Below are 72,089 nucleotides of genomic sequence, written 5' to 3' on the forward strand. Positions count from 1 at the left end.
TTTTCTTCCCATGACGTTGACATTCTTCGCGTCGCCTTGATACTTATTTTGCATCTTCATGCATACGGCCAATAATATCCTAGTATCTTCGCTCTATATGTGAGTGACCTTCCTCCACTATGATTTCCAGCATCCCCATAATGTAACGCCTTTAAAATTTCCATTCCTTATTTTCGCGTAAGACATCTAAGCGAAGGTCCAAGAAATAATCTTCTATACAGAATACCATCTCTTAATGCCAAATATACACTAGTACAAAAATGTTCTTTAGTCACGGTATTTAACTGTGTCCAAATTTCTACAGTCACGGTAATTCATTTTTGAGGAACCGTGACTAAAGCCTGCGAGGCCAAAAGTCTAGAATTGGTCACGATCATTTCCGTGGCTACTTCCTCAATCCACCGTGACCGAAAATTCAATAGTCACGGACTTTTGTTGTTCACCGTGACAGGTTTACTCTTTAGTCACGGGTTGCTGAACCAAACCGTGACCAAAGTTAACCAGTGAACACGAATTCTTTATTATACCATGACCAATATCCAATATTCACTGTCGAATCTATATAAGACACTTGGATGTATCTTTATACCCTACAAAAAACAAAATGGCAAAATAGTGAAATGATCTTTAATTAAAATTCTTAACATGGCATTGAATCTCATAATCTCTTACAAAATAAACATAGTTTACATTTATCTTGATATATGGATTCTACTAGAGTTGATAATAATGACATATCAATATAATTGGCAAGTATCAAAACATGTAATCACATAGAAGAATACGAAGCCTCCAACAAAGTTTAGGAAGCACAACTGCACTTCCTTTGCATGCCTAATCCAGGTCTTCTTTACTGAAGATGCTTGTGAATACTCTCACTACTGCTCCAAATGCTGCTGCTAGGATGTCGCTTTGCTGCAAAAGATCTTACATAAGTTATGTTGCATTACTGCCAAAGACATCCGTGCACCATAAATATAAAATAGGCAGGGAAATAAGAGAAAAACATCCTGATATTATATTGCAAATGGAATGATTTATATCAAACGTGCAAGTTTTTAGTCTCAACCCACATGGTAAGATTTTGAAAGTATTTCTGGAGCTTTATGTTCCTCAATTATTCCAAGTGCTACGACTTCCCATCTACAAAATTGTACACTTGAAGACATTGAGCTTAACACCTGCTGCGACATTTCAGGTTCATGATTTCAAATAAAGATCATAAGTTAAGTTTTTGTCAAACTTGAGCAGATTTCGACAACATTTATATATAATTAAATGCTAATAATCAGGGAAGAATGAGGCGTACCACATATTTCGTCGATAAGTGAATAATTTCGCAGCCACTAGTCTTCTAAGCGAAGGTTGCTTGATACCTAGAACATACTTAACACTTACTGTGAAGATACAACCTCGAGAAGGGGTGAACAGGGAAAACCAGAATAAGTATAATCAGAACTCATAGAAATCAGAGTTTTCAGTAAGCCTCTTTGACCCAACATAAAAGACCTAATGTGATGTACTAGAAAAGATTTGAATATATGTAGTAAAATAATCACGAAATCACATCTCGTCTCTAGCTTTTAAAAGTCCCAGTTAAATACAAAGAGTCGAGGCATGCTAATTGGACTTGAATATTACGATAAAAAAACAGTGAGCTATTTCTGCAGGTAAGTATGATCCATGCAAACCGTAAACTATCGAAAAATGTTGCAGTGTTTTATACCTTTTGGAAATTGGAAGTTCCTATCTTCCAACAACATCTGTTCTGGCTTTCTTAGCTTCATCTGCAGCTGACCCTTAAGCAAAAATAGTTGTCTGAAAGACAACAATTGTTTTTTATTGAAAAACATAGGAATAACATCAGTTCTTATAATTTTATCTTAGGATAATATTTGCATACCAATGAGAGATAATTTCAAGTTCCGTGAGGAAAAGTTACATCACCAAGAACCATCTGTAAACTGAATCAGATAACACTAAACTATGAATGATACTAGTAGATCTCCTAATAAAACCCATGGCCAAATCAAGACTAACAAGGAAACAAGTCTAAACGGGGACATGTAACCAAATGAAATAAATGAACATTAAGCCTGAACAGAAAAGCACATAAGAAATCTTTGAAAAATCTGCAAGGCCTAAACATACAGAATAAGTCGCACAAATTACAAATGAAGAATTTAAAACCAAATTATAGCAGGATCAATTAGGAATAACAACAAGCATCTCACCAATCAGCAGAGAGACCAATGAAACAACTCATGTAGTACTGCATGTATCGCCTGATAACCCATTTCCATTGGGTTGGTTTATACGCCTGCTAAATTGAGCAAAAAAAAGATGTCGTTAGACAAGACCATTACTTCTATAAATTGAATTAAGAAACCAAAACCGTAAAAAACGAAAACCTTCACGTAGAGTAACCTTTATGAAAATGTCACAGAAACATGCAACCACTCCAATTATAGAATAATGTAAGAAGGGGTTCCAGGATTCCAGCACAGAAACCTAAACAAAATGAGCCATTTTATTTAACGCCCACACCTAGTACTCCAAATCCAAGCCAGTGGAGGGCGTGCAGTACGCGACACAAACAAAATTCAGCTTGGACGACTATGTTCGCTATCATCAATGGCCTTATGGCACAAGTGAAGGTTATTTTACCTACATAGAGTATGATTTTCTATACAGCCTTATAAGCGCAAGATGGATTAGTTGCCCTTGTGATCTTTGGGTTCACTGTCAGGAACATGGAAAACCAATTCATCTTTAAAATAGGTATCACCAACACAAAGTAAGATGTTGACGAAGAAACTAACTTACCTTTCAAATAAAGAGAAAAGGCATTGATCTCCCACACTCTAGCAATGCTTATTTTAGGGTACATATTTTCAAATTCGTACACAGACAAAATTGTAAAAAATGATGTGCCATGATTTCCAATAACAAAACCCTAATATACAAATAATTCAATAATTAAAAACTTAGCAAATTGCATCTATTAACCAAAACAAAGTCCAAAAATTAAAAACTTCTGACTCTTACCAGAAATAAACCCAAGCTTAGTGGAACGTCGGTTTCACCATCAAATAGTGAAACGCGTTGATTACTGCTTACTTCTCTAATTTAAACCATAAAACTTCTTGAACTATTTGATTCCGATCTACAGAGACAAAAACAGATTCCGATTGATTTAAACATATGAATATGAAATCAGATTGAACAGTCCAGGAAAATTACGGTTTTTATTTGGGATTGAATGACAGAGAGACGAAGAAGTAGAGAGGATTGATTACTTAAAACGTGAGAATTTGGGCGGACTAGTAACAGATCCTGGGAGACTGGGAGTTTAGAAGTTAGATTAAGAACCAAATCAGTTCTAACTTAAATCGTGTTTAGAAGTTAAGGATTGATTTACACGACGAAAATTAGACACGAGTTAAATATACCCGTATCCAAAGGGAAGTGAAATGGTCCCGGAAACACATTTAGCCCGGACAAACGAAGTTTTAGTCCCGTTTGTAGATATGACCGTGACGAGGTCAACCGTGACCAAAAAATATAATTGTACTGGTGATAGTAACAGATCCTATCCTGGCTTTGCATTCTGCATAATAGATAGATTCATCAAGTAATTTTTTATATGTTGCAGAGCTTTGTCGCATTCCTCTGTCCATTCTAATGTTGTTCCTTTCTTTAATATATTGAAAAAGTGTTTGCACTTATCAGAAGAACGAGAAATAAATCTATCCAGCGAAGTTATCAAACCATTTAATTTCTGAACATCTTTTACCGTCGAAGGAGGTGGCATGTCTCGCACTGCTTTTACCTTTTCAGGATCAACTTCAACTCCTTCCTTTGATACTATGTATCCCAAATTTTTTCCCGACGACACTCCGAAAACACATTTGTCTGGGTTTACTTTTATATTGAACTTTCGCATTTGTTCGAATATTTCCTTCAAGTTATCTACATGATCCTCTACTTCTTTACTCTTTACTAGCATATCATCCACATAGACTTTCAATGTTGTATGTATCCCCTTCGCAAACACTTTCTATACCATTCTATGATATGTTGCACCCGCATTTTTCAATCCAAATGGCATTTTTGTATAACAGTATAATCCTCTTGGTGCGTAAAAGGCAGTATGTTCTTGGTCTTCTTCAGCTAAAGGAATTTGATTGTAACCTTTATATTCATCCAACAAAGAGAGTCTGTCATTTCCTGATGCTGATTCCACCATATGAGGGATGTCTGGCAAAGTAAAACTATCTTCGGGAATGATTTGTTTAAGTCACTGAAGTCTATACAAATCCTGATCCCCTTATTCTTCTTTGTCACCACGACCATGTTTGATATCCATTCTGGATATTTTGACGGTCTTATAGTCCCTGCCTCCAAATTTTTTTGTAACTCTGCTTCTATTTGAGGATGATATTTTGTTGCGATCTTCCTTATTATTTGCTTAATGGCTTAGCATTCTTTTTAATATCCAATTTGTGGCATGCGACAGTCGGATCTATTCCTGGCATCTCCTCCATACTCCATGCGAATATGTCATTATACTCTCGCAAAACATTTATTGTTCTTTCTTCTTCTTCCTTATCCATTGTGGTTCCTATTTTTAATATTTTTGGTTCTTCTTACGTTCCAACATTTATTTCTTTTGTAGGTTCTGAAGCAGTGAAATTCGCTCTTGGTTATCCCATTGGTGTCGATTCTTTAATCTCTTGAATTGTCTCACCTTCCTTCTCTGGTATCTCGCTTGGTATTCCTTTTCCTTCCTTCGCTCTAATCATGTATATCCGAAATTCCTCTTCATTCTTCAATTCATTTTCTTTTATCCAACGATCCTTTCGCTTCTTTGCGCGTCCTTCATAGTTTCATACATCTACTTGATGGCAGGTCTTCGCACTCGTAACATCTCCTTTAATTTCTCCTATTCCACTTAGAATTGGGAATCTGGTGCATTGATGTAGTGTTGACGCCACATCCTTTATCGCGTGCACCCATGGTCTCCCCAGTAACATGTTATATGGTGATTCTATATCAACCACACATAGTATTAACTTCGTTTCTATTTCTCCCGACAGTATTCGCATCGTTATCTCTCCTTTTGGTTTTGTCAGTGTTTTATTAAATCCACGTATACTGTAAGTTGGACATGTCATATCTGCATCTTTGTACCCCATGGATTTGAACGCACGATAAAATAAGATATCAACAACACTTCCTGTATCCACCAACGTTCTATTAATCGCCCATTCTTCTGATTCCTTCGTCTTTTCATCATTCTTGCTTCGCTCAACCGTTACTGTAATTAGTAAGAGATCTGTTCGTTTTAAATTTTCTTCTGGAATTTCATCTGCTGCAAACGTTATCTCCGCTTTCTCCCATTCTTTTAGAGGAGATTCCTTTTCTACTGTTGTCACCTTCTTTCCGTTGTGATCTCGTTTGTGTATTATTCTTGTTATTCCTGCTTGAAATTCCACATCGGAGATTGACGTTTTAGTTATGGAATTACACTGTATACTCCTTCCTCTTCCTTGTATCGTCATGATTGTCGCTTTTTTTTTTTTTATAAATTTTTCACTTATCATCTTTATCTTCTCCAGTATTTCCAGATCTAATTTTTCAAGATTCTATAAACTAACCAACATGATTTATCACCACAAGCTGTTTCTAGCGCCAAAATGTAGTTGCAGGAAATCCTACAACACACCCCTTATGATAATTTGGATATCTAAATCTTTTTTGTCTCATAATTATCAATATAAATACTAGAAATATAAATAGACACAAGGATTTTTTACATGGTTCGATCATTGTGATCTACATCCATGATTCTTCACTAGTGATTGTTGTAATTACATGAGTATTATGGTAGGCCGGGGACAGTGTATAAAAAATGGAGAAAGTTAAGGCCTACAGTGATACCGCAAGTGCACGGTTTCGATGTAGTGAGTGCACAAGTACGGGTCGATCCACAGGGACTTGGGTGTGTTCATGAAGATTCCTAAGCTAAATGGCAGTGACAGTGCAGTGAGAACAATGAGAAGGCAGTAAAGAGAAAAGCAAAGCCAAGAGGCAGTGAACAGGGCAGTGAAGATGATGAGTGAGCAAAGCAGGAAGAATCAAGGCAATGTAACAAAAACAGTGACAGTGACCAAAGGTCATAGGCAGTGGGTGAGCAGTGGTGAAAGCAAACAAAGCAGATGAAGGGAGCTAGGATCACTAATTCCACCACTAACCTACACCATGTATTCAACGACTACATTCTTGTTCTTGTGATGACATGGGTTAAGATGTGGTCTGCCCTATGTCTAAGAAGTTTCTCCACTAGAGAAATCATCCCCAATAAGACATTGCTCCATAGCACTAGTTATCTGGCTAAGTATAACTAGTCTAAGGCTCAACATGGTCTGGTTTAGCATGATTGGTGGCTGTGTCCACATAGAGATATTCTAACTACAGTGGATACATGGCATCCACTGTGAGAGCAATTTGCAGACATGCCAAAGTGATTATCTCCTAAACATTTTTAACATTCAAGAATGCATATTCACATCACACATGATAGCAAGTTAAGGCTTCCTTAAGACCCTAGCAATTGAAACTAACACATGATAAAACTGAAATTAAAATTGGAATTAAACTGAAATTAACCCAATTAGGGGGTATCTCGGCTAACCAAGAACACCCTTCTCTCTACACATCAATTGCCTTTTATAGTTTTACAAAATATCCCCAAATTTCGAAACCCTAACTTGCAAACCCTAATTTTTGAATTGAAAATTCCACTCACCTAATCCCTGAATTGATGTCGACCCATGCCTATTCTCTCTTCTCTGCTCCTCTCCATGTCTTCAATTGCGTCTTATAGCCTCACCTAATTTATTGATTTATCACCTAGGGTTTCAGTGGTGAAAAATCAATAAGTTAGATGGCTATAGAGGTAGGGGAGGTAGCTAAGGCGTGTAGGTGGTGTTTGGTGACAGTGGAGGAAGTGGCGATGGCAGGGTGGTGTGGTTCAGCGAGGTGTAGCTGGTGGAGGTGATGGAGTTGCAGAGCAGCTCTCTGCAACAGGGTATGGAGGAGAAGAGGTCGAGTGATTTTGGGTTAGGGGGCGTTTGGCTAGGGGTATAGGGTGTTCGATACTTGGGTGTTAGGCGGGTGCAGCGAGGTTTGATGATCTGCGACAAGGAGCGATGGATGGGAAGATGGTAGGTGGATCTGACGGCGATGCGGAGGCAGGCGATGAGCGACCGTCGGATGAAGAGATACAACGAAACGAACGGTACTTGATGGAGTTAGGTACTGTAGTGTAAGGCGGAGATATCAAACTTCGATGCACAGCAAGGGAGCGACCGTCGGATGCTTCTGAGAACTGATCTGACGGCTGAAGACGCAAGCGGGTATGGATTTGGGTTTTAGGCTTTTGGGTATAGAATATGGGTTTGGGAAATGAGTTTGGGCTTGGAAAACCTTGAGCCCACTTCTTCTTTAAGAACAACTTTCTTCTTCAAGCCCATTTCTATCCTTTTTTTGGTCTTCCGCACATCACTCTTCGCGGCTTCCTTGCGTAATTCCTCCTGGCTTTTCACTACTTTTCTGCTCTTTTTGCTCCGCAACTCATCCAATCTTTATTTATTACCTAAAAATGCAAAATTAAGTAAGAAAAATATTTATTCTTGAAAACAATGAAAATACAGAATATGGGATAAAATGTAGAATTAATGCACAAAAGATGAGTTAAATGCCAAGAAAAATATATAGAAATATGCACTTTTTAGCACTCATCAAATACCCCCAAACCTGAATTTTACTTGTCCTCAAGTAAAACAAAACTAAGGAAATCCTACCTATACCACTGTCGCTGGTCTCTCGAATGCATTTAGCGTATGCACTAAGCCTTTTAAACCACTAAGTGTCCCTAGTGGACGAGTTGAAGTCTCGTGAAGGTTTGCTTAGAACGTACCTACAAAGTTCTAGGTCAAAATATAAGCTCAGATTCCATCAAATGTGACATGTGCAAAACAGTTTAAGCTCACAGCAAAATGGAGATGTCAATCTAGCTATCGAAGGCACAATCCTAACACTGATAACAAAAAAAGACATGTGATAAGAGTGTAAAGTGTATCTACACATGTGTAAAGAAAGATCTGAAGTTATGACTACTAATCACCAAGAGATAGTTTCTCAGGCTAAGAACTGAGGTCGAAATCTAGCTAGCTGTCCGGACTTTACGAGAATTGTGAATGAGTTGGAGGTATTTCACAATTACTCGCGTTGTACATCAATGGCATACACCCTCCTTGCTTATTACAATGAAACAACAAAAGATGACTCTTTACATGACTCTTATTTACATTGACTATTCTCATTTTATTTTTGGAACAAGAGATGATGGAATTGATAAGTACTTGATTTTTTTGTATTTTTCTGATATATATATATATATTTTTTTTTTTTTTGAAGGAGACACTTTTGATACATATACAAAAGGAAACAAAAGATTACATGACACTTTGCAAGAGGTAGCCCTTTTTGATGCACCCAGTTAAATTCGATGGTTGTCTTTCTTAATGTAACCTCCACCTTCTATCCCAACCAACCAAAGAACAAGCTAGTCAAGTTTCGTTCAGTATTCTAAAGTGATTGGCAATCGTAACTTCCTATCAAACACCTTGAAGATCGAGGCCATACATGTATTGGTAGATCGTGCGCGTGCAAATTTCTTATCACTATGTGAATTGTGCTAGAATCAGGGTGCCTAAATATCTAGACTAAGACTCCTAATAATTACATATTTGCACAAGAGTCAACATTTCAAGGTAAATGAGCTCCATTTTTATGATTTTTCATTTTTAATTTTTTTGAATTTTTTCGATTTTTTCAAAGAAGAAGGAGTTCGTTTTCAATTATGGCATATTATCATGGTATCTACTCTATACCCCCAAACCTAAACTAAACATTGTCCTCAATGTTTCAAAATATGGAAAGAATTAAAATGTAACATATGGAAAGGGACATGCTGAGTAGAGTAAAAGGAGAGAGAATACCCGATTGTACGGCGAAAGCTCGATTAAAACTCCGTTATTCAAGGCAAAAATCCAACATATTTCAGCCGAGATCATATTGGATTAGCAAAATATATACAAAAGGAACAAAAGGGTTTTTAAGAAATTTTATCTACTGGATTATATACAAAAAATTCACCATACACTAACAATCTAAAGAGTTGAGGATCAACCCAAAAGACAAAGTGTAAAGGTTTCAACAGCTTCACACAATAATAATATGGTAGGCATGCAAGTGAAGCTGCGAAACAAAATGAGCTACCCCCAAACCTGGATTTTACAGAAGATATAATTTTGAAAACAAAATCGCGCAGTTTCGGGGGTTCATCATGCAAAAGGTCTAGCTCGAAATGAACTTTGCTAGGGACGGGCAAACATGCAATTTCCAACTGTGGTTCCTCAAAGATATTATATTTGAATGCAAAATGGTCCAAGAGGACTTGGGAAGCACACAGTTCCAAACCTAGATTAGGCATTCTCAGAAAAATTGGTTTTACAATATTGGTACAAACCAAATCTAGGTTGGGTGGAAGGCCATCAGATTGTGACTCATGTAGGAGAATAGGTGCGTCATTATCAATCAAATCAAAATCTCCTAAATCATCTACACATGTCACATCATGCTCACAATCATCAATCAAATTAGCAAGTTCACACTCAGAATCATCAACATCATCAACAGATTTGTCCTCATGCATCGGCAATTCAATGGAAATATCACAATGTGACCTAGGTAGAGAATCAGACACATCACTTATATTTTCATGCATAATAACATTAGTGTCTACAGAAGATTCAACTATTCCTATGTCATGCTCATCTTCACAGAATAATTGTACGAATCCCATGTCAATATCAAAATCATATGAATTACAATGAGTATTAGAAAAAACAACATTCATGAAGGTCGAGGGCGAGAAGCCATATGTTATTGAACCAACAGGTTCCACAATATTTTCATGTTCTTCTAACACATCATCAATCATAATCATCATCATGGTAGCATGCATATTGGTCCTCATTAAAAGTGGTGGTGTCGTTAGTCGATTCATGTTCCTCTAAATTAAGTTCATATTCAACATCATTTACATGAATGGGACTAGACACTTCATTAGGGACAACATACATTTCCTCATGAATTTCCTCCTTTTGTAGGTGAAGCAAAATCTGATCTAAATATGCCTGAATTCGTGATGTAGATCTATCGAAGTTTTGCTCACTGAGTCTGAAAGCTTCTGTGGTGGAGTCTAAATTCATGGGAGTACAAAATTCTTCATGTTCAAATTGTGGTGATTGGTACATGTGTGCATGGTCATTAGGGTTTATAAAAGATTGATCGCAACCCTCAAAGGATTGATTATGGTCCCAGTGACTACCATTCTCACAATTTATGGGCATTTCATACCTTGGATTTTCTCTAGATTGCCTAAATTATGCAAAATATGACAATTCTCAACAGGGTGGTCTAAACTACCACATGCAGGACATGCATAGATTTCAGGTTGCCTAAGAAAATTAGATGTGACAGATTCCTCATGTGATTGCATTTCTAAAGCTGCGATTCGAGCTTCTAATTGATCCACAAGAGATGATTGTGTGAGTGAGGCATTAGCAAAATGTTCATTTTCACGTTGTGGCAAACGATGCATGTGTGAATAGTCATTAGGGTTCATGTATTAAGGCTCGGGACTTTGAAAATGTCCATAATAATTCCTATGACTATTGACATCATGATCTATGAGAGGTTCATAACGTGAAGTATGTCCACGCGCAAGTTCTCTAAGGGATTTGTTGTATTCCCCAACTGTAGACCAAGATCTAGACATGATTGGGCTCAAAGGCTAAGTAAAGAGTTTACAAAGCTCAAAATTTGGTTTTTAAAATGGATTGGACTTTTTGGAAAAATTTGGTTTTGGCGGGAGACATTTGGTTTTGATGGGAAAATTTTTGGTTTTTAGGGAAAGATTTGGAAAACTTTTTGGTTTTTATGGGAGAATTTTGGTTTTGTCGGGATAAGGAGGAAGAAGAAAAATTTGGTTATTAATGTGGGAGCAAAATAAAATTTGGTTTTAGAATTTGGGAGCAAGTAAAGTAATAATTTTTTTTTTTTTTTTTTTTTTTTTTGAACTTATCCTAGCATAAATTAACACAACCCATAAAAGAAAATAAAAACAATAATAATTACAAACCCATAAAAGAAAGAAAAAGAAGAAAAAGAAAAATTATTACAAGCCCAATAAAAAATAAAGAAAAACAAAAATTATTACAAGCCCACAAATTAAAAATGGAATTTTACAGGTTGGGTTCTCTTAATGGGTTTAAGCTTACCTTTGAAGCACAGCCCAGCTGTTCAGTTTGGTTGCAAAAGCCCAGTTGGGCTTTGGATCATCCTAAGCTTTGGCTTCAACACTCAAGGCCCAGTTGGGATTGGTTCAATTTCTTCTCCTTCTGCAGCTTACAGCCCAGTTGGGCTTGGTTCAATTTCTTCTCCTTCTGCAGCTTACAGCCCAGTTGGGCTTGGTTCAATTTCTTCTCCTTCTGCAGCTTACAGCCCAGTTGGGCTTTATCTTACACCAGCTTCAGCAGGCAGCAGCAGCAGGGAATAGCAACAGGAGCACAGCAGCAATAGCAGCAGCAGGATCAGGAGCAGCAGCAGGATCAGGAGAAGCAGCAGGAGAAGCAGCTCAGCTCTATTTGGGCTTCACAACAGGTACCTGGACTCAGCAAAGATCAGTTTCTTTCAGCTGCACTACACAGCAGCTACTAAAGCAGCAAGTTAATCTAAGATGCAAGAATGCAATGCATGATGCAAGATATGCAGTGCAGAGAATATGCAAGATGAATATGCAAGTGAGGCTAGATGAACTAAATGCAAGGAGAACAGCAAATAACAATGCTTCGAAAACACAACGCCAAGTCCCCGGCAGCGGCGCCAAAAACTTGGTAGGCCGGGGACAGTGTATAAAAAATGGAGAAAGTTAAGGCCTACAGTGATACCGCAAGTGCACGGTTTCGATGTAGTGAGTGCACAAGTACGGGTCGATCCACAGGGACTTGGGTGTGTTCATGAAGATTCCTAAGCTAAATGGCAGTGACAGTGCAGTGAGAACAATGAGAAGGCAGTAAAGAGAAAAGCAAAGCCAAGAGGCAGTGAACAGGGCAGTGAAGATGATGAGTGAGCAAAGCAGGAAGAATCAAGGCAATGTAACAAAAACAGTGACAGTGACCAAAGGTCATAGGCAGTGGGTGAGCAGTGGTGAAAGCAAACAAAGCAGATGAAGGGAGCTAGGATCACTAATTCCACCACTAACCTACACCATGTATTCAACGACTACATTCTTGTTCTTGTGATGACATGGGTTAAGATGTGGTCTGCCCTATGTCTAAGAAGTTTCTCCACTAGAGAAATCATCCCCAATAAGACATTGCTCCATAGCACTAGTTATTTGGCTAAGTATAACTAGTCTAAGGCTCAACATGGTCTGGTTTAGCATGATTGGTGGCTGTGTCCACATAGAGATATTCTAACTACAGTGGATACATGGCATCCACTGTGAGAGCAATTTGCAGACATGCCAAAGTGATTATCTCCTAAACATTTTTAACATTCAAGAATGCATATTCACATCACACAGGATAGCAAGTTAAGGCTTCCTTAAGACCCTAGCAATTGAAACTAACACATGATAAAACTGAAATTAAAATTGGAATTAAACTGAAATTAACCCAATTAGGGGGTATCTCGGCTAACCAAGAACACCCTTCTCTCTACACATCAATTGCCTTTTATAGTTTTACAAAATATCCCCAAATTTCGAAACCCTAACTTGCAAACCCTAATTTTTGAATTGAAAGTTCCACTCACCTAATCCCTGAATTGATGTCGACCCATGCCTATTCTCTCTTCTCTGCTCCTCTCCATGTCTTCAATTGCGTCTTATAGCCTCACCTAATTTATTGATTTATCACCTAGGGTTTCAGTGGTGAAAAATCAATAAGTTAGATGGCTATAGAGGTAGGGGAGGTAGCTAAGGCGTGTAGGTGGTTTTTGGTGACAGTGGAGGAAGTGGCGATGGCAGGGTGGTGTGGTTCAGCGAGGTGTAGCTGGTGGAGGTGATGGAGTTGCAGAGCAGCTCTCTGCAACAGGGTATGGAGGAGAAGAGGTCGAGTGATTTTGGGTTAGGGGGCGTTTGGCTAGGGGTATAGGGTGTTCGATACTTGGGTGTTAGGCGGGTGCAGCGAGGTTTGATGATCTGCGACAAGGAGCGATGGATGGGAAGATGGTAGGTGGATCTGACGGCGATGCGGAGGCAGGCGATGAGCGACCGTCGGATGAAGAGATACAACGAAACGAACGGTACTTGATGGAGTTAGGTACTGTAGTGTAAGGCGGAGATATCAAACTTCGATGCACAGCAAGGGAGCGACCGTCGGATGCTTCTGAGAACTGATCTGACGGCTGAAGACGCAAGCGGGTATGGATTTGGGTTTTAGGCTTTTGGGTATAGAATATGGGTTTGGGAAATGAGTTTGGGCTTAGAAAACCTTGTGCCCACTTCTTCTTTAAGAACAACTTTCTTCTTCAAGCCCATTTCTATCCTTTTTTTGGTCTTCCGCACATCACTCTTCGCGGCTTCCTTGCGTAATTCCTCCTGGCTTTTCACTACTTTTCTGCTCTTTTTGCTCCGCAACTCATCCAATCTTTATTTATTACCTAAAAATGCAAAATTAAGTAAGAAAAATATTTATTCTTGAAAACAATGAAAATACAGAATATGGGATAAAATGTAGAATTAATGCACAAAAGATGAGTTAAATGCCAAGAAAAATATATAGAAATATGCACTTTTTAGCACTCATCAAATACCCCCAAACCTGAATTTTACTTGTCCTCAAGTAAAACAAAACTAAGGAAATCCTACCTATACCACTGTCGCTGGTCTCTCGAATGCATTTAGCGTATGCACTAAGCCTTTTAAACCACTAAGTGTCCCTAGTGGACGAGTTGAAGTCTCGTGAAGGTTTGCTTAGAACGTACCTACAAAGTTCTAGGTCAAAATATAAGCTCAGATTCCATCAAATGTGACATGTGCAAAACAGTTTAAGCTCACAGCAAAATGGAGATGTCAATCTAGCTATCGAAGGCACAATCCTAGCACTGATAACAAAAAAAGACATGTGATAAGAGTGTAAAGTGTATATACACATGTGTAAAGAAAGATCTGAAGTTATGACTACTAATCACCAAGAGATAGTTTCTCAGGCTAAGAACTGAGGTCGAAATCTAGCTAGCTGTCCGGACTTTACGAGAATTGTGAATGAGTTGGAGGTATTTCACAATTACTCGCGTTGTACATCAATGGCATACACCCTCCTTGCTTATTACAATGAAACAACAAAAGATGACTCTTTACATGACTCTTATTTACATTGACTATTCTCTTTTTATTTTTGGAACAAGAGATGATGGAATTGATAAGTACTTGATTTTTTTGTATTTTTCTGATATTTTTTTCTGAATATAAACATCGTTTTTTTTTTTTTTTTTTTTTGAATAAGGAAACACTTTTGAAACATATACAAAAGGAAACAAAAGATTACATGACACTTTGCAAGAGGTAGCCCTTTTTGATGCACCCAGTTAAATTCGATGGTTGTCTTTCTTAATGTAACCTCCACCTTCTATCCCAACCAACCAAAGAACAAGCTAGTCAAGTTTCGTTCAGTATTCTAAAGTGATTGGCAATCGTAACTTCCTATCAAACACCTTGAAGATCGAGGCCATACATGTATTGGTAGATCGTGCGCGTGCAAATTTCTTATCACTATGTGAATTGTGCTAGAATCAGGGTGCCTAAATATCTAGACTAAGACTCCTAATAATTACATATTTGCACAAGAGTCAACATTTCAAGGTAAATGAGCTCCATTTTTATGATTTTTCATTTTTTAATTTTTTTGAATTTTTTCGATTTTTTCAAAAGAAGAAGGAGTTCGTTTTCAATTATGGCATATTATCATGGTATCTACTCTATACCCCCAAACCTAAACTAAACATTGTCCTCAATGTTTCAAAATATGGAAAGAATTAAAATGTAACATATGGAAAGGGACATGCTGAGTAGAGTAAAAGGAGAGAGAATACCCGATTGTACGGCGAAAGCTCGATTAAAACTCCGTTATTCAAGGCAAAAATCCAACATATTTCAGCCGAGATCATATTGGATTAGCAAAATATATACAAAAGGAACAAAAGGGTTTTTAAGAAATTTTATCTACTGGATTATATACAAAAAATTCACCATACACTAACAATCTAAAGAGTTGAGGATCAACCCAAAAGACAAAGTGTAAAGGTTTCAACAGCTTCACACAATAATAATATGGTAGGCATGCAAGTGAAGCTGCGAAACAAAATGAGCTACCCCCAAACCTGGATTTTACAGAAGATATAATTTTGAAAACAAAATCGCGCAGTTTCGGGGGTTCATCATGCAAAAGGTCTAGCTCGAAATGAACTTTGCTAGGGACGGGCAAACATGCAATTTCCAACTGTGGTTCCTCAAAGATATTATAGAATGCAAAATGGTCCAAGAGGACTTGGGAAGCACACAGTTCCAAACCTAGATTAGGCATTCTCAGAAAAATTGGTTTTACAATATTGGTACAAACCAAATCTAGGTTGGGTGGAAGGCCATCAGATTGTGACTCATGTAGGAGAATAGGTGCGTCATTATCAATCAAATCAAAATCTCCTAAATCATCTACACATGTCACATCATGCTCACAATCATCAATCAAATTAGCAAGTTCACACTCAGAATCATCAACATCATCAACAGATTTGTCCTCATGCATCGGCAATTCAATGGAAATATCACAATGTGACCTAGGTAGAGAATCAGACACATCACTTATATTTTCATGCATAATAACATTATGTCTAGAAGATTCAACTATTCCTATGTCATGCTCATCTTCACAGAATAATTGTACGAATCCCATGTCAATATCAAAATCATATGAATTACAATGAGTATTAGAAAAAACAACATTCATGAAGGTCGAGGGCGAGAAGCCATATGTTATTGAACCAACAGGTTCCACAATATTTTCATGTTCTTCTAACACATCATCATAATCATCATCATCATGGTAGCATGCATATTGGTCCTCATTAAAAGTGGTGGTGTCGTTAGTCGATTCATGTTCCTCTAAATTAAGTTCATATTCAACATCATTTACATGAAGGGACTAGACACTTCATTAGGGACAACATACATTTCCTCATGAATTTCCTCCTTTTGTAGGTGAAGCAAAATCTGATCTAAATATGCCTGAATTCGTGATGTAGATCTATCGAAGTTTTGCTCACTGAGTCTGAAAGCTTCTGTGGTGGAGTCTAAATTCATGGGAGTACAAAATTCTTCATGTTCAAATTGTGGTGATTGGTACATGTGTGCATGGTCATTAGGGTTTATAAAAGATTGATCGCAACCCTCAAAGGATTGATTATGGTCCCATGACTACCATTCTCACAATTTATGGGCATTTCATACCTTGGATTTTCTCTAGATTGCCTAAAATTATGCAAAATATGACAATTCTCAACAGGGTGGTCTAAACTACCACATGCAGGACATGCATAGATTTCAGGTTGCCTAAGAAAATTAGATGTGACAGATTCCTCATGTGATTGCATTTCTAAAGCTGCGATTCGAGCTTCTAATTGATCCACAAGAGATGATTGTGTGAGTGAGGCATTAGCAAAATGTTCATTTTCACGTTGTGGCAAACGATGCATGTGTGAATAGTCATTAGGGTTCATGTATTGAGGCTCGGGACTTTGAAAATGTCCATAATAATTCCTATGACTATTGACATCATGATCTATGAGAGGTTCATAACGTGAAGTATGTCCACGCGCAAGTTCTCTAAGGGATTTGTTGTATTCCCCAACTGTAGACCAAGATCTAGACATGATTGGGCTCAAAGGCTAAGTAAAGAGTTTACAAAGCTCAAAATTTGGTTTTTAAAATGGATTGGACTTTTTGGAAAAATTTGGTTTTGGCGGGAGACATTTGGTTTGATGGGAAAATTTTTGGTTTTTAGGGAAAGATTTGGAAAACTTTTTGGTTTTTATGGGAGAATTTTGGTTTTGTCGGGATAAGGAGGAAGAAGAAAAATTTGGTTATTAATGTGGGAGCAAAATAAATTTGGTTTTAGAATTTGGGAGCAAGTAAGTAATAATTTTTTTTTTTTTTTTTTTTTGAACTTATCCTAGCATAAATTAACACAACCCATAAAAGAAAATAAAAACAACAATAATTACAAACCCATAAAAGAAAGAAAAAGAAGAAAAAGAAAAATTATTACAAGCCCAATAAAAAATAAAGAAAAACAAAAATTATTACAAGCCCACAAATTAAAAATGGAATTTTACAGGTTGGGTTCTCTTAATGGGTTTAAGCTTACCTTTGAAGCACAGCCCAGCTGTTCAGTTTGGTTGCAAAAGCCCAGTTGGGCTTTGGATCATCCTAAGCTTTGGCTTCAACACTCAAGGCCCAGTTGGGATTGGTTCAATTTCTTCTCCTTCTGCAGCTTACAGCCCAGTTGGGCTTGGTTCAATTTCTTCTCCTTCTGCAGCTTACAGCCCAGTTGGGCTTGGTTCAATTTCTTCTCCTTCTGCAGCTTACAGCCCAGTTGGGCTTTATCTTACACCAGCTTCAGCAGGCAGCAGCAGCAGGGAATAGCAACAGGAGCACAGCAGCAATAGCAGCAGCAGGATCAGGAGCAGCAGCAGGATCAGGAGAAGCAGCAGGAGAAGCAGCTCAGCTCTATTTGGGCTTCAACAGGTACCTGGACTCAGCAAAGATCAGTTTCTTTCAGCTGCACTACACAGCAGCTACTAAAGCAGCAAGTTAATCTAAGATGCAAGAATGCAATGCATGATGCAAGATATGCAGTGCAGAGAATATGCAAGATGAATATGCAAGTGAGGCTAGATGAACTAAATGCAAGGAGAACAGCAAATAAGAATGCTTCGAAAACACAACGCCAAGTCCCCGGCAGCGGCGCCAAAAACTTGGTAGGCCGGGGACAGTGTATAAAAATGGAGAAAGTTAAGGCCTACAGTGATACCGCAAGTGCACGGTTTCGATGTAGTGAGTGCACAAGTACGGGTCGATCCACAGGGACTTGGGTGTGTTCATGAAGATTCCTAAGCTAAATGGCAGTGACAGTGCAGTGAGAACAATGAGAAGGCAGTAAAGAGAAAAGCAAAGCCAAGAGGCAGTGAACAGGGCAGTGAAGATGATGAGTGAGCAAAGCAGGAAGAATCAAGGCAATGTAACAAAAACAGTGACAGTGACCAAAGGTCATAGGCAGTGGGTGAGCAGTGGTGAAAAAACAAAGCAGATGAAGGGAGCTAGGATCACTAATTCCACCACTAACCTACACCATGTATTCAACGACTACATTCTTGTTCTTGTGATGACATGGGTTAAGATGTGGTCTGCCCTATGTCTAAGAAGTTTCTCCACTAGAGAAATCATCCCCAATAAGACATTGCTCCATAGCACTAGTTATCTGGCTAAGTATAACTAGTCTAAGGCTCAACATGGTCTGGTTTAGCATGATTGGTGGCTGTGTCCACATAGAGATATTCTAACTACAGTGGATACATGGCATCCACTGTGAGAGCAATTTGCAGACATGCCAAAGTGATTATCTCCTAAACATTTTTAACATTCAAGAATGCATATTCACATCACACAGGATAGCAAGTTAAGGCTTCCTTAAGACCCTAGCAATTGAAACTAACACATGATAAAACTGAAATTAAAATTGGAATTAAACTGAAATTAACCCAATTAGGGGGTATCTCGGCTAACCAAGAACACCCTTCTCTCTACACATCAATTGCCTTTTATAGTTTTACAAAATATCCCCAAATTTCGAAACCCTAACTTGCAAACCCTAATTTTTGAATTGAAAGTTCCACTCACCTAATCCCTGAATTGATGTCGACCCATGCCTATTCTCTCTTCTCTGCTCCTCTCCATGTCTTCAATTGCGTCTTATAGCCTCACCTAATTTATTGATTTATCACCTAGGGTTTCAGTGGTGAAAAATCAATAAGTTAGATGGCTATAGAGGTAGGGGAGGTAGCTAAGGCGTGTAGGTGGTTTTTGGTGACAGTGGAGGAAGTGGCGATGGCAGGGTGGTGTGGTTCAGCGAGGTGTAGCTGGTGGAGGTGATGGAGTTGCAGAGCAGCTCTCTGCAACAGGGTATGGAGGAGAAGAGGTCGAGTGATTTTGGGTTAGGGGGCGTTTGGCTAGGGGTATAGGGTGTTCGATACTTGGGTGTTAGGCGGGTGCAGCGAGGTTTGATGATCTGCGACAAGGAGCGATGGATGGGAAGATGGTAGGTGGATCTGACGGCGATGCGGAGGCAGGCGATGAGCGACCGTCGGATGAAGAGATACAACGAAACGAACGGTACTTGATGGAGTTAGGTACTGTAGTGTAAGGCGGAGATATCAAACTTCGATGCACAGCAAGGAGCGACCGTCGGATGCTTCTGAGAACTGATCTGACGGCTGAAGACGCAAGCGGGTATGGATTTGGGTTTTAGGCTTTTGGGTATAGAATATGGGTTTGGGAAATGAGTTTGGGCTTGGAAAACCTTGAGCCCACTTCTTCTTTAAGAACAACTTTCTTCTTCAAGCCCATTTCTATCCTTTTTTTGGTCTTCCGCACATCACTCTTCGCGGCTTCCTTGCGTAATTCCTCCTGGCTTTTCACTACTTTTCTGCTCTTTTTGCTCCGCAACTCATCCAATCTTTATTTATTACCTAAAAATGCAAAATTAAGTAAGAAAAATATTTATTCTTGAAAACAATGAAAATACAGAATATGGGATAAAATGTAGAATTAATGCACAAAAGATGAGTTAAATGCCAAGAAAAATATATAGAAATATGCACTTTTTAGCACTCATCAAATACCCCCAAACCTGAATTTTACTTGTCCTCAAGTAAAACAAAACTAAGGAAATCCTACCTATACCACTGTCGCTGGTCTCTCGAATGCATTTAGCGTATGCACTAAGCCTTTTAAACCACTAAGTGTCCCTAGTGGACGAGTTGAAGTCTCGTGAAGGTTTGCTTAGAACGTACCTACAAAGTTCTAGGTCAAATATAAGCTCAGATTCCATCAAATGTGACATGTGCAAAACAGTTTAAGCTCACAGCAAAATGGAGATGTCAATCTAGCTATCGAAGGCACAATCCTAGCACTGATAACAAAAAAAGACATGTGATAAGAGTGTAAAGTGTATCTACACATGTGTAAAGAAAGATCTGAAGTTATGACTACTAATCACCAAGAGATAGTTTCTCAGGCTAAGAACTGAGGTCGAAATCTAGCTAGCTGTCCGGACTTTACGAGAATTGTGAATGAGTTGGAGGTATTTCACAATTACTCGCGTTGTACATCAATGGCATACACCCTCCTTGCTTATTACAATGAAACAACAAAAGATGACTCTTTACATGACTCTTATTTACATTGACTATTCTCATTTTATTTTTGGAACAAGAGATGATGGAATTGATAAGTACTTGATTTTTTTGTATTTTCTGATATATATATATATATATATATATTTTTTTTTTTTTTTTGAAGGAGACACTTTTGATACATATACAAAAGGAAACAAAAGATTACATGACACTTTGCAAGAGGTAGCCCTTTTTGATGCACCCAGTTAAATTCGATGGTTGTCTTTCTTAATGTAACCTCCACCTTCTATCCCAACCAACCAAAGAACAAGCTAGTCAAGTTTCGTTCAGTATTCTAAAGTGATTGGCAATCGTAACTTCCTATCAAACACCTTGAAGATCGAGGCCATACATGTATTGGTAGATCGTGCGCGTGCAAATTTCTTATCACTATGTGAATTGTGCTAGAATCAGGGTGCCTAAATATCTAGACTAAGACTCCTAATAATTACATATTTGCACAAGAGTCAACATTTCAAGGTAAATGAGCTCCATTTTTATGATTTTTCATTTTTTAATTTTTTTGAATTTTTTCGATTTTTTCAAAGAAGAAGGAGTTCGTTTTCAATTATGGCATATTATCATGGTATCTACTCTATACCCCCAAACCTAAACTAAACATTGTCCTCAATGTTTCAAAATATGGAAAGAATTAAAATGTAACATATGGAAAGGGACATGCTGAGTAGAGTAAAAGGAGAGAGAATACCCGATTGTACGGCGAAAGCTCGATTAAAACTCCGTTATTCAAGGCAAAAATCCAACATATTTCAGCCGAGATCATATTGGATTAGCAAAATATATACAAAAGGAACAAAAGGGTTTTTAAGAAATTTTATCTACTGGATTATATACAAAAAATTCACCATACACTAACAATCTAAAGAGTTGAGGATCAACCCAAAAGACAAAGTGTAAAGGTTTCAACAGCTTCACACAATAATAATATGGTAGGCATGCAAGTGAAGCTGCGAAACAAAATGAGCTACCCCAAACCTGGATTTTACAGAAGATATAATTTTGAAAACAAAATCGCGCAGTTTCGGGGGTTCATCATGCAAAAGGTCTAGCTCGAAATGAACTTTGCTAGGGACGGGCAAACATGCAATTTCCAACTGTGGTTCCTCAAAGATATTATATTTGAATGCAAAATGGTCCAAGAGGACTTGGGAAGCACACAGTTCCAAACCTAGATTAGGCATTCTCAGAAAAATTGGTTTTACAATATTGGTACAAACCAAATCTAGGTTGGGTGGAAGGCCATCAGATTGTGACTCATGTAGGAGAATAGGTGCGTCATTATCAATCAAATCAAAATCTCCTAAATCATCTACACATGTCACATCATGCTCACAATCATCAATCAAATTAGCAAGTTCACACTCAGAATCATCAACATCATCAACAGATTTGTCCTCATGCATCGGCAATTCAATGGAAATATCACAATGTGACCTAGGTAGAGAATCAGACACATCACTTATATTTTCATGCATAATAACATTAGTGTCTACAGAAGATTCAACTATTCCTATGTCATGCTCATCTTCACAGAATAATTGTACGAATCCCATGTCAATATCAAAATCATATGAATTACAATGAGTATTAGAAAAAACAACATTCATGAAGGTCGAGGGCGAGAAGCCATATGTTATTGAACCAACAGGTTCCACAATATTTTCATGTTCTTCTAACACATCATCATAATCATCATCATGGTAGCATGCATATTGGTCCTCATTAAAAGTGGTGGTGTCGTTAGTCGATTCATGTTCCTCTAAATTAAGTTCATATTCAACATCATTTACATGAATGGGACTAGACACTTCATTAGGGACAACATACATTTCCTCATGAATTTCCTCCTTTTGTAGGTGAAGCAAAATCTGATCTAAATATGCCTGAATTCGTGATGTAGATCTATCGAAGTTTTGCTCACTGAGTCTGAAAGCTTCTGTGGTGGAGTCTAAATTCATGGGAGTACAAAATTCTTCATGTTCAAATTGTGGTGATTGGTACATGTGTGCATGGTCATTAGGGTTTATAAAAGATTGATCGCAACCCTCAAAGGATTGATTATGGTCCCAGTGACTACCATTCTCACAATTTATGGGCATTTCATACCTTGGATTTTCTCTAGATTGCCTAAATTATGCAAAATATGACAATTCTCAACAGGGTGGTCTAAACTACCACATGCAGGACATGCATAGATTTCAGGTTGCCTAAGAAAATTAGATGTGACAGATTCCTCATGTGATTGCATTTCTAAAGCTGCGATTCGAGCTTCTAATTGATCCACAAGAGATGATTGTGTGAGTGAGGCATTAGCAAAATGTTCATTTTCACGTTGTGGCAAACGATGCATGTGTGAATAGTCATTAGGGTTCATGTATTAGGCTCGGGACTTTGAAAATGTCCATAATAATTCCTATGACTATTGACATCATGATCTATGAGAGGTTCATAACGTGAAGTATGTCCACGCGCAAGTTCTCTAAGGGATTTGTTGTATTCCCCAACTGTAGACCAAGATCTAGACATGATTGGGCTCAAAGGCTAAGTAAAGAGTTTACAAAGCTCAAAATTTGGTTTTTAAAATGGATTGGACTTTTTGGAAAAATTTGGTTTTGGCGGGAGACATTTGGTTTTGATGGGAAAATTTTGGTTTTTAGGGAAAGATTTGGAAAACTTTTTGGTTTTTATGGGAGAATTTTGGTTTTGTCGGGATAAGGAGGAAGAAGAAAAATTTGGTTATTAATGTGGGAGCAAAATAAAATTTGGTTTTAGAATTTGGGAGCAAGTAAAGTAATAATTTTTTTTTTTTTTTTTTTTTTTTTGAACTTATCCTAGCATAAATTAACACAACCCATAAAAGAAAATAAAAACAACAATAATAATTACAAACCCATAAAAGAAAGAAAAAGAAGAAAAAGAAAAATTATTACAAGCCCAATAAAAAATAAAGAAAAACAAAAATTATTACAAGCCCACAAATTAAAAATGGAATTTTACAGGTTGGGTTCTCTTAATGGGTTTAAGCTTACCTTTGAAGCACAGCCCAGCTGTTCAGTTTGGTTGCAAAAGCCCAGTTGGGCTTTGGATCATCCTAAGCTTTGGCTTCAACACTCAAGGCCCAGTTGGGATTGGTTCAATTTCTTCTCCTTCTGCAGCTTACAGCCCAGTTGGGCTTGGTTCAATTTCTTCTCCTTCTGCAGCTTACAGCCCAGTTGGGCTTGGTTCAATTTCTTCTCCTTCTGCAGCTTACAGCCCAGTTGGGCTTTATCTTACACCAGCTTCAGCAGGCAGCAGCAGCAGGGAATAGCAACAGGAGCACAGCAGCAATAGCAGCAGCAGGATCAGGAGCAGCAGCAGGATCAGGAGAAGCAGCAGGAGAAGCAGCTCAGCTCTATTTGGGCTTCACAGCAGGTACCTGGACTCAGCAAAGATCAGTTTCTTTCAGCTGCACTACACAGCAGCTACTAAAGCAGCAAGTTAATCTAAGATGCAAGAATGCAATGCATGATGCAAGATATGCAGTGCAGAGAATATGCAAGATGAATATGCAAGTGAGGCTAGATGAACTAAATGCAAGGAGAACAGCAAATAAGAATGCTTCGAAAACACAACGCCAAGTCCCCGGCAGCGGCGCCAAAAACTTGGTAGGCCGGGGACAGTGTATAAAAAATGGAGAAAGTTAAGGCCTACAGTGATACCGCAAGTGCACGGTTTCGATGTAGTGAGTGCACAAGTACGGGTCGATCCACAGGGACTTGGGTGTGTTCATGAAGATTCCTAAGCTAAATGGCAGTGACAGTGCAGTGAGAACAATGAGAAGGCAGTAAAGAGAAAAGCAAAGCCAAGAGGCAGTGAACAGGGCAGTGAAGATGATGAGTGAGCAAAGCAGGAAGAATCAAGGCAATGTAACAAAAACAGTGACAGTGACCAAAGGTCATAGGCAGTGGGTGAGCAGTGGTGAAAGCAAACAAAGCAGATGAAGGGAGCTAGGATCACTAATTCCACCACTAACCTACACCATGTATTCAACGACTACATTCTTGTTCTTGTGATGACATGGGTTAAGATGTGGTCTGCCCTATGTCTAAGAAGTTTCTCCACTAGAGAAATCATCCCCAATAAGACATTGCTCCATAGCACTAGTTATCTGGCTAAGTATAACTAGTCTAAGGCTCAACATGGTCTGGTTTAGCATGATTGGTGGCTGTGTCCACATAGAGATATTCTAACTACAGTGGATACATGGCATCCACTGTGAGAGCAATTTGCAGACATGCCAAAGTGATTATCTCCTAAACATTTTTAACATTCAAGAATGCATATTCACATCACACAGGATAGCAAGTTAAGGCTTCCTTAAGACCCTAGCAATTGAAACTAACACATGATAAAACTGAAATTAAAATTGGAATTAAACTGAAATTAACCCAATTAGGGGGTATCTCGGCTAACCAAGAACACCCTTCTCTCTACACATCAATTGCCTTTTATAGTTTTACAAAATATCCCCAAATTTCGAAACCCTAACTTGCAAACCCTAATTTTTGAATTGAAAGTTCCACTCACCTAATCCCTGAATTGATGTCGACCCATGCCTATTCTCTCTTCTCTGCTCCTCTCCATGTCTTCAATTGCGTCTTATAGCCTCACCTAATTTATTGATTTATCACCTAGGGTTTCAGTGGTGAAAAATCAATAAGTTAGATGGCTATAGAGGTAGGGGAGGTAGCTAAGGCGTGTAGGTGGTTTTTGGTGAAGTGGAGGAAGTGGCGATGGCAGGGTGGTGTGGTTCAGCGAGGTGTAGCTGGTGGAGGTGATGGAGTTGCAGAGCAGCTCTCTGCAACAGGGTATGGAGGAGAAGAGGTCGAGTGATTTTGGGTTAGGGGGCGTTTGGCTAGGGGTATAGGGTGTTCGATACTTGGGTGTTAGGCGGGTGCAGCGAGGTTTGATGATCTGCGACAAGGAGCGATGGATGGGAAGATGGTAGGTGGATCTGACGGCGATGCGGAGGCAGGCGATGAGCGACCGTCGGATGAAGAGATACAACGAAACGAACGGTACTTGATGGAGTTAGGTACTGTAGTGTAAGGCGGAGATATCAAACTTCGATGCACAGCAAGGAGCGACCGTCGGATGCTTCTGAGAACTGATCTGACGGCTGAAGACGCAAGCGGGTATGGATTTGGGTTTTAGGCTTTTGGGTATAGAATATGGGTTTGGGAAATGAGTTTGGGCTTGGAAAACCTTGAGCCCACTTCTTCTTTAAGAACAACTTTCTTCTTCAAGCCCATTTCTATCCTTTTTTTGGTCTTCCGCACATCACTCTTCGCGGCTTCCTTGCGTAATTCCTCCTGGCTTTTCACTACTTTTCTGCTCTTTTTGCTCCGCAACTCATCCAATCTTTATTTATTACCTAAAAATGCAAAATTAAGTAAGAAAAATATTTATTCTTGAAAACAATGAAAATACAGAATATGGGATAAAATGTAGAATTAATGCACAAAAGATGAGTTAAATGCCAAGAAAAATATATAGAAATATGCACTTTTTAGCACTCATCAAATACCCCCAAACCTGAATTTTACTTGTCCTCAAGTAAAACAAAACTAAGGAAATCCTACCTATACCACTGTCGCTGGTCTCTCGAATGCATTTAGCGTATGCACTAAGCCTTTTAAACCACTAAGTGTCCCTAGTGGACGAGTTGAAGTCTCGTGAAGGTTTGCTTAGAACGTACCTACAAAGTTCTAGGTCAAAATATAAGCTCAGATTCCATCAAATGTGACATGTGCAAAACAGTTTAAGCTCACAGCAAAATGGAGATGTCAATCTAGCTATCGAAGGCACAATCCTAGCACTGATAACAAAAAAAGACATGTGATAAGAGTGTAAAGTGTATCTACACATGTGTAAAGAAAGATCTGAAGTTATGACTACTAATCACCAAGAGATAGTTTCTCAGGCTAAGAACTGAGGTCGAAATCTAGCTAGCTGTCCGGACTTTACGAGAATTGTGAATGAGTTGGAGGTATTTCACAATTACTCGCGTTGTACATCAATGGCATACACCCTCCTTGCTTATTACAATGAAACAACAAAAGATGACTCTTTACATGACTCTTATTTACATTGACTATTCTCATTTTATTTTTGGAACAAGAGATGATGGAATTGATAAGTACTTGATTTTTTTGTATTTTTCTGATATATATATATATATATTTTTTTTTTTTTGAAGGAGACACTTTTGATACATATACAAAAGGAAACAAAAGATTACATGACACTTTGCAAGAGGTAGCCCTTTTTGATGCACCCAGTTAAATTCGATGGTTGTCTTTCTTAATGTAACCTCCACCTTCTATCCCAACCAACCAAAGAACAAGCTAGTCAAGTTTCGTTCAGTATTCTAAAGTGATTGGCAATCGTAACTTCCTATCAAACACCTTGAAGATCGAGGCCATACATGTATTGGTAGATCGTGCGCGTGCAAATTTCTTATCACTATGTGAATTGTGCTAGAATCAGGGTGCCTAAATATCTAGACTAAGACTCCTAATAATTACATATTTGCACAAGAGTCAACATTTCAAGGTAAATGAGCTCCATTTTTATGATTTTTCATTTTTTAATTTTTTTGAATTTTTTCGATTTTTTCAAAAGAAGAAGGAGTTCGTTTTCAATTATGGCATATTATCATGGTATCTACTCTATACCCCCAAACCTAAACTAAACATTGTCCTCAATGTTTCAAAATATGGAAAGAATTAAAATGTAACATATGGAAAGGGACATGCTGAGTAGAGTAAAAGGAGAGAGAATACCCGATTGTACGGCGAAAGCTCGATTAAAACTCCGTTATTCAAGGCAAAAATCCAACATATTTCAGCCGAGATCATATTGGATTAGCAAAATATATACAAAAGGAACAAAAGGGTTTTTAAGAAATTTTATCTACTGGATTATATACAAAAAATTCACCATACACTAACAATCTAAAGAGTTGAGGATCAACCCAAAAGACAAAGTGTAAAGGTTTCAACAGCTTCACACAATAATAATATGGTAGGCATGCAAGTGAAGCTGCGAAACAAAATGAGCTACCCCAAACCTGGATTTTACAGAAGATATAATTTTGAAAACAAAATCGCGCAGTTTCGGGGGTTCATCATGCAAAAGGTCTAGCTCGAAATGAACTTTGCTAGGGACGGGCAAACATGCAATTTCCAACTGTGGTTCCTCAAAGATATTATATTTGAATGCAAAATGGTCCAAGAGGACTTGGGAAGCACACAGTTCCAAACCTAGATTAGGCATTCTCAGAAAAATTGGTTTTACAATATTGGTACAAACCAAATCTAGGTTGGGTGGAAGGCCATCAGATTGTGACTCATGTAGGAGAATAGGTGCGTCATTATCAATCAAATCAAAATCTCCTAAATCATCTACACATGTCACATCATGCTCACAATCATCAATCAAATTAGCAAGTTCACACTCAGAATCATCAACATCATCAACAGATTTGTCCTCATGCATCGGCAATTCAATGGAAATATCACAATGTGACCTAGGTAGAGAATCAGACACATCACTTATATTTTCATGCATAATAACATTAGTGTCTACAGAAGATTCAACTATTCCTATGTCATGCTCATCTTCACAGAATAATTGTACGAATCCCATGTCAATATCAAAATCATATGAATTACAATGAGTATTAGAAAAAAACAACATTCATGAAGGTCGAGGGCGAGAAGCCATATGTTATTGAACCAACAGGTTCCACAATATTTTCATGTTCTTCTAACACATCATCATAATCATCATCATGGTAGCATGCATATTGGTCCTCATTAAAAGTGGTGGTGTCGTTAGTCGATTCATGTTCCTCTAAATTAAGTTCATATTCAACATCATTTACATGAATGGGACTAGACACTTCATTAGGGACAACATACATTTCCTCATGAATTTCCTCCTTTTGTAGGTGAAGCAAAATCTGATCTAAATATGCCTGAATTCGTGATGTAGATCTATCGAAGTTTTGCTCACTGAGTCTGAAAGCTTCTGTGGTGGAGTCTAAATTCATGGGAGTACAAAATTCTTCATGTTCAAATTGTGGTGATTGGTACATGTGTGCATGGTCATTAGGGTTTATAAAAGATTGATCGCAACCCTCAAAGGATTGATTATGGTCCCAGTGACTACCATTCTCACAATTTATGGGCATTTCATACCTTGGATTTTCTCTAGATTGCCTAAAATTATGCAAAATATGACAATTCTCAACAGGGTGGTCTAAACTACCACATGCAGGACATGCATAGATTTCAGGTTGCCTAAGAAAATTAGATGTGACAGATTCCTCATGTGATTGCATTTCTAAAGCTGCGATTCGAGCTTCTAATTGATCCACAAGAGATGATTGTGTGAGTGAGGCATTAGCAAAATGTTCATTTTCACGTTGTGGCAAACGATGCATGTGTGAATAGTCATTAGGGTTCATGTATTGAGGCTCGGGACTTTGAAAATGTCCATAATAATTCCTATGACTATTGACATCATGATCTATGAGAGGTTCATAACGTGAAGTATGTCCACGCGCAAGTTCTCTAAGGGATTTGTTGTATTCCCCAACTGTAGACCAAGATCTAGACATGATTGGGCTCAAAGGCTAAGTAAAGAGTTTACAAAGCTCAAAATTTGGTTTTTAAAATGGATTGGACTTTTGGAAAAATTTGGTTTTTGGGAAAAATTTGGTTTTGGCGGGAGACATTTGGTTTTGATGGGAAAATTTTTGGTTTTTAGGGAAAGATTTGGAAAACTTTTTGGTTTTTATGGGAGAATTTTGGTTTTGTCGGGATAAGGAGGGAAGAAGAAAAATTTGGTTATTAATGTGGGAGCAAAATAAAATTTGGTTTTAGAATTTGGGAGCAAGTAAAGTAATAATTTTTTTTTTTTTTTTTTTTTTTTTTGAACTTATCCTAGCATAAATTAACACAACCCATAAAAGAAAATAAAAACAACAATAATAATTACAAACCCATAAAAGAAGAAAAAGAAAGAAAAAGAAAAATTATTACAAGCCCAATAAAAAATAAAGAAAAACAAAAATTATTACAAGCCCACAAATTAAAAATGGAATTTTACAGGTTGGGTTCTCTTAATGGGTTTAAGCTTACCTTTGAAGCACAGCCCAGCTGTTCAGTTTGGTTGCAAAAGCCCAGTTGGGCTTTGGATCATCCTAAGCTTTGGCTTCAACACTCAAGGCCCAGTTGGGCTTGGTTAAATTTCTTCTCCTTCTGCAGCTTACAGCCCAGTTGGGCTTGGTTCAATTTCTTCTCCTTCTGCAGCTTACAGCCCAGTTGGGCTTGGTTCAATTTCTTCTCCTTCTGCAGCTTACAGCCCAGTTGGGCTTTATCTTAACCAGCTTCAGCAGGCAGCAGCAGCAGGGAATAGCAACAGGAGCACACAAGCAATAGCAGCAGCAGGATCAGGAGCAGCAGCAGCAGGATCAGGAGAAGCAGCAGGAGAAGCAGCTCAGCTCTATTTGGGCTTCACAGCAGGTACCTGGACTCAGCAAAGATCAGTTTCTTTCAGCTGCACTACACAGCAGCTACTAAAGCAGCAAGTTAATCTAAGATGCAAGAATGCAATGCATGATGCAAGATATGCAGTGCAGAGAATATGCAAGATGAATATGCAAGTGAGGCTAGATGAACTAAATGCAAGGAGAACAGCAAATAAGAATGCTTCGAAAACACAACGCCAAGTCCCCGGCAGCGGCGCCAAAAACTTGGTAGGCCGGGGACGGGGGACAGTGTATAAAAAATGGAGAAAGTTAAGGCCTACAGTGATACCGCAAGTGCACGGTTTCGATGTAGTGAGTGCACAAGTACGGGTCGATCCACAGGGACTTGGGTGTGTTCATGAAGATTCCTAAGCTAAATGGCAGTGACAGTGCAGTGAGAACAATGAGAGGCAGAAGAGTAAAGAGAAAAGCAAAGCCAAGAGGCAGTGAACAGGGCAGTGAAGATGATGAGTGAGCAAAGCAGGAAGAATCAAGGCAATGTAACAAAAACAGTGACAGTGACCAAAGGTCATAGGCAGTGGGTGAGCAGTGGTGAAAGCAAACAAAGCAGATGAAGGGAGCTAGGATCACTAATTCCACCACTAACCTACACCATGTATTCAACGACTACATTCTTGTTCTTGTGATGACATGGGTTAAGATGTGGTCTGCCCTATGTCTAAGAAGTTTCTCCACTAGAGAAATCATCCCCAATAAGACATTGCTCCATAGCACTAGTTATCTGGCTAAGTAAACTAGTCTAAGGCTCAACATGGTCTGGTTTAGCATGATTGGTGGCTGTGTCCACATAGAGATATTCTAACTACAGTGGATACATGGCATCCACTGTGAGAGCAATTTGCAGACATGCCAAAGTGATTATCTCCTAAACATTTTTAACATTCAAGAATGCATATTCACATCACACAGGATAGCAAGTTAAGGCTTCCTTAAGACCCTAGCAATTGAAACTAACACATGATAAAACTGAAATTAAAATTGGAATTAAACTGAAATTAACCCAATTAGGGGGTATCTCGGCTAACCAAGAACACCCTTCTCTCTACACATCAATTGCCTTTTATAGTTTTACAAAATATCCCCAAATTTCGAAACCCTAACTTGCAAACCCTAATTTTTGAATTGAAAGTTCCACTCACCTAATCCCTGAATTGATGTCGACCCATGCCTATTCTCTCTCTCTCTCCTCTCCATGTCTTCAATTGCGTCTTATAGCCTCACCTAATTTATTGATTTATCACCTAGGGTTTCAGTGGTGAAAAATCAATAAGTTAGATGGCTATAGAGGTAGGGGAGGTAGCTAAGGCGTGTAGGTGGTTTGGTGACAGTGGAGGAAGTGGCGATGGCAGGGTGGTGTGGTTCAGCGAGGTGTAGCTGGTGGAGGTGATGGAGTTGCAGAGCAGCTCTCTGCAACAGGGTATGGAGGAGAAGAGGTCGAGTGATTTTGGGTTAGGGGGCGTTTGGCTAGGGGTATAGGGTGTTCGATACTTGGGTGTTAGGCGGGTGCAGCGAGGTTTGATGATCTGCGACAAGGAGCGATGGATGGGAAGATGGTAGGTGGATCTGACGGCGATGCGGAGGCAGGCGATGAGCGACCGTCGGATGAAGAGATACAACGAAACGAACGGTACTTGATGGAGTTAGGTACTGTAGTGTAAGGCGGAGATATCAAACTTCGATGCACAGCAAGGAGCGACCGTCGGATGCTTCTGAGAACTGATCTGACGGCTGAAGACGCAAGCGGGTATGGATTTGGGTTTTAGGCTTTTGGGTATAGAATATGGGTTTGGGAAATGAGTTTGGGCTTGGAAAACCTTGAGCCCACTTCTTCTTTAAGAACAACTTTCTTCTTCAAGCCCATTTCTATCCTTTTTTTGGTCTTCCGCACATCACTCTTCGCGGCTTCCTTGCGTAATTCCTCCTGGCTTTTCACTACTTTTCTGCTCTTTTTGCTCCGCAACTCATCCAATCTTTATTTATTACCTAAAAATGCAAAATTAAGTAAGAAAATATTTATTCTTGAAAACAATGAAAATACAGAATATGGGATAAAATGTAGAATTAATGCACAAAAGATGAGTTAAATGCCAAGAAAAATATATAGAAATATGCACTTTTTAGCACTCATCAAATACCCCCAAACCTGAATTTTACTTGTCCTCAAGTAAAACAAAACTAAGGAAATCCTACCTATACCACTGTCGCTGGTCTCTCGAATGCATTTAGCGTATGCACTAAGCCTTTTAAACCACTAAGTGTCCCTAGTGGACGAGTTGAAGTCTCGTGAAGGTTTGCTTAGAACGTACCTACAAAGTTCTAGGTCAAAATATAAGCTCAGATTCCATCAAATGTGACATGTGCAAAACAGTTTAAGCTCACAGCAAAATGGAGATGTCAATCTAGCTATCGAAGGCACAATCCTAGCACTGATAACAAAAAAAGACATGTGATAAGAGTGTAAAGTGTATCTACACATGTGTAAAGAAAGATCTGAAGTTATGACTACTAATCACCAAGAGATAGTTTCTCAGGCTAAGAACTGAGGTCGAAATCTAGCTAGCTGTCCGGACTTTACGAGAATTGTGAATGAGTTGGAGGTATTTCACAATTACTCGCGTTGTACATCAATGGCATACACCCTCCTTGCTTATTACAATGAAACAACAAAAGATGACTCTTTACATGACTCTTATTTACATTGACTATTCTCATTTTATTTTGGAACAAGAGATGATGGAATTGATAAGTACTTGATTTTTTTGTATTTTTCTGATATATATATTATATATATATTATTTTTTGAAGGAGACACTTTTGATACATATACAAAAGGAAACAAAAGATTACATGACACTTTGCAAGAGGTAGCCCTTTTTGATGCACCAGTTAAATTCGATGGTTGTCTTTCTTAATGTAACCTCCACCTTCTATCCCAACCAACCAAAGAACAAGCTAGTCAAGTTTCGTTCAGTATTCTAAAGTGATTGGCAATCGTAACTTCCTATCAAACACCTTGAAGATCGAGGCCATACATGTATTGGTAGATCGTGCGCGTGCAAATTTCTTATCACTATGTGAATTGTGCTAGAATCAGGGTGCCTAAATATCTAGACTAAGACTCCTAAAATACATATTTGCACAAGAGTCAACATTTCAAGGTAAATGAGCTCCATTTTTATGATTTTTCATTTTTTAATTTTTTGAATTTTTCGATTTTTTCAAAAAGAAGGAGTTCGTTTTCAATTATGGCATATTATCATGGTATCTACTCTATACCCCCAAACCTAAACTAAACATTGTCCTCAATGTTTCAAAATATGGAAAGAATTAAAATGTAAACATATGGAAAGGGACATGCTGAGTAGAGTAAAAGGAGAGAGAATACCCGATTGTACGGCGAAAGCTCGATTAAAACTCCGTTATTCAAGGCAAAAATCCAACATATTTCAGCCGAGATCATATTGGATTAGCAAAATATATACAAAAGGAACAAAGGGTTTTTAAGAAATTTTATCTACTGGATTATATACAAAAATTCACCATACACTAACAATCTAAAGAGTTGAGGATCAACCCAAAAGACAAAGTGTAAAGGTTTCAACAGCTTCACACAATAATAATATGGTAGGCATGCAAGTGAAGCTGCGAAACAAAATGAGCTACCCCAAACCTGGATTTTACAGAAGATATAATTTTGAAAACAAAATCGCGCAGTTTCGGGGGTTCATCATGCAAAAGGTCTAGCTCGAAATGAACTTTGCTAGGGACGGGCAAACATGCAATTTCCAACTGTGGTTCCTCAAAGATATTATATTTGAATGCAAAATGGTCCAAGAGGACTTGGGAAGCACACAGTTCCAAACCTAGATTAGGCATTCTCAGAAAAATTGGTTTTACAATATTGGTACAAACCAAATCTAGGTTGGGTGGAAGGCCATCAGATTGTGACTCATGTAGGAGAATAGGTGCGTCATTATCAATCAAATCAAAATCTCCTAAATCATCTACACATGTCACATCATGCTCACAATCATCAATCAAATTAGCAAGTTCACACTCAGAATCATCAACATCATCAACAGATTGTCCTCATGCATCGGCAATTCAATGGAAATATCACAATGTGACCTAGGTAGAGAATCAGACACATCACTTATATTTTCATGCATATAACATTAGTGTCTACAGAAGATTCAACTATTCCTATGTCATGCTCATCTTCACAGAATAATTGTACGAATCCCATGTCAATATCAAAATCATATGAATTACAATGAGTATTAGAAAAAACAACATTCATGAAGGTCGAGGGCGAGAAGCCATATGTTATTGAACCAACGGTTCCACAATATTTTCAGTTCTTCTAACACATCATCATAATCATCATCATGGTAGCATGCATATTGGTCCTCATTAAAAGTGGTGGTGTCGTTAGTCGATTCATGTTCCTCTAAATTAAGTTCATATTCAACATCATTTACATGAATGGGACTAGACACTTCATTAGGGACAACATACATTTCCTCATGAATTTCCTCCTTTTGTAGGTGAAGCAAAATCTGATCTAAATATGCCTGAATTCGTGATGTAGATCTATCGAAGTTTTGCTCACTGAGTCTGAAAGCTTCTGTGGTGGAGTCTAAATTCATGGGAGTACAAAATTCTTCATGTTCAAATTGTGGTGATTGGTACATGTGTGCATGGTCATAGGGTTTATAAAAGATTGATCGCAACCCTCAAAGGATTGATTATGGTCCCATGACTACCATTCTCACAATTTATGGGCATTTCATACCTTGGATTTCTCTAGATTGCCTAAAATTATGCAAAATATGACAATTCTCAACAGGGTGGTCTAAACTACCACATGCAGGACATGCATAGATTTCAGGTTGCCTAAGAAATTAGATGTGACAGATTCCTCATGTGATTGCATTCTAAAGCTGCGATTCGAGCTTCTAATTGATCCACAAGAGATGATTGTGTGAGTGAGGCATTAGCAAAATGTTCATTTTCACGTTGTGGCAAACGATGCATGTGTGAATAGTCATTAGGGTTCATGTATTGAGGCTCGGGACTTTGAAAATGTCCATAATAATTCCTATGACTATTGACATGATCTATGAGAGGTTCATACGTGAAGTATGTCCACGCGCAAGTTCTCTAAGGGATTTGTTGTATTCCCCAACTGTAGACCAAGATCTAGACATGATTGGGCTCAAAGGCTAAGTAAAGAGTTTACAAAGCTCAAAATTTGGTTTTTAAAATGGATTGGACTTTTTGGAAAATTGGTTTTGTTGGGAAAAATTTGGTTTTTGGCGGGAGACATTTGGTTTTGATGGGAAAATTTTTGGTTTTTAGGGAAAGATTTGGAAAACTTTTTGGTTTTTGGGAGAATTTTGGTTTTGTCGGGATAAGGAGGAAGAAGAAAAATTTGGTTATTAATGTGGGAGCAAAATAAAATTTGGTTTTAGAATTTGGGAGCAAGTAAAGTAATAATTTTTTTTTTTTTTTTTTTTTTTTTGAACTTATCCTAGCATAAATTAACACAACCCATAAAAGAAAATAAAAACAACATAATAATTACAACACCCATAAAAGAAAGAAAAAGAAGAAAAAGAAAAATTATTACAAGCCCAATAAAAAATAAAGAAAAACAAAAATTATTACAAGCCCACAAATTAAAAATGGAATTTTACAGGTTGGGTTCTCTTAATGGGTTTAAGCTTACCTTTGAAGCACAGCCCAGCTGTTCAGTTTGGTTGCAAAAGCCCAGTTGGGCTTTGGATCATCCTAAGCTTTGGCTTCAACACTCAAGGCCCAGTTGGGCTTGGTTCAATTTCTTCTCCTTCTGCAGCTTACAGCCCAGTTGGGCTTGGTTCAATTTCTTCTCCTTCTGCAGCTTACAGCCCAGTTGGGCTTGGTTCAATTTCTTCTCCTTCTGCAGCTTACAGCCCAGTTGGGCTTTATCTTACACCAGCTTCAGCAGGCAGCAGCAGCAGGGAATAGCAACAGGAGCACAGCAGCAATAGCAGCAGCAGGATCAGGAGCAGCAGCAGGATCAGGAGAAGCAGCAGGAGAAGCAGCTCAGCTCTATTTGGGCTTCACAGCAGGTACCTGGACTCAGCAAAGATCAGTTTCTTTCAGCTGCACTACACAGCAGCTACTAAAGCAGCAAGTTAATCTAAGATGCAAGAATGCAATGCATGATGCAAGATATGCAGTGCAGAGAATATGCAAGATGAATATGCAAGTGAGGCTAGATGAACTAAATGCAAGGAGAACAGCAAATAAGAATGCTTCGAAAACACAACGCCAAGTCCCCGGCAGCGGCGCCAAAAACTTGGTAGGCCGGGGACAGTGTATAAAAAATGGAGAAAGTTAAGGCCTACAGTGATACCGCAAGTGCACGGTTTCGATGTAGTGAGTGCACAAGTACGGGTCGATCCACAGGGACTTGGGTGTGTTCATGAAGATTCCTAAGCTAAATGGCAGTGACAGTGCAGTGAGAACAATGAGAAGGCAGTAAAGAGAAAAGCAAAGCCAAGAGGCAGTGAACAGGGCAGTGAAGATGATGAGTGAGCAAAGCAGGAAGAATCAAGGCAATGTAACAAAAACAGTGACAGTGACCAAAGGTCATAGGCAGTGGGTGAGCAGTGGTGAAAGCAAACAAAGCAGATGAAGGGAGCTAGGATCACTAATTCCACCACTAACCTACACCATGTATTCAACGACTACATTCTTGTTCTTGTGATGACATGGGTTAAGATGTGGTCTGCCCTATGTCTAAGAAGTTTCTCCACTAGAGAAATCATCCCCAATAAGACATTGCTCCATAGCACTAGTTATCTGGCTAAGTATAACTAGTCTAAGGCTCAACATGGTCTGGTTTAGCATGATTGGTGGCTGTGTCCACATAGAGATATTCTAACTACAGTGGATACATGGCATCCACTGTGAGAGCAATTTGCAGACATGCCAAAGTGATTATCTCCTAAACATTTTTAACATTCAAGAATGCATATTCACATCACACAGGATAGCAAGTTAAGGCTTCCTTAAGACCCTAGCAATTGAAACTAACACATGATAAAACTGAAATTAAAATTGGAATTAAACTGAAATTAACCCAATTAGGGGGTATCTCGGCTAACCAAGAACACCCTTCTCTCTACACATCAATTGCCTTTTATAGTTTTACAAAATATCCCCAAATTTCGAAACCCTAACTTGCAAACCCTAATTTTTGAATTGAAAGTTCCACTCACCTAATCCCTGAATTGATGTCGACCCATGCCTATTCTCTCTTCTCTGCTCCTCTCCATGTCTTCAATTGCGTCTTATAGCCTCACCTAATTTATTGATTTATCACCTAGGGTTTCAGTGGTGAAAAATCAATAAGTTAGATGGCTATAGAGGTAGGGGAGGTAGCTAAGGCGTGTAGGTGGTTTTGGTGACAGTGGAGGAAGTGGCGATGGCAGGGTGGTGTGGTTCAGCGAGGTGTAGCTGGTGGAGGTGATGGAGTTGCAGAGCAGCTCTCTGCAACAGGGTATGGAGGAGAAGAGGTCGAGTGATTTTGGGTTAGGGGGCGTTTGGCTAGGGGTATAGGGTGTTCGATACTTGGGTGTTAGGCGGGTGCAGCGAGGTTTGATGATCTGCGACAAGGAGCGATGGATGGGAAGATGGTAGGTGGATCTGACGGCGATGCGGAGGCAGGCGATGAGCGACCGTCGGATGAAGAGATACAACGAAACGAACGGTACTTGATGGAGTTAGGTACTGTAGTGTAAGGCGGAGATATCAAACTTCGATGCACAGCAAGGAGCGACCGTCGGATGCTTCTGAGAACTGATCTGACGGCTGAAGACGCAAGCGGGTATGGATTTGGGTTTTAGGCTTTTGGGTATAGAATATGGGTTTGGGAAATGAGTTTGGGCTTGGAAAACCTTGAGCCCACTTCTTCTTTAAGAACAACTTTCTTCTTCAAGCCCATTTCTATCCTTTTTTTGGTCTTCCGCACATCACTCTTCGCGGCTTCCTTGCGTAATTCCTCCTGGCTTTTCACTACTTTTCTGCTCTTTTTGCTCCGCAACTCATCCAATCTTTATTTATTACCTAAAAATGCAAAATTAAGTAAGAAAAATATTTATTCTTGAAAACAATGAAAATACAGAATATGGGATAAAATGTAGAATTAATGCACAAAAGATGAGTTAAATGCCAAGAAAAATATATAGAAATATGCACTTTTTAGCACTCATCAAATACCCCCAAACCTGAATTTTACTTGTCCTCAAGTAAAACAAAACTAAGGAAATCCTACCTATACCACTGTCGCTGGTCTCTCGAATGCATTTAGCGTATGCACTAAGCCTTTTAAACCACTAAGTGTCCCTAGTGGACGAGTTGAAGTCTCGTGAAGGTTTGCTTAGAACGTACCTACAAAGTTCTAGGTCAAAATATAAGCTCAGATTCCATCAAATGTGACATGTGCAAAACAGTTTAAGCTCACAGCAAAATGGAGATGTCAATCTAGCTATCGAAGGCACAATCCTAGCACTGATAACAAAAAAACATGTGATAAGAGTGTAAAGTGTATCTACACATGTGTAAAGAAAGATCTGAAGTTATGACTACTAATCACCAAGAGATAGTTTCTCAGGCTAAGAACTGAGGTCGAAATCTAGCTAGCTGTCCGGACTTTACGAGAATTGTGAATGAGTTGGAGGTATTTCACAATTACTCGCGTTGTACATCAATGGCATACACCCTCCTTGCTTATTACAATGAAACAACAAAAGATGACTCTTTACATGACTCTTATTTACATTGACTATTCTCTTTTATTTTTGGAACAAGAGATGATGGAATTGATAAGTACTTGATTTTTTGTATTTTCTGATATTTTTTTATATATATTATATATATTTTTTTTTTTTTTTTTTTTTTTTGAAGGAGACACTTTTGATACATATACAAAAGGAAACAAAAGATTACATGACACTTTGCAAGAGGTAGCCCTTTTTGATGCACCCAGTTAAATTCGATGGTTGTCTTTCTTAATGTAACCTCCACCTTCTATCCCAACCAACCAAAGAACAAGCTAGTCAAGTTTCGTTCAGTATTCTAAAGTGATTGGCAATCGTAACTTCCTATCAAACACCTTGAAGATCGAGGCCATACATGTATTGGTAGATCGTGCGCGTGCAAATTTCTTATCACTATGTGAATTGTGCTAGAATCAGGGTGCCTAAATATCTAGACTAAGACTCCTAATAATACATATTTGCACAAGAGTCAACATTTCAAGGTAAATGAGCTCCATTTTTATGATTTTTCATTTTTTAATTTTTTTGAATTTTTTGATTTTTTCAAAAGAAGAAGGAGTTCGTTTTCAATTATGGCATATTATCATGGTATCTACTCTATACCCCCAAACCTAAACTAAACATTGTCCTCAATGTTTCAAAATATGGAAAGAATTAAAATGCAACATATGGAAAGGGACATGCTGAGTAGAGTAAAAGGAGAGAGAATACCCGATTTCGGCGAAAGCTCGATTAAAACTCCGTTATTCAAGGCAAAAATCCAACATATTTCAGCCGAGATCATATTGGATTAGCAAAATATATACAAAAGGAACAAAAGGGTTTTTAAGAAATTTTATCTACTGGATTATATACAAAAAATTCACCATACACTAACAATCTAAAGAGTTGAGGATCAACCCAAAAGACAAAGTGTAAAGGTTTCAACAGCTTCACACAATAATAATATGGTAGGCATGCAAGTGAAGCTGTGAAACAAAATGAGCTACCCCCAAACCTGGATTTTACAGAAGATATAATTTTGAAAACAAAATCGCGCAGTTTCGGGGGTTCATCATGCAAAAGGTCTAGCTCGAAATGAACTTTGCTAGGGACGGGCAAACATGCAATTTCCAACTGTGGTTCCTCAAAGATATTATATTTGAATGCAAAATGGTCCAAGAGGACTTGGGAAGCACACAGTTCCAAACCTAGATTAGGCATTCTCAGAAAAATTGGTTTTACAATATTGGTACAAACCAAATCTAGGTTGGGTGGAAGGCCATCAGATTGTGACTCATGTAGGAGAATAGGTGCGTCATTATCAATCAAATCAAAATCTCCTAAATCATCTACACATGTCACATCATGCTCACAATCATCAATCAAATTAGCAAGTTCACACTCAGAATCATCAACATCATCAACAGATTTGTCCTCATGCATCGGCAATTCAATGGAAATATCACAATGTGACCTAGGTAGAGAATCAGACACATCACTTATATTTTCATGCATAATAACATTAGTGTCTACAGAAGATTCAACTATTCCTATGTCATGCTCATCTTCACAGAATAATTGTACGAATCCCATGTCAATATCAAAATCATATGAATTACAATGAGTATTAGAAAAAACAACATTCATGAAGGTCGAGGGCGAGAAGCCATATGTTATTGAACCAACAGGTTCCACAATATTTTCATGTTCTTCTAACACATCATCATAATCATCATAATCATCATCATGGTAGCATGCATATTGGTCCTCATTAAAAGTGGTGGTGTCGTTAGTCGATTCATGTTCCTCTAAATTAAGTTCATATTCAACATCATTTACATGAATGGGACTAGACACTTCATTAGGGACAACATACATTTCCTCATGAATTTCCTCCTTTTGTAGGTGAAGCAAAATCTGATCTAAATATGCCTGAATTCGTGATGTAGATCTATCGAAGTTTTGCTCACTGAGTCTGAAAGCTTCTGTGGTGGAGTCTAAATTCATGGGAGTACAAAATTCTTCATGTTCAAATTGTGGTGATTGGTACATGTGTGCATGGTCATTAGGGTTTATAAAAGATTGATCGCAACCCTCAAAGGATTGATTATGGTCCCATGACTACCATTCTCACAATTTATGGGCATTTCATACCTTGGATTTTCTCTAGATTGCCTAAAATTATGCAAAATATGACAATTCTCAACAGGGTGGTCTAAACTACCACATGCAGGACATGCATAGATTTCAGGTTGCCTAAGAAAATTAGATGTGACAGATTCCTCATGTGATTGCATTTCTAAAGCTGCGATTCGAGCTTCTAATTGATCCACAAGAGATGATTGTGTGAGTGAGGCATTAGCAAAATGTTCATTTTCACGTTGTGGCAAACGATGCATGTGTGAATAGTCATTAGGGTTCATGTATTGAGGCTCGGGACTTTGAAAATGTCCATAATAATTCCTATGACTATTGACATCATGATCTATGAGAGGTTCATAACGTGAAGTATGTCCACGCGCAAGTTCTCTAAGGGATTTGTTGTCCCCAACTGTAGACCAAGATCTAGACATGATTGGGCTCAAAGGCTAAGTAAAGAGTTTACAAAGCTCAAAATTTGGTTTTTAAAATGGATTGGACTTTTTGGAAAAATTTGGTTTTGGCGGGAGACATTTGGTTTTGATGGGAAAATTTTGGTTTTTAGGGAAAGATTTGGAAAACTTTTTGGTTTTTATGGGAGAATTTTGGTTTTGTCGGGATAAGGAGGAAGAAGAAAAATTTGGTTATTAATGTGGGAGCAAAATAAAATTTGGTTTTAGAATTTGGGAGCAAGTAAAGTAATAATTTTTTTTTTTTTTTTTTTTGAACTTATCCTAGCATAAATTAACACAACCCATAAAAGAAAATAAAAACAATAATAATTACAAACCCATAAAAGAAAGAAAAAGAAGAAAAAGAAAAATTATTACAAGCCCAATAAAAAATAAAGAAAAACAAAAATTATTACAAGCCCACAAATTAAAAATGGAATTTTACAGGTTGGGTTCTCTTAATGGGTTTAAGCTTACCTTTGAAGCACAGCCCAGCTGTTCAGTTTGGTTGCAAAAGCCCAGTTGGGCTTTGGATCATCCTAAGCTTTGGCTTCAACACTCAAGGCCCAGTTGGGCTTGGTTCAATTTCTTCTCCTTCTGCAGCTTACAGCCCAGTTGGGCTTGGTTCAATTTCTTCTCCTTCTGCAGCTTACAGCCCAGTTGGGCTTGGTTCAATTTCTTCTCCTTCTGCAGCTTACAGCCCAGTTGGGCTTTATCTTACACCAGCTTCAGCAGGCAGCAGCAGCAGGGAATAGCAACAGGAGCACAGCAGCAATAGCAGCAGCAGGATCAGGAGCAGCAGCAGGATCAGGAGAAGCAGCAGGAGAAGCAGCTCAGCTCTATTTGGGCTTCACAGCAGGTACCTGGACTCAGCAAAGATCAGTTTCTTTCAGCTGCACTACACAGCAGCTACTAAAGCAGCAAGTTAATCTAAGATGCAAGAATGCAATGCATGATGCAAGATATGCAGTGCAGAGAATATGCAAGATGAATATGCAAGTGAGGCTAGATGAACTAAATGCAAGGAGAACAGCAAATAAGAATGCTTCGAAAACACAACGCCAAGTCCCCGGCAGCGGCGCCAAAAACTTGGTAGGCCGGGGACAGTGTATAAAAAATGGAGAAAGTTAAGGCCTACAGTGATACCGCAAGTGCACGGTTTCGATGTAGTGAGTGCACAAGTACGGGTCGATCCACAGGGACTTGGGTGTGTTCATGAAGATTCCTAAGCTAAATGGCAGTGACAGTGCAGTGAGAACAATGAGAAGGCAGTAAAGAGAAAAGCAAAGCCAAGAGGCAGTGAACAGGGCAGTGAAGATGATGAGTGAGCAAAGCAGGAAGAATCAAGGCAATGTAACAAAAACAGTGACAGTGACCAAAGGTCATAGGCAGTGGGTGAGCAGTGGTGAAAGCAAACAAAGCAGATGAAGGGAGCTAGGATCACTAATTCCACCACTAACCTACACCATGTATTCAACGACTACATTCTTGTTCTTGTGATGACATGGGTTAAGATGTGGTCTGCCCTATGTCTAAGAAGTTTCTCCACTAGAGAAATCATCCCCAATAAGACATTGCTCCATAGCACTAGTTATCTGGCTAAGTATAACTAGTCTAAGGCTCAACATGGTCTGGTTTAGCATGATTGGTGGCTGTGTCCACATAGAGATATTCTAACTACAGTGGATACATGGCATCCACTGTGAGAGCAATTTGCAGACATGCCAAAGTGATTATCTCCTAAACATTTTTAACATTCAAGAATGCATATTCACATCACACAGGATAGCAAGTTAAGGCTTCCTTAAGACCCTAGCATTGAAACTAACACATGATAAAACTGAAATTAAAATTGGAATTAAACTGAAATTAACCCAATTAGGGGGTATCTCGGCTAACCAAGAACACCCTTCTCTCTACACATCAATTGCCTTTTATAGTTTTACAAAATATCCCCAAATTTCGAAACCCTAACTTGCAAACCCTAATTTTTGAATTGAAAGTTCCACTCACCTAATCCCTGAATTGATGTCGACCCATGCCTATTCTCTCTTCTCTGCTCCTCTCCATGTCTTCAATTGCGTCTTATAGCCTCACCTAATTTATTGATTTATCACCTAGGGTTTCAGTGGTGAAAAATCAATAAGTTAGATGGCTATAGAGGTAGGGGAGGTAGCTAAGGCGTGTAGGTGGTTTTTGGTGACAGTGGAGGAAGTGGCGATGGCAGGGTGGTGTGGTTCAGCGAGGTGTAGCTGGTGGAGGTGATGGAGTTGCAGAGCAGCTCTCTGCAACAGGGTATGGAGGAGAAGAGGTCGAGTGATTTTGGGTTAGGGGGCGTTTGGCTAGGGTATAGGGTGTTCTATACTTGGGTGTTAGGCGGGTGCAGCGAGGTTTGATGATCTGTGACAAGGAGCGATGGATGGGAAGATGGTAGGTGGATCTGACGGCGATGCGGAGGCAGGCGATGAGCGACCGTCGGATGAAGAGATACAACGAAACGAACGGTACTTGATGGAGTTAGGTACTGTAGTGTAAGGCGGAGATATCAAACTTCGATGCACAGCAAGGGAGCGACCGTCGGATGCTTCTGAGAACTGATCTGACGGCTGAAGACGCAAGCGGGTATGGATTTGGGTTTTAGGCTTTTGGGTATAGAATATGGGTTTGGGAAATGAGTTTGGGCTTGGAAAACCTTGAGCCCACTTCTTCTTTAAGAACAACTTTCTTCTTCAAGCCCATTTCTATCCTTTTTTTGGTCTTCCGCACATCACTCTTCGCGGCTTCCTTGCGTAATTCCTCCTGGCTTTTCACTACTTTTCTGCTCTTTTTGCTCCGCAACTCATCCAATCTTTATTTATTACCTAAAAATGCAAAATTAAGTAAGAAAAATATTTATTCTTGAAAACAATGAAAATACAGAATATGGGATAAAATGTAGAATTAATGCACAAAAGATGAGTTAAATGCCAAGAAAAATATATAGAAATATGCACTTTTTAGCACTCATCATATTACATTTAGAATCTCCATTAATGAGTATTTGGAGTTCTCGATCTAGTTTTTGGGAAAGAAGATGATAAAGAAAATAAAGTCTCTCTCTACAAAATTATGTCTCTCTACAAAGTATGTCCTCTTTTCTCTCTCTCCTGCCTTTCTCTTTATATAGGTGTTTACATAGTGGATGACAGCTAACATGTAGTGGATGACAGCTAATAAAGCCCCTATTTTCGGATCTAACGTGCGATATTCCTGCACGCTCACATTGATATTTCTCGCACATACTTTTCATTGCCGCACGACTCTTCATGCTTTTAGTGTGACTTTGTGATGTCATCTTTGTGCGATCGGCTTCGCTTGGTAATGAAGTGACAACTTCGCATAGAAATAAGAAGTGCGATATTTTCCCCTTACAACAGTCCAAGGGATGGATGATTATCCATGGGAAATTTGAAGTAATCGCATTCTTGTCGTAACAATTCCATAGATGTGTCGACCTTCTCTGAATGTCATACAATGGATTACCCATGTGAGTGGCTCGGTACAGTTAAATTTATTGACCTCAACATGCCCCATGTTTGTTACTTTTGATTTGATCACACTTGATAACACATGACAATTGTAAAGGGTAAAGGGCGCGAGATAGACACTTGATAAAAGTTTATTAAGTTACCTACCAAATCTTACCGGAGAAGACAAATCGTTACATCATTAGGTCCAAAATTATGATTTATTATGACAACAAATTCGAGGAAAATGTTTTTTCTCTCATTTATTCTGTAGGGATGGTAGTCAAATTTATACAGCTAGCAAGCCTATAGTATGAACCCAAATTCTTGACCATATCCATGACACTTGACTAACTTAGTGACAGGAGTTGCAGAGCAAATTGAAATACCCAAGGCTGAAAAATAGAAAATTAACTACTATGAACTTAAACCATAACCATTTAAATGACTAATGACTTCAAGATTTCAAGGCAGAACTCATAAGAAAAGCTGTAAACAAATCTAATTTTAGTCAACTTCCTCAGATTTTGGTTTTAGCACTGAAACCAGCCTGCCTAGTTAGGATTAGGTTGCATACATTTTTTTAAATTCTTCATCTTGTCATTGATATCTTTTCTGTCACAAATTTCACCACTACCTAACCACCCAATCGCAATTTTGGTAGCATCTCCATCTTCTTCTCGTTAATAACATATAAAGTAGAACCTCCGTATATTAATATTTTATATAGTAGTAACCTCTACATATTAATACAAATCATAGTCCCGATTTGTGAAATCTTACTTTAATCAACCTCTATATATTAATAACCTCTGTATATTAATAATTTTGTGCTTGCACAAGAGTATAAATAAACGGAGGTTCTACTATACCTGAGTGCTAGAATAGTTAGTGGTGTTAAGAGAGTGTGAGACTGTAGTTAACATGAGACAATTGTACACGTGCAAGCAACACGTGAGAGAGGAGGTTGTCATTGTTTGGTTTACAACAGAACTGTTGAGCTATATAAACTCACAATCCCACCATTATAATATATTTTTGCTTTTATAATCAATTGATTATCAAATCGTCTCGGTACAAATGTAGACATTCATTATTTGAATATTATCATGGTATCAGGACTGAGAATTGAAATTTTCAAGGGTATCGATCCTATTTTCTTTAAACATTAATTTTCTTTAATACAACTCATGCTGCTGTTATTCATCAAATCTATGTTGTTCTTCATCACGAATTTTCATTTAACATGCATCTTCACGAAGAATTAAATCTCAGATCTAGATTTCTTACCTCAACATCTTGCAATTTCATCTTTAATAGAAGTTTTTCATCATAATTAAGTTCTTTTCAGATCTAAGTTCTTAATCAAGATTGTTGTTGTTGTTCCCTGGTGCCGAGAGAGTATGAGCGTGTTCTAGTCCGCTAAACCAAGGTCTAGTTATGGAGACTTAAAGTCTTTCCACTAATTGAATTCAGCCACAGGTTGAAAAGTTATTCGTTTCAATTCTTATTTCAAAGAAGTCATCACCAAGGTGTTGAAGTATCTTGCGGTTCTACTGATGTTTCTGAGTTTAATTTCGTATTGGAATTGCTTTATAATGATGTTTCTGGATTTCATTTCGTATTGGAATTGATTTCTGATGATGTTTCTGAGTTTAATTTCGTATTGGAATTGATGTATGTACGAATCAAAAGGTTTGAGTTTTCTTTATTTCATTCATGCTGGTTAAAGAGTTTGATTTGAAGTTTCATGGAGCTCATATGGAGTAAAGGTAATTTTGTGCTGCAGGAGCTAGAGGTAATTTTTCACCCTTTCGATTTCTTTTTTAATTCTTTACACTTCCTTTGAGAATCCTAACCATTTAGTGAACTAGAAGAAGATTCATTTGGTTTTGTATGAAGAATTTTTGTAGAAAATAGAGGAATTGTTGAAAATGAGGTGAATTTGTGGGATTTGCAATTGTAGCCGTTTGAAACAGACTCGTTGGGCATTTAGCTGTTGGCCACACACGTTTGGCCTCTCGGCTCAACATCTTTCACTGTCAAAGGTTGTATCACTAGGCGGTGGTGGTTGAATCGCGGGTCTCAGTCCATATTGGGCGATACATGTGCAGTCGCTGACGACCTTTTCCCATCGTCGCAAACTCAGTTTGACATACCACCTGAATGTTAAAATCTTTTTCATTTAAAATTCCGATCGGAACCACCAACTAGTTTGTTTGGAAACACACATCAAAGGTTAGTTTTTGATTTCTGGAAGCAACAAAAATCAGAAGTTAGTTTGGGCACAAGATTTCAAAATGACTTCTAAAAATAAAAATTCAACTTTTTATGAAGTAAAATGTTTTTCCTTCTGACTTCTCTGGCATCCAAACGTGCTTGTGAAATAATTTTGCTTCTGACTTTTGCTTCTGGAGTATATCCAAACAGGCTACTACAACACAATACCCTAATCGATATGTAATTCCTATCTCCCAACCGTTGGATTATCATTTTAGCCATCTTTTATATATACACATGAGGTGTCCTTAAAAATCATCTTCAGCGGCCGTCTACAAAGTAAAGCTTTGTTTCTTCATTATTTCCCCGGCTAGATCTAGAAATTTCTGTCAAAATTCTTTCTTGATTTGATGATGGGTTCTTCAACAATATTGTCATCTCTTACCGATCTGAACACTATTATTACTTCTACTCTGATTATTCTACTGAAACTGCATGAAGACGAAGATGAAACTCTTTGTGTTGTTGATGATGATTTACTCACACAATGATTTTTCCTCTCAAAACTCAAGTTTATACCCTTTGCCTCCATCTGACAACTGAAGAGTTTCTTCTGTTCATCCAGGTAAACTCCTCAATATTATTTATTTATTTTGTGCAGGGGTTTTGTTTTTGTGAAGTCCATCCTCTCTGGAATGTTTGTTTTCATGGGTAGAACCCTGATCTTATTCAAGAAGAAACAAAATCTGAAGAACAACACAAATTTGTTGATATTTGATTTTGGGTTTTGATTGACTTGGAGCTGTTTATAGGATACTCTTGAAAATGGTTAAAGTAATTTATTCTCCTATTTCATTGCTGTTCTTTTATTTTTCTAGTTTCTGTATTTGAGTTTTCATTGCCTGTTGTTTGGGCTTTGTAGATGAGCGTAATTGTAATGTGTATGCAGAATAGATCTATAAATGAAGGATGTTAGTTAAGAATTTGCATGTTAATTGAGAAATCCTTAGTTTTGGATGTGGAACAGGACATAGTATTATGAACGCTGATAATAAGAATAATGTTCTGGTCAAATTGATAGATCCATCTTTAGTCTTTTGGATCTATATTATGTTGCAGAGTATTGGTATGTTTGACACTTGGATCAGAACTAGTCTTTGAAGAGCAATTTGTTCATCTCCTATTCATTGTCTGTTATACGTAATTTGGGAAGGTTTTTAAGTTACTTAGTTTGTTGTCTGCCTCTATACCTTAAGATTGAGAAACAATGTCTCTTGATTTCTTTTCTTTTTTAGCATCCTTGTTTTGTTATTCAGACTGTGTATATTGTAAAGACGCATGATGCCGCTGGTTTCTTTGTGTTTCCATGTACAGATTAGTTTAGACTAGTTACGTTTGATTAGTCTTTTCTCTTTGACAAATCAAGTCTAAATTTATCAGGATTCGTTTGAATTGCAGAACCTCAAGTTGTGATGTCTACACATGATGGGCATGTTTATTGATTCCTGAGCAATTTTTCAAATCTTTGTGCCAATATTTCAGACATTTGCAGGGCTGTGATCCTGACTTGTGAGATTATAACCTTCAATAACACTATCAAGGAGTTGTCTGTGCAACAGTGCAAGAATTTAACTGAGATGGAATTCAACTCGATGTTTTGACATGGGGGACACTTATAGTTATATGTGGGCGTTGTAGAATTGGGAAAGTCAGTCTTGCTTGAACTGAAGTTGCATAGGGAGATAGGGAGTTGGAACTGCAACCCAAATGTGACCGTGCTCATACCTCTTTGATTTGTGGGTTTTGCAAACAACTTAAATCACAGGAAGAGTGCCCCTCTTCTTTTAACAGTTTTAAACTGAAATGAATATCAGTAGCTATCTTATAATTGATTGATATCACTAGTGATGTGTATGCACTCTCAGTTCTGTAATACTTTTGGACTCTTTGTTTTTCTCTTAGACGTCTTTTGTGGTTTCAATTTCGATTCTTGAACTTTAGGTGCTAATCAGATATCTGAAATGTTTGATTGTTGTTACTAACATTATTTTCGTGGTATCGTTTGGCTGCCTAAATAGCGGGTCATAGAACAGGAATTAATGGCTGTGCATGCAAGCTTCATAGACATTTCTGGGCATTGATTGTGGCTTGTAGAGTGTAGGCTCAAAAAGTACTGGGTTATATTCAATTTGCTCTTTAATTTTCTCAATTTTCTGTGTTTTCTATAATCTCTAAGCAGTTAGGAGTAGCAGCACTGATAGGCAAAACTTAGCGCACAGTAGACTTGTTCTGTGAAGTAAATGTTTCTGAAAAAGATTACCAAGTTAGAGTACATACTGGTTTTAAACATGGAATCCAACAATTCCTTTGTTATACGGACTCAGGCCCAGATAATTGGCACTGAAGAGCGTTAGCGTTTGTTTAATGATGTCCCTTGTAGTTGTAGAAGACATTTGAATCAAGGAAGTCTTCTGATATCTGCAGCATGTCTGGAGTGACATTCATTAAGAGAAAATATTATAATCCCCCCAAAAGACAAAAATACTTATATCACTAACCGTTCAATGCAACACAACTACCTTCTTTTTGGGTCGGAGTTGACGAAATTAAAGTTTCTTGTTGGAGTCAGGGATTATTTAAATATAGTCTCTAAAGCGGCCACATTCGCCTCCGCTGTATTCAGCTTATACTTTAGTGTGTTCGCCTCTAACTGTAATGGAACCTGACATATTCATCAGGTCAATGAAACCTGACAATGTGACAGTTAGCCAAAATGTGAGCTTCCATAGAGGAGGAATTCTTACAGCTTTCAGGCCTTGAACGACTCGCAAAAAAACCAATGGAGAGGGCTCAGCAGCGACGCTAGCAAAGAAAGCTGAGCTCTACCACTGCCACAGCAGTGACTATAATGCTGAAAGCAAACCAAAAAATGTTTGAGGATTCTGTCAGACAACCACACGACCATCACAGCAGTCCAAAGGACAAGCTGAGAACGATCATATAACATATCATATATACATCATAGGCCTGTGCACCATTAATCACGCCCTGGTCGTAAGGTCGTGTCTAATCTTCTCATTTCTCAGAATTATATACCCTCACAACTTCATTTTCTGAATGACGTGGGACTAAAAATAAGCTTTGCACTATAAAACCTACCCTATCGTTCTCCCAAACCAAAATCCCCTTATAAATCTCACCTTTTTTCACTCCTACCACAAGTTGCATTCATTCCACTCTGCAATCACTTGAAAACAGGAATTTAAGAGATTGGTTTGATTTAAAGTGCTAAGATTTTGAAGTACTTGGACTTCTTGAATCAATCGCCAGTGTGGATTTAAGGTAGTTTGTTTCAAACTCAAAATGTTATGAAAGTTTTTATTGTGGCTTTTGATTTAACCGGTGATAATTTACCTTTGGTAGATTGATTGGTATGATTCATGTAAACTAGATCACCAATTATTTTGGACGACAATAATTGTGTGGATAACCATTTTAATGGCAATGACTAGTCTATAGGACCAATTTGCACGTCCGTCCACGAGAAGATGCATCAGCCATCATGCATTATTTGTATGTGATGGAAACTGTTCATATAGTAAACAGTATCAGGCATTTCAACTCTTATAGGATATAACAAACTCACGACCTTAACTTCTTAGTTCTCTATCACCTGCATTTAGACCCGCCCCTTGCTTTCCTAATGAATGTCCCTCATCTAATTTTTAGCTTTGTTCCGTCTAGCAAAAATGCACCATGGGGCAATTCCCACCACTTCCTTGGAGTCAAATCTTAAAACAATAAGAATCAAACCTAATCTGACAGCAAAAAACCAATCAGCAACAGATGGAGAGGCTCGGCACTTAACAATTATCATATTTTTCTTCAAGGAAAAAAAAAAGCAAACGAGAAAAAATAAAAACCAATCAGCAACAGATGGAAAGGCTCTGCCCAGCAACCAGAGGCTCGGCAAAGAAGATCTGCAAAGCACCCAAAGCTTTGTGATTTCGATTTCGCAATCACAAATGATAGCTGATAGCCCATGTAGGACTATTAGATTGAGCATCCAATCCATTGCCAATTGGCAATTAGCAGTGCAACCCTAAGACAATACACACAAGAAACTCGAAATTGCATCGTCCAATATGGGACTAACCTTAAAAAATATTACTACTTGAAGCTGAAAATCCCGTTTGGTTTTTTAGACCGTATTGCCATGTTCTACTTCTTCAAATCAACGAGCAGGCCTCATTAGGGAATCTATACACATTGTGCCTGACGTGTTTTGTGTTGGCAGTACCCGATTAAGAAAGGCCTCATTTGTCAGATCCAGCGGCGTTCCCATACATAAAAACATTAAGGTTACAATTACAATTCTAAAAATTAGTAACTGAAACCAGATGGAAGAATAAACCGTGGGTGCATGATTTTATCCTAAAGCTTGTGATCACAAGATAAGAGTCATAGAATGCTATCAAATTTTTAGAACTTGAAAATCAAACTGTTAGCTAGCTGCCATGGAGATTCAACAGCGGCAGGATGTGCGTTTACTTGCGGCTTGGCCTAATACCTTATTCCCTATAGTGAAAAATACTAGAACCACCCTACTATATGGGTTCAATATTTAGAAGCCCCACAAAATGGATCCTCCACTATCAACTCCATACTTTAGGAAAATGATATTGCTAGGCCCGAAATATCAAATTATCTTCAGATCTGGCCCATAATTTTATTTAATGTATTTTTTTATTGACAAAACTACCCTTTGCAATAAATACAAGAGGAATGTCGGTAGATATTTTCATTTTCCAAATTTCTTTCTCTCTCATTTTATCTCTCTCGTTTGCAGAGAAAAAAATATTCTAGGGTTCTTATGATTCATTTTCATCTTTTTCTTTAGATCTTCTACTGCAACAAAGATGAAGTAGTTTTAGGTTTTTTTCACCGTTTTTTCATCTTCTCCATCGATTCCTCTGTAGTCTCAGTTGTTACGAAGGTCAACCACATCTGATAGAGAGAGATCATATGGAAGATGAAGAAGATCAACTGCACCTGAAGATTCATCTACAGAATCAAATCGACATGCAGATAAGTTTATTTGTTGTTACGAATTTTATACTACGATTTTCGAAGCGATTCAAGCAAATATCTACCTGTATATGTTCTTGAAAGTTTGATTTCCAGAGTAATCCTGTTATAATCTCACCTTAATCATACTTTTGAGAGAAAATCACTAACAAATTTCAAGAAAATTATAAGAATTTTTTTAGGGTTCTTGAAAAAGTTCGATCTATATCTTAATCTCTTATCTCGATCGAAATTTGGTTTTCAGATTCAAAATCAGTGAATTATTATCTCTGTTACCCATCTATTGATACGAATTTTATTTCTTTGATTTTCAAACTGAGCTCATGCCTAGCGTTATCTGTTATTGATTGATTGTTTTAAGTTCGATCCAGATTTGTTTTATATGATATCTCTAAGTTGAATATTATATAATGCTATCTCACAATCTCGCAGATATTATATGTTATCTCTAAGTTGAAACTGATACATAATGCTCATTTCAAAATGAAACTTATCAAGTCTTTGATTAATAGGGTGAAGGAGGAGCAGATGTTGCTGAAGCTAGGTTTTGTAGTTGCAAGTGAAAACAACTCTGATTTGGAGAAACAATTAAAATTCAATGATTTTAACTCTATTGCGGAGATAAATGTATGTGTACAACTTCCTAAATTCCTTTGTGTTATGTCAATTGGATAATATTATAATTATCATCTTTGTGTTTAGGCTAGTTCAAGTGCCTAATGTTGTTATTATGTGATACAGTGAACTTTTCTTCTTGGAGCTGTAGCAAAATCAGGAGCTTATGTGGTGACTTACCCTCTTCTAGGCTTTGATGGTAATTATTCATACTAACATGTGAACACATTGTGTGGAATGATAAATTCTTGTCTCCGTGGAAAAACATGGCAGTTTTTAGTTTGACTTAGTAGTAAATACCCATTGTCTAATGTACATCATTGATTCATGAGTTACCCGTCGTGTTGGTTAAAGTCTTGTTTCACCTAATAAATTAAGTTGCGCAGAATTTAAAAGAAGTTGCACTAGCATCTGCTAGTTATATACGTTATAGTATGCCGCATTTCAGTTGATCAAGTGCTATTTGATCTTATTTATTGAGTAGTCTTCACTGTTTAAGAATCGCAAGTAGCTCTATTTGATCCCTATTTCTAACGCTGATGAAGATAACATATATGCTCTGAGTACACAAGGCATATACAAGTGTAACTGCTGATTACACAAGCCATATGGATGTGTAACTGCAGGTTACACAAGCCATATAGATGTGTAACTGCAGGTTACACAATCCATATGCATGTGTAACTGTTTTACACAAGCTATATAAGTCAGGCTTCTGCTCTTTGCTCTGCGTATATAGTGTCTGAAGCTCGGTAATAACAAGTAAATTTGTTCAGTACCATGGTTGTTCTTGAAACACAAGTGGTATTCTAGTTGGTGTGTTTTCATAGTGTTGTAATAGATGTAGTAGCATAAAATTTCATGTTTGAGCTTATGTTGGTTGGATAAGTAGTAGCTTTTAGAGTCTCTAGATTACATGGGTTATTTTCATAGTGTTGTAATGCTTAGTTTTTTTTTTCTTTGTCACTGGTCTTGCTGAGCTTGTATTTCAGTAGTTATATGGATGTGTAACTAGTAGTTACACAAGCTATATGGATGTGTAACTGCTAGTTACACATGCTGTAAAACCACATATATTACTCAAGAAAACTTGCAAGATGGAGTTTATGATTCTTCCACTTGCTAGATGGTTTTATCCTTTGTTCAGTCCCATAGCTTCGTGCAAGTAAATTCTTTTGGAAGTTTGTTATGTCGTATTCTGCGAAACTTGTATGACATGAAATGAGAAAATATAACTATTACATATTATGCATTAGACGAGCAAAAATGATATCATGTGGTTGCATAGGATATTTCAGTTTAATGATTTTATTATGTTTAATGTTTCACAGCATTTCTAATGCAGAAAAGCGACTCTGAAGCATAGTCAAGTCCAGATCATTAGACTCCAATGCTTAATGAGAAGGAGAAAGCTAAAGCTGAGATACATCATATGTTGTAAGTGTCATTTATCTTATTTATTGAGCAACTCTATGTGATATCCTGTTTCTAGCGCTGATGAAGATAATTTATATGCTCTGAGTACACAAGCATATGGATGTGTAACTGGAGATTACACAAGCCATATGCAAGTGTAACTGCCGTTTACATAAGCCATTACATGTGTACCTGATAAGCACCATGAAACCCAACTGTTTCAGTTAGCGTGTTCATCTTGAGTAACATTATTGTGTTAGTGAAATTCTTTGTATGAAGGATCTCCTCTGGCTAATAAGTGGCGGTGGTGGTATATGTGCAGGTTTTGGAGCCGGTGGTGGTGGTGGTGTTGGAGTTGGAGCTAAGGTGAGGATATGCCTTTGTTATATACTTTTTGCTGTTAAATTTTGATGGATAATATGCCGCCAAGAGTTTCTGATGCGCATTATATGTTGCATACATGTTTTGATTTCCATTTGCGAGATTGATGAATATGTTTCTGTGCTGAATTGCTTTTAGATTCGGATATTGATTTTGGTTTTCACTTTGAAAATTTTAGGGATCTTGTATTGTCTGGTACTGACTACTGTGCTGCAATTTTCAGGGTGATGAATTGTTTCATAAGAAGCATGGGATTCATATATCTGGGAATAGTGTGTCGTTGCCACCTCAGAGGTAAAAGCTCAACCCTGTTGACTTAATCATTTGTCCTTCATATGAGATGATAATTCTTGAAAACCACATTTTAGATCTCAATTACATGCCTCAAACAATGTATAATAATGATGCATTATCTCCAGATTACAGAATGGTAGGATAATACTGATTATTAGACTGATTAGATACATGTGTAACTCTTAGTTACACAAGTGAGATGCATGTGTAACTATTAGTTACACATGCTAATTAGATGTGTAGCTACCAGTTACACATGCAAATTAGATGTGTAGTTTCTAATTACACTTGCTAATTGATGGGATATAAAGGTTATGAAGGTGTAACTCTCATTGTACCAGTCAGACGCATGTGTAACTCCTAGTTACACTAATGATACAATGTGTAACTCCAAGTTACACTAGTCATATGAATGTGTAACTCCTAATTCCTCTACTTGTAGTTGTTCTATAATATTATTTCATTCTTTTTCCATCCAATCTAATTTCATGGATGTTTATTTTGTTACAGATATGGAAGCATTTTGTAATGAGGAAGACAAGAAAGGAAGGAACAATCTCAATTAGAGGATTTTGTGGCTCATTTCTAAGATTTCGTCTTACATATTTAGTGTTTAAAGTCGTTTATTGAATTCAATAACAGCCAATTAATAGATAAACAAAAAAATTATTATAAATGAATATTAAAGCAATACATATCTTTTTTGTATATTTTTTTCCTGATGTGTAACTGTGCCATATGCATGTGTAACTAGTGGATACACATGTCATATGCGTGTGTAACTTCTTATTACACATGCCATGTGTAACTTTGGGATACACATCCCATATGCATGTGTAACTTCTAGTTACACACTTTTGAATACACAATAATTTTTATGCATGTTTAACTTCCGGATACACTTGCAATATGCATGTGGTCGGAGGTGGTGGTGGTGGTGGTCGGTGGCGGGGGTAGTTGGTCGGTGGTGGTTGTCAGCGGTGGTCGAAGGTGGTCGGTGGCGGTGGTGGTCAGAGGTGGCTGGTGGTGGCGGTGGTCGGAGGCAGTGGTGGTTGGTGGCGGTGGTGGTGGTAGGAGGCGGTGGTGGTCGTAGGTGGTTGGTGACGGTGGTTGTCGGAGGTGGTTGGCGGTGGCTGTGGTGGGAATATCATCAAATTATATTTTAACAATTTTGGGCCTAAATTTAAATTTTATTTAATAACTCGGGGCCTAGTTTTAAAAGGATACGAATGTCCTTTAATAATTCGGGGTCTAGATTTAAACTTCTTTTAATTAAGGGCCTCATATTATGGTTTATCCATGGGTCGGGCCTGAGCCTAATTTTCCCTTCCCTATATCCCAATTGTTCCGGCTGGCGTATCATATTGGCTGGCTACAATTTCAGCTCTCATCTCATTCTCAATGAGACAGTGAGAGAAAGAGAGATATCTAGGGCTGCACAACGGGTAGGGTGGGTAGGATATGGCCTATTTCGCCACCCTACCCGCTGACTTGCGGGTAAGAAATTTTTACCCGCCACCCTATCCGCCACTAAACGGATAAGGTCCTACCCGACCCATTAGTTGGCGGGTCGGGTAAGATAGTGGCGGGTATAACCGTGTTTTTTTTTTTCTTTTTTAATTTTCTATATTCTGTTTTAGAGTTCTGGTTTTAGCTATACACAAGTTTGTGTTTCATTCTACGGAATCAAGTAGTGTACAATTTGTTTTTTTATTTTTTTGTCTGTTCAAAATCATTCATAGTTGTGCCACAATTTGCTATATCCAGGTATGCATATTGATGATATAACATTCAGCTCAGGCTAAAAGGTAAGGATAACATAATCATTACATGTCTTAGAATGAATGAGATTGTTATGTCATGAACAAGTTTTTTCTACCTTCTTCATTCTGTTAGATAACTAATTTATCTGCCGTTTAACACAGTAACAATTAGATAGTTTACGAGTTAAAACCAACTTGATGGTCATAATTGAATGCTGTATCTATTTCTCCATTCTTATGCAGAGAATGTGATCAGAGAGAATTCTCTGTGTATTGATTGTTTTTTTCAACCAACTTGGTGTGATAATTTTTTTTTTTCTTCAGAGGATCCTCAAATTCATGTCTCATCAAACGGTTATATGACCTGCACCAAAAGCTCCTCATATTGACCTTCTTCTTCAATCATCATCTACGATGATGGAATAAGTACTAAGATCACCAAATAAATCTGCATACATGAAAAAATTCAACCTCAAATTAGGCCAGCAAACACAAAGCCTAAGCAGATTGCAAGTGAGGGAAAATGGTCACCAGCATCGTTTCTCTTAAGAAATATCTGTATGCATAATCAAATAGATGAAGCAAAGAGTTAATACACAATAAATCATGGCAGCCACATAACAATCTAATTCAAAACACTTACATTATGGAAAACCAAGTATAATCAAATAGATGAAGCAAAGAGGGTTTTATATAACAAAGCAAACAAACCCAAGCAAAAGAATACAGAGAAATCCTAATTCCCACGTTCTATTTCAGTAGTATAGGGTTTTTCATAAAAATTTCAAAATCAGTTACTAATATAAAATAGAAAATATAATTAACACATCAACACCTTAATGAAATCCTAATCCAAAAGAACAGATCGAAACCCAAATCAAAACACAAATTGAAAGCTTTAAACACTTACATCTTCAGATCGAAACCCCCAAAACCTCAAACTGCACTTGCAGCCTGAAACCCTAATTTCTCTTCTGCAGAGATAAGAAAGTGGATTGAGATGAGCAAAAAATAGATTCAAACACATAACGATACACAAATCGAACACACAAATCACTTACATCTTCAGCTTCAGATCGAAACCCAGACTTCACTTCGCTACTGCACAGACGAGGAGATGAAATGGTTCGATAGAAAGTAAAATCCATTCAAGGGTTACTTTGTCTTTTACCCATAATATGTTTTAAAATAACAAACAAATAGGCAGGAGGAGAAAACAATACAAGGGTTACTTTGTCTTTTCAGTATTAGACGGGTAGGCGGGTAGGGTAATTTCGTGCTTTACCCGTCATCCTACCCATTTAACGGCGGGTAAAAAAATCTCTAACCGTCACCCTACCCGCCAAATAATGGATAGGATAGGATAAGGTTACAACACTGGCGGGTAGGGTAGGATTGGCGGGTATGGATAGGGTATGTGCACCCCTAGAAATATCTAATGAAGCGTGGGGCTATTTGTGTGTTGGGATTTTGGAGATGATGGTAAAAGTTGCACCTGCTTGTTCCAACAATCATGGACAGTTACCAATATTAATGCTTCTTTTAAGTTTCTTGGAGTTTTGAGTTTTTAAAGATAGAGAGAAAGTTCAATAAGGTATTTGGAAATTGAGGAAATTTCCGTGTGGATGCGAAAACGTGGGTGTATGACCAAGGGTGTGAGCATGGTGCAAAGGGGGCAACTTGTAAGGGCCAAAGAAGCGTATATTCTTGGACCTCTTGGTGCGGGGGGAGTATTAGTAGATATTTCATATTGTGTTCATTTTAGTAGAAATGTAGAATTTTATAAGCAGAATGTCTGTTCGAAATATTATTTCAAGCTCATTGTCACTGGAGAAAAATTGATACAAACCTGTAAATAGTATCTAGATAAGAGTGTCCATGAATCCATCCTCCCTGTAAGATGAAGCCTAAAACAATTTAATATTATGTATGTTTTGTCTGACTCCCGTTGAGTATGACAAAGTGCAAATATTAAATGCTTAATTTGAAAACAAAAATAGCGTATCTTCCAATAATTCTAGATCCATCGGGATAAAATCCCATGGAATTCACTGCCTGACACAAATACTGTGAGACCCATGGTGGATAGAAACTATCCCTATAATTCTTCCTGGTGGGTTCCAGAGGCTGTCTCACTCGGGATTTAGTTTCGGGATTTTACGACGTTAACGTATCATCATTCCATATCGTAATGGTAAAGGACCACCACTTTTAAATTTCGATACATGTGATCTACTAGCTAGCTATGGAAGGATAATAGTCCCACATTGCTAATATCTCTTTAGTTAACTTAAATATAATATGAAAGGACCACTCCGCTCATTGCCAATTGGTTTTGAGTTGGATGTTTGCACTTTAACATGGAATCAGAGCTAGGCCCGCATGGGGGTGTAAGCCCAATTTTGGCCACCGTGAACAAGTTTGTTACATGTGCACACATGGACCGACTTTGAACATTACGTACATAGGTCCACGTGTTAGTACGAGTTACTGGCCTTACACATGATGGGGCGTTTGGAAGGATATTTTTATCACATTGCTAATATCCACTTAGTTAACCTAAATATAATATGAAAGGGCCACTCCACTTATTGCTAATTGGTTTTGAGTTGGATGCCTGCAGACTTTAACACTAGTCAAGCCTTAATTAACTTAAATATAATATGAAAGGATCACTCCACTCATTGCTAATTGGTTTTGAGTTGGATGCCCAAAGACTTTAACACTAACCAAGAAAGTCAATGGAGTTTTCCCAGGCCATACAATCCTCAAAATTCGAAGGGTTGGAAAACATATTAAGTAGAAGGTCAAACAATCTACAGAAACATAGAATCACGTATGATGTTTCTGCCCTAGTCAATAAACAGATAAAGGATATATTTTAATGAGCATCAATCCATTGCCAATAAGAGAAGACTTCCATGTACCCGTATACCAAGAGAAACATATGTCACATCCACCAACACCAAGTCCCATAACTGCACATCATCCACACCACTCAAAATAGCAGATTGCATTGCAGCACCAAAGGCCACAACCTCGTCGGGGTTGATGCTCTTACTGAGTTCCTTCCCATCAAAATATCCTTGAAAAAGAGATTGAATCTTTTGAATTCTTGTGGATCCTCCAACAAGCATAATTGGTGAATGCTGCTCTTGTTCATCTTAGCATCCGTCAAACGCCACTTAACATGATTCATACATTTCTCGAGAAAATCCAAGTTCAACTCCTCAAATTTTTCACGAGTACATATGGGTGTTTGAAAATCAATTCCCTAATGCAAAGAATCAATATCAATTGTTGCATGGGTAGTACTTAAGACGATCCTCTTTGCTCTTATAGCAAAGATTGATTAGAGTGGTTACCAAACAGATTATTCCTTTGCTGTTTGGAATACGATTCAAAGGACTTTCTATTTACGTGCGTAATTGTAGAAGTTGAAGGTGCGGGGATAATGAGGGACTAAGTATCTAGAAGAGGTAGCCTTCTTGGTCTCAACTGTACGAAGTTGGTTTAGATTTTGTATAGTGGCTTAATTCTGAGAGTATTCAGAACTGGACTAGCTCCCGGGTTTTTTCTGTATTTGTGGTTTCCTTGTTAACAAAATCTTACTGTGTATTTTAATTTGATTTCCGCATTATAATTGTTTATTATAATAAAGTAAAAACACATATACGTTAACTCCGCATTACTTGATAGTGATCCTATAGAGTTTGTTTAAGTCTGAACCTATTATCAAGTAACATACTTCGTTGTAGTATTATCTCGAACTTGTATCCATAGTCAATCAAAAAATTTATCTTGTTGTCGTATTGTCTCGATCTCGTATCCATAAACGATAGCACAAAGTGTGAACCGAATTGTTGTATTGTCTCGCTCTGTTCATAGATGATCATATTTGGTAGAGGACTTATAGGTTGAAACAAAAATATAGTGGTGTATTTGGGTACCTTCGTATTTTTAATTGGTATCAGAGCAGGCAAACATGAAAAGATCTAACAATCTGTGTTTGGTGCGATCCAACCTATAGGAATTGAATCTAATGGATGATTCAGTTAACGTAGAGCAAGAAAATAATATAATTCAGAAAGTCAATTTGTTTTCAGATCCTGATAAACATCTCAATATTTGTTAGTTCACTGGTTAAACACAACTCATTAAAAATTAACCATGATGTGTTAATAAAAAAACAAACACTTATGACGCACAAGTCAGTACTCAGATGACAGTTATGAGATTAAATTTTTATAAATCTTGTTGGAAAATATAATTTAAAAGATAATATATATTATCCACCTTTTAAAACGATTATCAAGGATTCTATGATAAAAACCAGGCCTCATTGAGAAGCCGTGTCTCAAGAAAATCTTGAAATTCATGAACCTCCTGGCATGGTGATAATCACATCTGGTCTACGTCAAGATGAAAATACAGTTCCGTTTTCTCTTGAAACTGAATCAGAAAATACATGGTGTTTATTTTGACGAGATTTTCTCACATGTGAGGAGATTTCCTTCTATTCGGGTTGTCTTAGCATTAACAACTTGTATGACTTTAAGATAGAATAACTAGATGTCGAGACATCATTTCTTCACGATGAGTTGGAGGAAGATATATACATGGCACAACCCGAAGGTTTTGAAGTCAAATGCAAGGAACACATGGTGTGCAAGCTAAAGAAGGATCTATATGGTTTGAAAGAAGCGCATAAAAGGTGGTAGAATAAGTTTAAATCGTTCATGAAAGACACCGGTACAAGAAAATAATTTCAAATCATTGTGTATTCATTCAAAAATTTGTTCATGGTAATTATTTTATTCTTTTAATTGATATGTTGATTATTGGCAAAGATAGGAAAAAATATTTACTGGATGAAGTCAGATTGGACGAAGTCTCTCGTGATAGGAAATCAAGGAAGTTGTGGCTATCACAAGAAAGCTTTATTGCGAAGGTGTTGCAAAGATTCAATAAGGACAAGGCTGAAAAGGTAAGTTTTCCACTTGCAAATTAATCATTTAAGTTAACTCGTGATAAATTTCCTGTGCATGATGTTGATAAACGAAAGATTGATGAAATTCCTTATGCATCAGCAATTGGTAGTTTGATTTATATCATGGTTTGTACAAAGCCTGATATAGATTATGAGAGGTAACCATATTTCTAGATGATCCTAGTATGGAGAATTGAAAAAGCAAAATGGATACTACGAAATCTAAGGGGTACTTATAATGTGCGTTTGTGCTATGGCGGTGATAAGCCTGAATTAAAAATTACATCAAGATAGTCTCAAGTCGACATCGGTTCACTTATTTAACCATGCAGAGGGAGTTGTGTCTTGGAAATCCATATTACAAAGATGTGTGGATACAAAGGCAAAGTACATTGAAACAACGTAGAGTTGCAAAGAAATGATATAGATGAATAAGTAACTTGTTTGTATAATTCTCTTTTAAGACAAGGAAACCAGTTGTATATTAATATGATACAATTTTTTTCATGAATAAAATCAGGTTTGTGATGATAATGATAATAGAAAGAAATGTAGATATGGATGCACCTTTTGGAAAGGTATATGTGCATTCTCAAAATGTTTTCCATATAGATTTAACGAGTAACAACTTGCTACTGAACCTGAAAGATCCTCTGAAATCCATCTATTAGGTGATTACCATTAATTTATTTTATTTATCATATGTTTGCATCATATGATAAATAAAATTTTATCATATGAATATTTGAAAAGTAAATAAAATTTTATCATATGAATATTTGAAAAGTAAATAAAATTTTATATGTATCTTAGCAGGTTGGGGATTTTGGCTTAGTTAGTTATAAAATAAAGAAAAGTACATATTTAAACAATCACCATCTCGTTATTACAGTTAATTGTCGCTTATTATAAAATGTAAACATATAAATTTGGAAATATATAAGTTAAAAACCCATCGTAATCATCACAAAAATCATAAAAAGTATACACAATTCGTGTGAACTGGTTCTCTGTTTAATTAGTGTAATCTTGTTTTAGTAGAATAACTACATATATGAGCGAGATTGAACTTAGACGATTATATATTATAGGATTGGAATTCGCCCCCCTCCCATCACCTTACTCATACCGATTCTCATGTCATGAAAAAAAGGATGCATTTAATTATAAAGATGACTTTACTATTGGAGTAAGAAAGATGGCATGCAGACTCAAGGTAGACACTTCGACTCATCAATATTTTTATCTTGTTTATGTCCCGTCTTTCCCATTTTATTGTATACTTTCATCTGATGTTGCAGTCTAAATATCATATACATGTAGTAAGAAATGAGTATGTCGCTTATTTAGATAATCTTATAAGGTTATCTTCCATTGTTTGTGCGGATGGATTATATCCTAGGAAAGGACCCCGAAAGAATTATCTATGTAGTTGGCTATGAGGATAGATTTCCCATGTATGTGCACCATAGAGGTGCTTCAATCCCTTCTGATGGTCTCTTATATGGTTGCACTGAAGGTTGGGAGTGGCGCTACAACCATCTCCCCAACCCTCATAATTTAACAAGAGGTATGGTGGGAGGTCCGAATAGTTGGTAATGTCGGTCTAGTGTATGCATTAGTAGCACTGAAGTTGAAGATCTACATTTCCACTGTTTTCCTACTCCATATCATGTTTACCTACTCCATATCATGTTTTCCTACTCCATATCATGCTTGTGCGCACCTATACTATAAGAGATCTTCAAAACTCTATCACTTGGATATAAAAGAAGATAAAATAAATAAAAAAGAATGTAAAAGTCTATTCACAATACAAGTTATTATAGATAATGTGTATTTCGTTGAAAATTCTAAAACACCACAGATCCAATCGGAAAAGATTCAGAAAACATTATGTTTAAGATGCATAAACCCCTCCAAAAACATTAGCCTGCAATTCTCAGAGAAAAGATATGAAAATGATACCCTAGGAAATTCAAAACCAGCAATAATGAATTACAAATGAGGCTTCCCCTTTGTGGGCCTGGATTTAAAAAAACAGATAATTTAACATAAGAATGTGAAAAAAGTTGGCACCTTCGGAAACACATCCGTTTCTTTTTAACATATTAAGTGCCACTTAAGTTGAATTATGAAAATAAATTTTAGTAAGAAATTTTAATTTTGCGAAGAAAAACCACAACAAGGAAATAGAAACCAAATATAACAAGAAGTCTCATACAATTGAGTAAATTTAGAGCTCAACAACTCATTATACAAAACCTTAAAGAAGGAAAAAAAAATCACCCTGAAAAATATAAGATACTCGAATCTATGTATATTTTTATCAAGCATATCTGGTGGATTCAAGGAAGATCAATGTTTTCTCAAAAACCTAACAATCATCAAAGAAATACACAATCATTAAAGACTTAGAAACGAAAACACAAACCCTAAAAAGGTAATTCCAAGGAACTGTGAGGAATAAACCAGATCCAAAAGAAAGTGATGAGTTAGATGGGAGATTTTTATTATCAAAAAAGTTATTGACATCGAGGGAGATTTCACAAAAATAAAAATAAAATTAAAATACATAATAACATTGTTTAGCATCTTTATCACCAACATCGATCAAGAACATAATCAATAACTCAGAGGCACAATTTTATCTTAGTGAAGAAACCAGAGCAAGAAAAAAAAACAACCTAATTATCTAAGCATATATAATATATGTTGAGATTCTATAGAAATTTCTTTGCAGTGGGGGTTCATGTAATCGTGTAATTTGCAAAATTGTTTTGGATAGAAATATGGAATGAAGTGAGTAAATGAGTAGATGGTGTAGTGTAAAAGATGGGAACTAATTAGTTAAAATATACATTAAGTAAGGGTAAACTCAATCCCGTGTCCAAAAGGATGAAAAATAATCACAAAATATCAGTTATGCACGACAGGCATACATTTAGTCTCGTTTATAGATTTAGTCGTGACTATAGGTAAGTCGTGCAAAAATCCATAATTGTACTAGTGTTTATACGATGAAAACTATATCTTGATTTATAATCTACTAAAGTCAGTCCTAGACTAGTAATAGAGCATGATCGTGTATCAAAATTCACCAATCACCTTAAAGATTGAAGACTGAAGAACAACAGAGAGATCTACGAGTACTTCATTAACAAAGATACATGAAGACTAACTATATATATATTTACTTATATTTTCTACCATTCTATCCGTATGACTTTGGTATTATGATCAAAATTACAAAGTAATTTTCGAGTTCAAGCTAATATTTCATACATCTCAGATAAAATTTCAAGTAATGGAACTTTTAAATAACTTGTCACATAAAAGGTTGGTAAATTTTTATTATTCCATACATCATGATTGCGTTAGAAGTTCATTTTCATGTTCACGAACTTTTTTGGTCAGTATACGAACTTCGAGTTTACACTTAATATATTTGATGAATAAATATCTTATTAAATCACATAAACGAACTGATTTGATCAGTTTGCGAACCGGTTTATTTTGAAATGTTCTCGAAAACTTTTGAATCCTCAAGTACATGAATCGATTTGGTCAGTACGCGAAATTGTTGATGTTAAGAGGCTCATGCGAACTAATTTGGACCATTCGCGAACTTATAGATATAAAATTTCCCGAATTCCAAGAGGATAATTTGTTTACGAACTGTTTTTATAGGTTCACATATTGATTTAGTCTATAATATCGTCTTAGATTTTACCTTATTGGAAGAAGGGCAACCCAATATTGTTCATACGTAATATCACCTCTTGTGAGGCAAGGAAGGCTGAGAACACTTTGAATATGCATGTACCGGACAACAATGGAGACCTAAATTAGTAGAATCACTTATATAAAAACAGTTAATCAGATCATGGTGTAGAGAGAGGGAGGCAGCTCGATTCGCTTTAATGACCCAATACGTTAATAAGTTTGGATCTTCAGAACTATATGAACAACTCCAGATCAATTTAATAAAAAACAAAATCAAAATCTCGGCTTTTGTTGTAATGGATATAAAGGTGAATACTTTAACGAACGATCAAGTAGATTTCCCTAAAAAAGATTAGGAATGATAAGAAAGATTTAGAAGTAATATTATTAGGTTTAGATGAAATTCAAAATTCTGTTTTCTGTAGGCTTTCTACGCTTTCCCAATAAGAGTTTTTGGTTTCCTGATATAGCTTTGAGTCTTAAACTTTTTAAAAAAAAAAATTGGAAAAAGATTCCGTCATAGCAAAATTTCGTATGGGATTTTTTTTTTTGTCGTAGCGGTTTGACGGAAGTGTTATTCACATGAGACGGTGTTACTAACGAGATGTTAAGTATTTCGTGTAAACATGGTGTAACGGAATTATTTAGGTTGAAACTCGGATGAAAGTGTCGTCCACCTACATTTTTGTTGACGGTGTTACTAACGAACGGTTAGATACTTGATGTAAATAAAGTGTAACCCAATTTTAATTCTTCCAACCAATAGAGTTATACCAAGTGTCATCACCATAACTTCTACTTTAGAAAAGGCCTTTCTCAGCCAATGGGATGCGATGGTTTCATCACCGTTCAATGTGAGAGCATATTTTGTCAAGGCCTTTAAGGAGGAAGATGATATATTTCGATATTAGAAATGAAAAACTCGTATATATGTCGTGTCCCGAAGAAACTAATCTGATCGGTCCAGCGACCAGTAAAGATGTGTTAGTTTTGGGAAACCACCTTTACTTATTTTTCAATATCCCTGGGATCCGCACTGATGTGTGGGGGATACTTGATAATGGAGAAAATAAATCTTGGACAAAATGTATTAATACTTCCCATGGAATACTTAGCAAAACATTTGGTACAAAATCGGTATGGTTTCTTGGAAATGATACGGTTCTGATTCGTAATTCTCGCGGTTTTGTTTTATGGAATACGAAGAACGACACAATAACAAAAGGTTGCAGTATATGATGGTGGAACTTAGATATTTATGTGGAGAACCTTGTTTCACTCAACTCAGGTACTTATATGGAGAAGAGGGCGGCACATAATGTTGGCCTAGGCAGTAAGAGGCCGAGGGAATCAGTTCACCATCCTGAGATTACAATGCTATACGATCAATTTGACCGTTTTTGCTTGTAATTATTGGGATATCACCAATTAGGCTTATGCGTTGATGCTAAACTATCAAATAATTACATTGTTATCAAGACTAGTTTTCCACCCGTGCTAAGCACGGGACTGTTTCTTGGGCTGTTAAGCTAAGAATCTATTTTTTACTTGAAAAGCTGCATACTATACAACTACTGATCTTTAAAAATGAGGAAACTGTTACAGATGTGGCATATTGACTGATCTTTAAAAATGAGAAAACTGTTACAAATGTGACATATTGACTTTGAAAGTAGCTTTTCAAGTAAAATAGAAATAAGTTGATAAATTGTGTCCTCGCTCGGTCCAACCTGGATATATACCTCTCTATCCATGTATCAATTTTCACAGCCTGCACTGCGCTCCATTGAGTCCGTATACTAACACCACTGCTTCAATACCATATTTTCAGCAAATTTAGCTCCAAAATCAGAGACATTGCGAGGGATATTTTAAATTTTGGCTACAGGGACTTAAGAGCCGCATGTTTTGATGCCAGTTAGAGGTTTCTTTTAAATTTTTAAGTATCTCGAATTTAAATATATCTTACAATTGTATGGACAACTTGGGATATGATTGTTTTCCCTCAAGTGTTAACTACAAACCCTGGGACATCAAGACTCTATTAGCAGTAGGCCAATGGTATATAAACCTAAGTACACATATTTGATAAATCTTAGTACACGTATTTTTTCGCATGCACATCTCTTTGACACATATTTGATACGCACCAGCCAGACTTTCTTCTTCCTAAGTTGTCTCTTAGAAATAATAGAGTATCAGTGGCGTGCCGCCAACAATTTTAATGCACTTGTAAAGATTTCCATAAGCAATCAATGTGAAAAGGCTTATAAAATGTTATTGTTATGGAAGTATACTGTGTTGCTGGTCTATTACATTGTGGCAGTTTTTAGATGCATGAAACTTGCCAAAGAAAACAATCACACAATGCAAGAGAATTTACTCAAGAGAGGGCACAAAAGAGCAAGTCAAAGAAAGTAACCAAAAAAGAGAAAAAACTTTTGCAAGTGGAACATTTCATTCCACTTAAAGACAATTTATACTACTTAGCGATGTTATTGGAGCAGGTTAGGAGTAGCCAGACCGTTAATATGCAGTGAACACTAACCGGACTGCCAAAAGAATTTGGACAAAATTTTGAAGCGAAAAAAAAAACAACTTTCTCCCACAAATCCTCAGATTTACATAGTTGATAGCCACAAATTTGTCTTGCCTGACGACTTTGCTAAGCTAAATAACCAAGAAATTCAAGAGAACGGGTTAGCAGTAGTAGCCAGGATAAGGAAACCCGATTAAGAATATATACCAAGAACCCCAGAGAACAATAACAATGTGAAACTAAAATGCCCAGAAAAGATCTATTTTAAAACAATTTTTTTTCCTATTAATTATCAAAAAATTCTTCAATACTAAATATTTTGTATGACAAACATGTTTGTTTCATCCATGCGCAAAATATAAACAACAATGACCCGCTATGTAGAATCCACAACACCACAACTTGCACAATCTTAGGTTAAGCCACTTCATAAAATAACCAGAGCATGACATTATTAGGCTAAGCCAATTCATATAAGAGCAACAGCCGGATGAGATAATAAGACAAACTTATTCTTGAAGAACATAAATACATTGCCATAGTAGGAGAAAAACCCAATGAACTAAATCTGATTGCAAATACTATTGTAGTAAAGAGACAAATATGGTTGCAAACGTTATTGTATCGCTAACCAATTATCAACGGGTAAAATTAGAGCAACAATACTATATAAAGATGAAGTAAAAAAGAGTTAAACAACACTTAGATGGAGTATTATTAGTTCTCAACTGATGTTTCGCCAGCTTCCTTCCGACATCAGAACTTCATGCCTTGAACACCAATACACCATTCAAGTTATTCATTTTTTTCTTCTAATTGTCTACTCTGATGAGAGATTCAAACTTTCAAGCCTCTTGTGTATCTGTCTGCAAATTACAATTTTGATCCGACTACAAAAATGAAAATAAAATACTGAAACCCAAAATTGAGTTGATATTGGTTACTTTGTTTTCTAACCAAAGCTGTCGGACACCGGTAACAAAATCAAAAGAGAATATAATAATATGAAAACCAAAAATAATGATCGTCTGCTTTACTATTCTCACTGCAATATTATTTGTTGAATGAACTTACACCTTGATATTTCTTTACATATGCCCGGCTATAACTGATGCATGATCCAAGTACCTCCCTGCAAACGATGAAAATAAATCAGATGAAAAATCAGACGAAAGAACCCGAAAGAGATAACAAAATCATAAATAGAAAAGAAATAATAAAAAAAAGCGGGGTTTCGCTTTTGCTGGAATGCTAAATTTATATCGAAAGAAACCAACTCATAAATAAAAAATGTTATTTTTGGAAATAATATTAATTGATATCTAAAAATATATAAAAATACATAGATTTTGTAAGAACATTTTGTAATTCGTAACAAAAAGATGTTATCATTTTGGAAATAACATTAATCGATATCAAGAATATCCAGAATATATAGACTTTATCCGGCTTTAATTTCTACTAATTTTTTTTATTCACTCGCATTCGCTCGCTCTAGAAATTTTAAACTGATATCCTGTTTTCATATCTTTACGATTTCTAATGATTTCGTATCTCTACCATTGGACAGGGCTAACAATCATTTTCTTCACCGAAGAGGAAGATGCTTCGATTTACCGGTAAATATCCACAACTCTATTTTAATAATCGATTTAATTAAAATTATAATTATGCAATTATTGATAATCTCGATTGTAAATACGATTAGTTTGATTATCAGAGGTGTAATTGGACATTGGACCATTTTGGATTTGTTTAATATTTTAATTATTTTATGATTGATTTGTTTTTGTGACGAAATTATGATGAACTATTAACATCGTGATGTGATTTATTTTTATTTATTCGTCAACATTTTAGATTTCTATTTAGAATTAAATATACTCCATATTTTTGGATATATTTTTGGTATAGTAATTTTGTTTTTGGTAGAAAAATATATTTTGTTTACCGAATATTATTCTTCTTATATTAATTGATCAAAATATGATTTTATTACTTAAAATAATTATATTGGTGGGGTCAAAATCACCCAGAAGTGAGAATCAACCAGAATAGAGAATCAACCACAAGCTCCGGTGAATGAGAACCTTCGAAAAAACTGTGTCATTATATAGAGGATTTGATTGCAGACTACTATATCATACTTTTGTATGCAAGTACCAAGCTCTACGTTTATTATTCTTTCTTGTAAGGTTTCTGTTATTTTAGTTGGAAATTTTTGGTTCGTATATACTTGTCAGTTTCCAGTTTCTTAACATAGAATTGAAAGCAAAGTACTTTTCATTGATATCTTCTAAGTCTGCAGTTTTATTGCGGTCCGACCATTTAATGGCAATTTCGACCGCATCCTCCATCTTTTTCTTATCATTCGGCGTCAGCTTCCATCCACATTTTCCTATCATCTGATTCATCTCCTTCATGTTGATTGTTGTGTGCGTAATCTTCAAAGGAATTCATAGCCTTCACCTTCTTGACGTGTTTTTCATCTTCTAATTTGAAAGTCTCTGCCTCTTGGATCAATCTCTGAATCTCATCCGCTGACAACCTCCCCTTGTTACTTGCAATTTCGATCATATTTGTGTTCCCTGATTCCTTGTCCTTGGCTGACACATTCAATATACCGTCTGCGTCCATATCAAAGCTTACTGTCAAATGAGGAACACCACGAGGTGCTGGTGGAATATCATCTAACACAAACTCACCCAACAAGTTATTGTTGACGCTTTTAGTTCTCTCACCCTCATACACCTGAATCAACACACTTGATTGATTATCAAACTTGGTAGTGTAAACCTTTTCCATACTGGTGGGAATGGTTGTGTTTCTTGGGAGCAACAAATCCATAACACCTCCACTTTTCCGAACACCAAGAGAGAGAGGTGTCACATCCACTAACACCAAGTCCTGCAACTGCACCACTCAAAATAGCAGCTTGCAATGCAACTGCTATCAGTGATTTTCCTACCAATTAAACGTTTCACATCTACAAAACATTAAGCAGCGCATTTAGGAAACAATCTCGAGAAGCTAACTAAGAGTGGCAAGCTCATGAAGCAACCTATAAGTATTTATTTTAGTAAGTATCAATCACGAGAATAATAAAATAGTTAATCGAACCCATGAGATTTCAGTAACGCAAAGTCAGACATTCACCTATGCCAATCTAGACTATTAGATCAAGGAGTTGTTGGTCCATACGAATGAACACTCTCTCCACAATATGTTTCAATTCCATCAGCAGTCAACCATAATCATGGAGGAGTATAACCAGATACAATATGTTGTCGTTGTGGTTGTGGTTGATCTCTACGAGCTGACTGTTATCTTGCTACAGGGTATCGTCGACTCCCACACTAATTAACAATACCAAGTGGCCAACTTCGTCATACCACTGGTCCATAAAAGAAAAATGACTTTTTTGAAGGCTGAACCCTTGACCTAACATAGTCTCTTCAAAGTTCCAAAATGATAAACTGACCATGGTTGAATCCTACTAGGGGAGATTCAGAAATTGGTGAAGGAAGAACAAGCGACTGTTTTGTTTGTCTAAGAAACTAAAACAGAAGTGGTAACTAATCAAATGGTACGGTTAATGTGGGGAAACAATAATCATCAATGGGCTGCTCAACCATCAAGGGGTGTGGCAGGTGGAATGTTAACAGTGTGGGATGATTCCAAGATAAGAATCGACGATATACTGATTCTGAAGTACTCGGTGACAATTAAGTGTGTGTTTCTACGGAGTGGTTTCGAGTGTATACTAACTAATGTGTACGGGCCAGCTGATGAAATATTACAGCATAGTAAAGATTTTTGGGAGGAACTGGATGAAGTTAGAAGGAAATGGTCGGATGTTCCGTGGTGTTTGGGTGGTGATTT

At 37.2% G+C, this 72,089-nt stretch overlaps 2 protein-coding genes and 1 long non-coding RNA gene across 3 annotated transcripts; 1 reads left to right on the top strand and 2 right to left on the bottom strand.

The window, feature by feature from the left end:
• Positions 1–2,686: 2,686 nt before the first annotated feature.
• Positions 2,687–4,249, bottom strand: LOC113294213. The gene is made up of 3 exons (XM_026542619.1): positions 4,067–4,249; positions 2,827–2,956; positions 2,687–2,742 (listed from the first exon to the last, which is right to left on the bottom strand). The coding sequence occupies exons 1-3, from the start codon at positions 4,247–4,249 to the stop codon at positions 2,687–2,689; spliced, it is 369 nt and encodes a 122-aa protein (XP_026398404.1).
• Positions 4,250–47,725: 43,476 nt separating this feature from the next.
• On the top strand, positions 47,726–49,356 carry LOC113300546. Its single transcript, XR_003335830.1, has 2 exons — positions 47,726–48,020; positions 48,854–49,356. It is a non-coding gene; the product is annotated as an uncharacterized LOC113300546 (long non-coding RNA).
• A 21,218-nt stretch (positions 49,357–70,574) lies between these two features.
• Positions 70,575–71,691, bottom strand: LOC113294214 (probable mediator of RNA polymerase II transcription subunit 37e). Its single transcript, XM_026542620.1, has 2 exons — positions 71,578–71,691; positions 70,575–71,120 (listed from the first exon to the last, which is right to left on the bottom strand). Exons 1-2 carry the CDS (start codon positions 71,689–71,691, stop codon positions 70,575–70,577), a joined length of 660 nt encoding a protein of 219 aa, XP_026398405.1.
• Positions 71,692–72,089: the final 398 nt, after the last annotated feature.

The sequence above is a fragment of the Papaver somniferum genome, chromosome 7 (genome assembly GCF_003573695.1).
Source record: "Papaver somniferum cultivar HN1 chromosome 7, ASM357369v1, whole genome shotgun sequence".
In the NCBI taxonomy this organism is placed as follows: Eukaryota; Viridiplantae; Streptophyta; class Magnoliopsida; order Ranunculales; family Papaveraceae; genus Papaver; species Papaver somniferum.

Coding starts and splice junctions, on each gene's coding strand:
- LOC113294214 (XM_026542620.1), bottom strand. CDS start 71,691: ATGGTCAGTTTATCATTTTGGAACTTTGAAGAGACTATGTTAGGTCAA. Junction 71,121..71,577: donor ATGACGAAGTTGGCCACTTG/GTATTGTTAATT, acceptor TGAGTGGTGCAG/TTGCAGGACTTGGTGTTAGT.
- LOC113294213 (XM_026542619.1), bottom strand. CDS start 4,249: ATGGTGGAATCAGCATCAGGAAATGACAGACTCTCTTTGTTGGATGAA. Junction 2,957..4,066: donor GTGCAACATATCATAGAATG/GTATAGAAAGTG, acceptor TTTGTATATTAG/GGTTTTGTTATTGGAAATCA. Junction 2,743..2,826: donor CTTTTCTCTTTATTTGAAAG/GTAAGTTAGTTT, acceptor TGTTCCTGACAG/TGAACCCAAAGATCACAAGG.